Source organism: Solea senegalensis, linkage group LG10, assembly GCF_019176455.1.
Source record: "Solea senegalensis isolate Sse05_10M linkage group LG10, IFAPA_SoseM_1, whole genome shotgun sequence".
Classification (NCBI taxonomy): Eukaryota; Metazoa; Chordata; class Actinopteri; order Pleuronectiformes; family Soleidae; genus Solea; species Solea senegalensis.
In genome coordinates this window covers 22,350,306-22,422,394 of record NC_058030.1, presented here as the reverse complement: position 1 = coordinate 22,422,394, position 72,089 = coordinate 22,350,306, and the positions used below count along the sequence as shown (strand labels likewise).

Sequence of the window (72,089 nt, the reverse complement as noted above, 5' to 3'; positions counted from 1 at the left end):
TCCTCACCTTGGAAATGGACACACCAAAGTTTTTACAAACTTTTTTAATGTAACAAATTATATAAAAAGAACACGCAGTGAACAAACCAGGTGGTGGAGAGACTCATCAGTTCTTGTGTGTCATTGCCAGGGTGTGTGCGCACATGCCTGGTATGTGTGTAAGTATTTTCCAGAGGTGTGAATGGTGATGAAATGAGATCAAGAGCTTAGATGAAAAACATTTGTCACCACAGCAGCTGCAGAGCTGTGGATTTCCACTGGATTCCCACTTGTGGTGACACTAACACCATGTGAATTATTATTTATTTTTTTTCATGACTGTACACCACATTAAGTGGTTCTGGTGAGATTAATTGGGGAATCAAAAGATACATTTTGTTTTATTACAAGAGAGAAATTGATTGCAAAAGATCTGTTGATGTTACATGGGAAGTATTGTATTCATAAACGTAAATTCAAAAGTTTATTAAATGAATCTTTATTTAGGAAGATGTGTTTATTTTATGATTATGTTTTTCTTTTGATTGTGATATTTAGATGTCTGACATAGTGATGTAACTTTGGTTAAAAAAAACAAACTACATATATATATATATATGTGCAGGCCTTTTACTGTTGCGCCACATCATTGTTCTGTCTCATTTGCAGACGTTGTCTCCGCTAACTGGAAACATTTGCAGGGAAACTTCTAAAGACATGTTTGCTATGGTCCGTCACTTCCATTTTTACAAGGTCCACACAAACTGTTTTGCAATCTGTTGTTCTTTTGCAATAGCACGTATAATGTTTCTCTGTTTTTCCAAACCGCTCTGCTTTATTGAGACCAAGGGGTTTTTGATTTCAGTCCCCAGGTGCGTGGCCAAATTCGCAAAAATTACAAAAGCAAGAACTAAGTTTGACTCCAGAGCAGGCCATAAAAGAGAAAACTCTAGTAGGAGGCTGGAAAACAACAGAACTGGACCAGCAGTCTGATTTGCAGCCACCTTAAGTATTAATCACATGTTATTTACATGCTATAAAGATTCTGTAAAGTATCGCAGTATCACATGTGAGAGTATGATTTGTGTTTGCTTGAAATTATAATAACAAATGTGTGAGACAGCATAAATGAAGGACTAAACGTCCTCTCATAAATCTGCCCGTCTTTCACTGACTGTGATAAACCTCCGTCTCTTAGCATTAGTCTTAATGAGCTCATTTAGCATTCATCGCTAGCTAATAACTTTCCTTAATCGTCCCGAGACACATGGAGGTCTATTATGATGATTTTTCTTTCTTTCTTTCTTGCTTGCTTGCATGCTTTCTGTCTCACCTATTGTCCTTCCTTCCTTTCTTCCTTCCTTCCTTCCTTCCTTCCTTCCTCCCTCCTTCCTTCCTTCCTTCCTTCCTTTCCTTCCATATGGCCCTGTCTTTGATGTCATTTTGAAATCTGCATGCATGTCGGTTGTCATGTTGTTTCATGGCAGGCACATTCCGAACTTCCAGGGTGAGCGTCTCCCAGCACACACACACACACACACGGGTTTCCATGACTTCAGAGGACATTACATGGACTTACATTCATTTCATGGAGACATACTCTTACCATGACCATAAATCCATAAATCCCCACATGTCTTTACCTTAAAATGTAATAATTTACATCGTGGCTGGACTTAATGTGACAGTATGAACAGATTTAGGTCCCCACAACGTGAGTAATACCTGGAGAGAACACACACACTCACATATGCTGAGTGTCTTAAATCAAAAGTGAGAGGTGGCATATGGCAAATGCATCGCACAGTATTATGTCTTAAGATACGTGACATATTTATGAATTTTGCAAAAGGAAAAAAAGAAAATAAATCTATAATACCTTCCTCAATGGCTAACCTGATGCCAAGGCCATTTTCACCATTAGGCTACAGTATAATAGACAGATAGATCGATACTTTGTAAATCTCTTGTAAATCTCAGTAGCAGCTCAGTTAAATAATGCAGAGGAAGTTCTTGCATACATAGTGAGCGGTACAAAGCCCCCAGTTGGCAAGCATGAAGGGCAATGCTATCATCAGGGCAAAGGATGTTGAGGAGCCTTCTGCGTGTGACAGACGACCACACTGAATGCCATTTTATGGCCCCCTTTATCCGTACTTTAAGTTGAAATATGGGACACAATAAGCAGAGCATATATTTCACACGAGACACGGAGGTCACATCAGTGTGCCGTATGAATTTTATGGACACTGAGATTCCGTCTCACTAGGTGGTGTATATGTGTGCGGGTGCACGTGTGCGTGTTTTACCTCGGGACAAAGGGAGCGAGAGAGATGAAATAAAAGTCACAGTCTCCATGATAAATGGCACGACATTCTCAGTGGAAAGTGTCATTGTGGAAGATTCACGAGCTCCAGTCCCTCCAGCGGCTTCAGTGCTGCTCACTTCACTGAAGACTCCACTGTCGCTGTTGATGCGGTCTACCCAGGGAGTGCTGGACACCTTAAAAGACCCTGAACTTGCACCTCATCCTACTGTGCCTTTCTGCCTCATTACAAGCACAGCATTCACTTCTACATTTACTACTATTGACACTGTGGAGTGAATTCTCCAGTCAAAACCATTCATCCAATCAAAACACCAAGGGTTCAGTGAAGAAGAAGACATCTCTGACGGAACCAGACTCAGAGACGTGCAGCATCTGCCTCCACCGGTTGAGGTGAAAGGAAAAATGGGGGACAGAGAGGGGGGAGAGAAAGGACAAGAGGGAGTCATGTCAAGTCAATGTCATTTGCATAAGCAGCAGCAGAAACTGTTGATAATTTAATTACAGCACAATGATAATGGTGATGATATATATGATAATAATGATAATAATACCCTCAAAAATAGATCTGGATCCTGCTACCTGCAAGATGAGGACACAGAAAGACAGCGGAAAGGGAGGAAAGACACAAACTAAACTAGGGAGAGAAAGAACAAGGTTAAAAATGTGTCTATGATGGTGAATATGACTATTTTACCTTTAGATGGAGGCAAACACATGACAAGTCCACAGTATGAGCAGGGGTGGAGGGGGAGTCCAGGAGTGAAGTTTCCCCTACACTGCTGTGAATCTGGATGCCAACCTCAGAGTAACTACAACATAAATATCTTGTTTATTTGACGTGCTTTTATTGTGATGTGTAAGCATTCTCTGAGGCCGTAATGCTGCACGTTTGGAATAATCCATCTGTTTCCATCATGAAAAGCACTCAGGGGTTTTGTAAGAATTAAATATATTCAGTTTGTCAGGTTCGGATTTTTTTTTTTGCTTGATCTCTGCAGATTTAAAGCGCACATTGCTCTCTTAAAGCTTGAAACCGGCACCGAGCTTTTATAGCCAACATGGCAACCGGAGCTCTATAGTGAAGGGGGAATATGCAGTGGGATGAAGTCCATTATATTAATGTGTTCCATAAAAGACAAACTATTTCATGGTGGAGGGATAATTTTTGACGAGTAGTAATTTGGCCCGATCGTATTTTACATGCACGGATGTCCTCTGTACCCTTTTACGCTACAGGCTTCATTTATACAAAGTGTATGCAAATGGTTATTTAGTCAAGCACGTGTGTGTGTGTGTGTGTTTGTGTGTGCGTTTGTGTGAAAGAGAGCGAGATAAGTGAGGCAGATTGATCAGAGATGTATTACTCCCCTGCGGCTGTTGTAAGAGAGACACTATTATGCAGATGAACAGGTTAAATGTAGTTGGACACAACCCAGCATGTCATTAGATCTATAATAGCAGCAGCAGCAGGTCCTTAATGTTAGGGCTGCTATTTCAGTGTCTTTCTCCCTTTTGTTCGCTGAACAATCCTGAACCATCTCATTCACAACCTGGCAGAACCTCTCAGTCACTATCAGATCTCTATCCATCAGGAGAGAGGATAAAATAATAATAATAATATCCATCCCACAAGCACTCCTGATATTGGCATGATTGGCATATGGAAAATATTTGCCAAAGGTCCAATATCATGCATCCATATAAAATAATAATAATAATAAAATAAAATTCAATTAAATAAATACATTGAGCAATATTTTACTTGATAAACTTGATACATGACACATCACATACACTTACAACACATAGGAAATAAAGAAGCACCTCCATAATATACATTGCCTTATGGATTCATGGTCTTAATTTTCAACCTTGGAAAACCTCTCCAAGAACAAATTAGAGAAAAAAATAAAAGGTATTGGGGAAATGCTAAAATTACAATTGCAAAATTACAAAAACAGTTACTCTTTAATGAGAGTAGTAGCATAATAACTGGATCATAGTGCATTTACAGTGGTTAGCATATCAGTTTGTTTTATCTTTAACTTTAAACAATAACAAATGACTACTATATTTGTATTCTTTCATGTTTTTTTTTTTTAACCCCCCTGTTTTCTATAAAATATGCTCACTAAGTGTCTTTAATTCCAACCCCCAAATAAAAGCCAATTACCTCTGGCTCGTCCTGATGCCACTGGACATGTGGTGAAGTGTAGATGTCATAAATAAAGCAGTCTGTACCTGTTTGTAATGAGGAGCTCCGAGCACCACAGCAAAACCCATTAACCCTATTACCCAATTATCTCAATGAGAGGTGATAATCGCACACGCCATCACCACGATAGTGCTGCAGGAGTCATTTAGCTGACCTGAATAAAGCCATTCATGCCCTCATTTTCTTTGTACTGTTGGCACAGGCACACGTGCGAACACACACATTACGGAGACGCGCTATTCCGCCGTTAGCCCGCAGTTAATTGGCTATTTTGACAGTTCATTCCGTGCCGTGTTTTCCTTTCCCAGTCACTCGGGGTGGGATCTTGGTGGATGAAGCTCTCGCGTTCAGTGGCAGAGGAAACAGAGCTGTTAGCGCCGGGTCACGACCTCCCCACCTGTCATGTGAGAGGGCTGTTTGTGTGTCCGTGTGACATATGAGTAGCGTGTCACCGCAGTCGACATGGGCTGATGTGTTGTTTTTTGCCGCTCCGTGCATCTGTTTCGCAAACTCATGCTCGTCTAACCCCCAATAAATAGAGCTGCGTTAGCCTGTCGGGGGAAATAAGAGTTTGTTTGAAAATGACAGCAGAAACTAAACAGTGATACAGATTGCATCCGTGTCCTTTAATCAGCGGTAATAGCCCTAGGTCTCCATGAATCTCACGCCAAGAATGTGCCTCAGCACGGGGAATCCTCCTTCCTACATGATTATCCATCTCCTCTTTCTGTTCCCGCCCCCTCGTATTCATCTCACCTCCTACGAGTCGTGGCGTTCAACCCGGTGATGATGGACGTCCCAGCCACAGATCACTGTTTACCCAGTCTAAAAATAAGACGTTAGACTCCAAACCTCATACCCAGCGCATGCCTGACATGTATGAAGGATTATTGTGTGTGTGCTTCGCTGTGAGAGGCTCCAGAGGTCACTGCTCAGGTCATGTGTACAGACATATCTATGCCAGGTAAAAGAGATGTCCAACGAAGGACAAAGGCTCCTGTGTCGACTGGTCGTCTCCCATGTGGTCTAGTGTCACCTGCCTCCCCCTCCTTGTCATTTCTCTTCCCGGTCACTCCCTCTTACCCCCCAAAATGGTGGTAATACAGCCAGGGGCTATTCTTAGCTTCTGTGTCAGGCCAGTCTCTGGGGAGCAGACGAGGCGTCTTTGTTACGTTACATGCAAACACACTCAGGTGTCTCAGCATGTCTCCATTTGATCCTTATTAAACACCTTCCCTCCGATTAAAGCAGTTAGAAGAAGTACAAGATCATGTTTCACCACAAGTGAAACTCAGTGAAGCGTGGCATGCAGATGGGGTTACTTCAGCAGGCCGCCTGCCGTTGACACGGCGCTGGTGACAGCCTCGACACAATCGAAATAAAAGCAGTATTTACTAGGGATGGCACAATATCAGTAGCTACATTTGCTACGACCCACACTCGCCTATACCCATTAATAAAAGCCCCCCTCATACAAAAACTACCCTCCATGTGCACTCAAAGAGAGACATATAATGAAAACAAAAAAGTAAAGTGAAAGCCTCACACAATTACTCTACTGCTCTGCTGTTATGAACAATAAATCTATTTGTTACCACCCGCTGCCTGAAGCACATTTACTTCATTTTCAGCTGCAGTGCTTTTGCTTTTGCTGATTTATATGTTAGTGTTTACAGACTGTGTGTAATGAAGCAGGAATATATCAGATTTACATTTTTAACCGCCCTATATCCGATCCAGTGATTTTGGCTCATCCTTAATTTATAAAAAAGGGCTACTGTAGAAACATGAGATTGCATATAAGTGCATATAAAACCAATTTATTTTTATTTTTAAGAAATTATACATTAAAACAAACCTACTCAAGGCAGGTTTATTCAATTTCTGCAAATAAATCCTCTAATTGTTATGTACTGGATCTTTTAACTCTGCACATGTGATTTCCTGGTTGTTAGATCAAAAACTAGAGTAAATTTTTTTAATTATAATGACATAGAATTTGCAGTTGCATAGTGTAGGTATTATTAGGACGTGCATGTGTAGTAAAAAAGTTTTTTTAGTAGCGTGCGTTTTTAACATTTTCAGTCGATAACATTGAATTACCTTTTGCTCATATAAGTATATAAATATTAGAAGTTTGATTCCACATCTGGGAAATATTTCTGTTTAAAACCACAATTTATGTTTTTTCAACTTTAACGCAAGAGCAAGAATCAAGGATTTTCTCATGATGTTAATCATGATAAATAGTAATATAGACCACTATAAGAAAAATAAAAAAAAATACCCTTTTGACTGTATTTTTGACAGACAGCCAGAAAAAAGTTTAAACGTCTCATAATAACTTTGTAAATTCTGTTCTGTGCTACATAAATAGTCATTCTCAAAGTGCTTTTACACACCAAAAAAAACCCAAATAAAACAATTAAAATAAAAAATAGGCCACAAGAATATCAGTCTATAAAATTGGATTTTAAAAGTTGATTTAAAAGACTTCTTACTTTTCCTATAAACTCTGTGCTGACAAGAGGAAGATGTATGAGCCTCAGCATGTGAGGCACTAACATAAAAAGTGATATCAGTCATGATAGTTCCAACCTCTCCTTTAGCTCGCTGCCGGTAACTCAATCGTTCCTGTAGACAGGAATCTGTGTCACTCTAATACACTCCCTGTGACAAATGGATTCTTCCCATTATAGGCTACACGCGGATAAGTGGGCTTATGCTGGTTAGTGAGGCAGCAGCACCTGGCGTTAGGTGGCAGTTGTGAGTGTACGTGTGTGGGTGCACACGGCCGGGTGAGGACAACAGTTGAGACCGTTGGAAATCCAGATGGGAGCGTCTCGAGCACGTAGCGACAAGGGCATTGCCTTTCAGACCACACGCAGGGTCGGCACTCAACTAAAGAGGGTAGAAAATCCTGCCGATGAGTCTGTGGGTGGCAGGGATGGGACACGAGGGGTAAGTTCCGAGTTGCTCCCCAGTGCAGCTGTTCTGACCGGGTCAGGGCCAAGCACATGATCCTCCTTGCAGAAATACTGGACTTTCTCCAGGAAGATCTCTCAAACCCTTTTGGAACTTACATGTGCTCGAGTACTGTTTATTATCCCATATGTTAATGTCCCGAGTTTAGCATTTAGGAGGGTTTCACTCATGATCTACCACTTTATCCTCCACATAAGGGTCACAGGTCTCTGCAGCCAATCCCAGCTGACACAGAGCAGAAGGTGGGGACAAACCTCCAGTCCATCACAGGGATGAAAAACCATTCACTATCACGTTCACACCTTTGGTCAATTTAGAGTGTTCAGTTAACCTCTGCATGTTTTTGGACTGAGGGCCACACGGTTGGTTTAGTGCAGGGGTCGGGAACCTTTTTGACTCAGAGAGCCATGAAAGCAAAATATTTGCAAATTTATTTCAGTGAGAGCCATATAATATATTTTAAGACTGAATTTAACTAAATGTGAGTATAATAAGCCTCTGAATTTATTCTTTTAAATAATGTTGTTATAATACTCACCATTAATGCGACTTCTGGTTCTTGTGGACCCTTTTATTGGCAGAACAGCAAGACTTTCTTCGCGCAGTGTGTCACCAGCAGCATATCTTGCAATCACACTGAACTGCGACAAATGACTTACGTCTGTTGACTCATCCAAAGCCAGGGAATAGAACGGTGCTGCATTTATGTCATTCACTTGCGTTTCCTCCACTTCCAAAATCGATGGATGGATTAAAACAAGTGATAATATTTTATGTTTTATCTGAAAAGCCGAAATCTGCGAGCCAGATGCAATCATCAAAAGAGCCACACCCGGCTCGCGAGCCATAGGTTCCCTACCCCTGGTTTAGTGGTTAGCACAAGAAGACCTGGGTTGGAACGAGGGCATATTCTCCTCGTGCGTGCGTGACTTTTCTCCAGGTTAGGACACGCTGGATCCCGACATTAATGGCTGTGAATGTCCACAGTCGTAAAAATTCTCCATCATCTAATCAAAAAGAGAAGAGACGAGAAAATAAGCAGCAGGATAATGAACTCAGAGGCAGTAAATGTTTATAGAGGAAGCGTGAGCGCAATTGTTTATGTTATGTAACTGCAGTCTTTTATTTTCCCATTAGTGTTCGTTTGTGTAAAATCATGAGGACATGTGCAGCTGCATGTACTGGCATGAAGACTGACGAGAGAAGACATTTTCTTATTTATCTGACCTATCGCTGATCCCAGTTAACAGCTGAAGGGCCAGAAGGTGATTTGGTGAATCGTACCACACTTGGTTGAGCGGTTTACGTAAAAGAGAGCGTGCAGACGTTCATTCTGCAGCAGCACCGCTCTCCTGCCACGTTTCTGGTGGCGGTTAATCACCTCCCATGAGTCTGCTTCTGTTTTACTGCCCAGACTGTGGGGAGAGGGTGGGAGGCGGGGGGGAAGTAATGGCACCTGGAGGGGGATCGTAGAAGTCCTGGAACACAGAGCGAGGGAGATAAAACAGGACTGTAAGTAGAGGGTTGCCATGATGGAAGGTGGCAGGAACGATGCACTGATGCACGACATGGGAGAAAACATTTGTTTTTGACATGGGTAAAAAGTGACAGAGGTTATGGTCTGGAACATTGTGTCAGGCCTTCAGGCTGTTGGACTTCTGCTCACCAATGTGCTGTTCAACAGATGTCTAATTATTATTATGGAGTATTATGGATATGGACGTGTGTGACAGAGTTTACTGGTTTCTCTACGTGTGCAAAAGTCCACAGTCAAATTTAGGGTCACATTCACTCCCACTAGTCAAAGCCATTCAGAACAAGCTGTGACTGTAATTTAATGTTGAGGGTTCTAGTACATGTAGTACTTGAAGTAAATAAAATCCCTAATTTTCTTTGTATACAATAGAGTTTCAGTATAGTTTCTATTTAATATAAAGGTGCAGCTATGAATTCAACAAATAGTGTATTTTTTGTGTTTTGTGAGTTATTTATGTTTGTTTGTGTATTTTTGAAATGGTCAGAGCAAAAGTCGTTATTATTTCTATTTAACCTTTATTTAATATAACTCATTGATGTCCAAACTCCTGGCAGCCACAGGTTAGGGCATGCATACAACATCGTCCATATGTAAAACATAATACAATAGACCAAGTTATTGTATTATTATAATAATAAGAAAACGATAATATGAACCAATAATGCAGGATAAGAGTTACAAGAAAACAATATAATTGAATGAAAAAAAAAGTCTAAATGAGTCTGAAATCTGTGTTTGTGCGATATTTCCTCTGCTGCTCGCGATGGAATCAGTTGCGCCCACTGCGCCCTCTCTGCAGTTATATATAGCACGGTCACCCCCCCGCCTGTCCTGCCTGTCTTTCCTCTTACAGCGATCGTGTTTAGAACGCGTGGTTTGGCACAGTTGAATGTTGTGGTCGAAGATAATTTAAAAATCACAAAGCAGAATATATCACTTTACTCCCTGTTGGGATTGTAGCCTAAAGTGATGTGTATTTTTTCACCTAACATGTGCACAACATGGATATAATACAATTTGCAATAATGTTGACAGCTGTCTCATAAAAAGTCTGTTATAAAATACCCTATATTTCTTATTATGTGGTCCACTTTTTAAAGACCATATTCCATATTTAAGTTATACAAATTCATTGTATACTGCAATGTTTCTGACTGCCATTTCTGATTATTTCAAATAGATAAAGTATACACTTATTAAATTAATCCCAGCTCCATTTTTTTTTACATACTATTCAAAACATACATTTTCTATAAAAGGCTGGAAAAAAATTCAGCAACATTTATTTGGGGACCCCCCAAGAAAAGTCTCTCAGGTCCCATGTGGTGGTCTTGACCCAGTCTCTCAGACTGATATGACTAATAGAGACGATAGTAATTCACACAAATCTGGATTACAGATTAAGAAAACCAGACAGGCACCCTTAAAAACCCAGACTGAAACTTAAGGTGACCTTTCACTTTCAGTTACGGCGTCTCGTCTGTGGAACAGCCTCCTGCTCAGAGTGAGATCAGCTGACTCCACTGCAGCTTTGATTTACTTACCTTTATTTTTATTCAGTGACTGAAGGTTTGGTCGCTTTTTATACAGTTTAATCCTTATTTTATGGATTTTGCACTTGTTTTGGTATAAATGGGTTTGATATGAACGTCTTTATTTAAAGTTAAACTCTCTCAATCAACATTGCTGGGTGTGATCAACGTGTCTTGGTGTTTTTATGTTGAAAGCACAAAGTGCCATATAAAGTATTATTATCATTATTGTTGTCCATCTGAAAACAGGCTCTGTCAAGTAATACTATCAGACCAGACTGAGGGAGCGTTTGTGTGTCTACAGCAGCAGCACAAGGGCGGGTGGGGACCAGATCCACTGATCTGCATCCTGTTTGCAGTCGTCTCACTTTACTAGAGCAATGTTGCTGTTGCTGTTACATAAAATGAATCACTTCCTGTGTGCGGTGTGCAAAACACTGATATACTGAGAAACACAGGGAAATTTGAACAAACGTTTGAATGTAAAAGACATTACATTTGTTTATGTTTAAAAGTTACACACTACAGCTTTAGGTCATAGTGAACAATGATCACGAGAGTGAGGGCTTCAGATACTTTATCTCTACATCCGAGTAAGATGTTTTTCAGTGGACAAAGATGTTTCCTGGAAGGTTTATAATTGTTAATAAAAGGAAGAAAAAGACACCAGAATAAGACGCCATATTGAAATTTTTAATTTTTTTTAATTTTTTTTTAAATTTTGTATGCTTGTTATGCACCAATGACACCAGAACAAATTCCTTGTATGTGCAAATCATACTTGGCAATAAAGCTCTTCTGAAGCCATATCATCATATCACACAGAATAAATTGGTGACCCACCAATAAGTTATTTACGATATCATCTTCTGTCTAAAAAAAATAAAAATAACAAAGTGTGTACAATGTTGTGTTCATGGAAAACCTTTTAAAAGCGATGAAATAAAAAGGTAAAAGGATGTAGATGAGGCCTATGAAGACTGAGAAACAACAAAAGAACAAAAGAGCGAGACACACAGAGAGAGTGCAGACAGCGACAGGATGCATGGACAGCGTCGCAGAGGCCAGCGGACGGCACAACTGCTTGCAAACCTCCCATGGTGTTGTGTGTTCTGTGTTACAAAGCTGTGAGTGTGTGACAGGTCAGCGCTGGACGAACACTGTGGCCATTGTCCTCATAACCACTCATTTCCTCTCACTGACCAGGTGCTGCAGGCTGGACAAATGACCCACTGAGAGCCATGCAGTGTGACCTGCAATCTGTTTCTCCCTGATTGTGCGTGCGTGTGTGTGCGTGTGTGTGCGCAAGCACTTTCACAGATGCTCCTATTACCATTAACAAACTTTTTACTGTTCAGAGGTCAGGTGTTAACAACTGCAGAAATCATTTGGTTGCTAATTTCTACAGGTAATATGATGAACAAGACTCAAGTTGCATTAAAACAATATTCTTATATGGGAAATGTCATTATTATTACACATTTTATAAGACGTATGTATGGGTGTGTGTTTGTGTAATCTGAGATTAACACCGTTTCCACTTCTGCTCCAAGTCCTGAGAAAAAAAAAAGTCTTGGCTATTTAACTTTCAATCTTTATTGAGTTCGTGACTCCTCCCTTTCTCGACAGAGTTGCGTCTGAAGGTGCTTTTTTTGAGTGAGCCAGGTGTAAGTCGACACTTGGTCACACATGGAACATATACTGAAGCCACCTGTGGCAAAACTGGTGGAGTATAATCAAAACTGCAAGCAAGGGAGTAAGAGAGACTCTAGACGTCTGCAAATGTCCCCTTTTTGTTCCGTCTTCGTACGACATGCGACTCAGCTGTGGCTGAATAACAATAACTGCCGCAGGAGACACTTAACACTTGCACACGTGCAGACACCGGAGCCTGCGGTGTCACGAGCAGCTGCCGCCCCTTGAAACGAAAAAACTAAAGGTGAATACGGGTGGTAATGATGGAAGAGCAGTGTTCTCCCATCAGAGGTTTAGGCCGAACATCCACAACTTTAGTCATGTTTGCGTTCACAACTAATCAAAACAAAAGCCTGATCAGAATAAAAAATATGTCACGCAAACATCTGAAAACTCCAATATAGCTAATTTGGAACAAATTTTATTCTGAAGGGCTGGTACATGCCGATATTTCATAAAAACGTCCTGGTTTGGTGCCATGTGTTTGTGTTACTGCTGTGTTTCCATTCCACGAGGAGGAAAATGAGACAGGTAGTGGACAGCGAGGGGACGAGGATGTGCAGTGTTTGTTTACTACGGAAGAGGAAGTGAGGCTTCCTCCTCATCTTGAGATAATTTATAGTACCCTAACCTCCAGGGCTCTGTAGTTCCCTGTTATTTGAACGGATCTGAGAGAAAGAGGTGATCGTAGTTGTTCACATATTACGTTTACAAGTGTATTGCTGCCTCCTTCAATCCTTCATCTTACCATGAATCTATATTCGCAGGAACAGCACAACTTAGTCTTCGGAATTCCATCATTTTCTTGCCCCGCCCTCTGGTGACTTGACCAAGTATAATTGTCTGAGGTCTCTGTACAGCTTCCTCTGCTGTGTGAGGTACAGTGAGCACTGCACCATCTCTTTTTACCACAGTGTTACTTCCCATCTGGATGTAAATCCACTTTTCACCCTTAGCATCAGCAGCTTTCATTTGTTCTAGTCTACTTCCTCCCCAATGAAGGATGGACAAAGTTACCCACGTCCCACCTCCACTCCACTCTTGGCATCTATTTGCTTAGTTTAGTGCACTGTTGCCTCACAACCAGCTCTCACATCATGACTATGTTTGCCAGTTACAACCTTTATGCAGTGACACACAACAGAACCTACAGTATATGCTTGCAAAGTACAACTAAATCCAATACCCCCCCATGCCATGGCAACACATGGATCAGCCCAATCAGCTGACTTTGGCATTCAGGTGTCCTCAGCCACACCTTTCCTGATGCACTAAAGGAAATGGGAATTATTGGGAATTTTCCAGATTCTTTATCTTGGTTCTGTGGATAATCAGGTGGTTAATGAAGGACATGAGTTATCGGCCTGTGTCTCAGCATGTGATACAATCGCAGAAGACGTCAACTTGTATTCCTGGAGTAATCCTGAGAAATGCAGCAGTATGCCATCAGTTGTCTTAACTGGAAGATCAGATACGACTGCTTCCTTAAGAACAAGACGCCGGTGAACGTAAACAATCTATAATCACGTGACACTCATTCAAAAAGGGCAATGAAGGACGAGGGCTCAAACCGATGGATTCATGCCAATGAATTCTAAATTTCAAAATGAAACCTTCACTTCCATTTTCAGGTTAGTTGCCACGCCTCCTTCCTGTGGTTTGTTTCCCCAGTGTGAATGCAGATTTGAGGCATGGGTCACCCTTTAAAGACAGTGTTAGCACGTCCTCAGATTTAGGCAACATTCACAAGTGGGCATCAGACCTGCAGTGTACATGTCTCAGAGTAATCCTTTGGCATTTAAGCCTTCAACGTCATGTTCCTCCAACTGGTTTCCCTGTATCACATTTCATGTCTCACCAGTAGCAGGAGAAACATGCCCTTCGACATCACTGGCACGGTTTTTTGGTCTGTGGGTCTGCTCTGTGCCCAACAAGGGATCCATAATTGCTAACAGCGTTCCGGGACACACCTATGTTAAAGCTTCTTATCCTCCACAGTCAGCTTCCACAGTCGGTGCAGTGCAGGTCCAGTTACCAAACATTTCCGTCTCAGGTTGGAATAATAAATAGTCAGACGTGGGCAGGTCACTTTAGAGCGACCATGTGTATTTTCATACAGCTGAAGACAAGGGCTGCATACTGAAGCTCTGAATGTTCTCCAGATGGTTCCACTCACTTCAGTCAACTACAGGACGCACCCTCTCTCCATCCAGGCTACTTGATATGCTACAGCTTGACCAGAGCCCTGATATGTCTGTGTACACATGGTGGGAGGATAGACTGTGTGTATGCAGGAATTCACCCGTCGTCAGATAATAATCTGCCTGTCATAGTCTGCAGCGTGCAATCTACGTTCAGATTGTCAAAAGGTAAAAAAACATGTTACGTACAAATGTCAAGTAAGTATATATACACAAGGCATTTCAAAATGCTTTACAGAGACATAATAATATGACAGAGTATTAGGGCCAAACTGAGCTGTAATATTATGAGAATAAAGTCGTAATTATTATTCAAGCTAAATCTCAGATGATCAGCTGCAACATTCCTGTCCTCTCTGGATCCAGATCCTGATCCAGTTTCCATTCCAGATCCAGTTCTTAGTATTATTATCCCTAGAAGGAGTAATATTGCCATTAATATTATGCTATAATTAAAGTTTCTTCATCACCAATCGCTGCTGCTGCTGCATGTATAAATGACATTGTAGTAATATAAACATAACTGCTCCTGGTCTCTTTCTTCTGTCTCTACCTCACCCTTTCTCTCCCCCCACCTCTCCTCTGTCCCCCATATTTCCTCTCACCCCAACCAGTCGAGGCAGACGCTGCACATCTATGAGTCTGGTTGATGCCTCGTGTTTGCTCATTGTGTGAATTGTTGGATTTCTCTTCTCTCTATAATACTGTACAGGTTTCTTACTTATGAGATAATGTATGTTGTGATGTGGCCCTATACAAATAGAATAGAATAGAATTGACGTAACCTGTGGTTTTCAGGTGTTTTGACATCATACACCCTCTCCCTGGCAGCCCAGCTAGGGTTGATAAGACCCCCAGCTTGTATCCCAACAGTTTGTCCACAGATCCACCCTCTTAGTCCAGAGCCACCCAGTGGCTTTCTCTGCATCTCCTGTTGCATTTTTGATGCCTTTTCTCTTTGCTCGCCCTGTGATGCAGAGCATTGTGAAAGTCCTGCAGAGCCAATGCCCCGCCAAACCTCGGCAGCCCACTTCCACAGGCTCACATCGGGCTCGCCAGGCGTCCACAAGCTCCTGGTACTTGGCATGCTTCCTGTCATTGACGTCATCCATATACTTTTCCCAGGGTAATATAAGGTCCAAAATGAGTAGTTGCTTGGTGGATTCTGAAGCCATGATCATGGCCGCAGACGTGAGAAGCTGCTTACCAAGGTCCATTTCCAAATGTCAGCCACTGGCAGTGGAGAGGACGCCAACCTTTACATTCACTTTCTGTTTCACTGCCCTATTTATGAGGATATGCTGTATAGAGCCGACTTCTTCTATTTGTGCTGATTTCCTTTGGTTGAATGAAAAATTGAGACATGCTTTAGTAGACTTTATTTGCCAGAATTGTATGTTTAGAAACTGAATTACAAAGATAATTTGTTTTGAGTAATCTGTTAAATAGTTTTTATTTTTCTAATTTTCTTGATTTCTACAATGTCTTGTCTTGTAAACCTATGAGGGTTGAGCACGTGCTAAGCATTGATGCCATCAACCTGCACAAAGAGTGAGAAAAATCAAACAACAAAGGAGGGCACTGTCAAACTCTAGAATTTAAAGGTGACATAGAATGCTTGTATCACACATGTATGTTAGTTATGGAGGTCTACTTACATATATGAACTTGTTTTCATGGTTAAAAACCTCCTAATCGCTGCAAACGAGCCGATCAAAATATCTCCTCACTGACGCTCTCGTCAGCCGCGCTGTTTCAGACCAAAACCACACCCCCAGAACGTGGACTGTGTTGTGATTGGCCAGCCAACGAGAGCTTTCCTACTGTCCTGTGATTGGCCAGGTACCTGGAAGTGACTAGATAGGTGTAATAGATAGGCCAGCTCTCAGATACACAGCTCCCCCTCTGGCACGGTGGATGCTCTGCATCTCAGCAGCTACAACGAGAGTAGTTTTTCTTCTTCTGCACCAGGAGGCGCTACAGTGGTGAGGTTTACTGATGACATCATCACCGCTTCACAGAGCCCAGGAAAACAATAAAACCCTATTTTCTCAGCAGTGGCTGAACTGTTTGTTCTGAAACTTTAGGGTTTCATAAACGAGGTAATGACGCAGATACACACACAAACGCAGCGTTAATTGGAGCTTCCGGTCTATGTCGCCTTTAAACTCACCCACATTCACTACAATAGCTTCTGCTTCTTAATTTCCCTAATGGTTGATCAATAAAAGTACCTATTATGTTACCTAGATCCATCTTTAACACATAGTGGTGTCTCCCATATGATGTTTTCTGTTGTTGTTGTTGTTCAGAGTTGTATCTGTGCGGTTTAAGGAGACAATCAAATCCAGATGCAAGACCCTCGTGGTCAGAAACAGAAACTGTCAAATCTGCTCTGTAGTGAATCAAATTTGAATCAGATTTGTAGCTGGAAATCTGAATGTACCCCAAGTACATGCCACAGGGAAATTATTTTTCTTTCCAGAGACAGACTGTTGACGCTCAGTCAGTTACAGAGACAGAATAAACATCCTCTCCTGTGCTGTCGTGCTTCTGTAAAAACAACAGCTGCAACCAGTCTGGGCAGCTTTTATGTTGGATTTACCCAAACATATTTTTTGAAAATTTTAAATGATCTATTGTTGAAGAATTAGTTAACATTCATAAAACAAATGATAAAAAAATTGAGTGTCTCAGTGGAGTATTTTTTTTAATCCTGAGCCTCTCTCTCTTTCTCACTCTCTTGGCGATCTGATATGCAGAAGACTGAACAGGTCTTCAGTTTTGCTGTTTGCAGTTTTACTTTATACAGCATTTATTATGGGATTTACTGTATGACAGGCAGCTCATAATCAGCCTGTCATACAGTAATGTACACTGTTCATACAAGAGAGCTCACTGGCTCAAGCTGCTGCTACAAAATCATTACTGCTGCTGTGCGGGTGAACGCGTGCGCGCAGATACTGTTTATAAAACGTTGTCTTGTCTTTGTTTATTGCGCAGCATATCGCATTTCAATCATGTCAACCCACGAACACGGAAAAAAAAGACACATAACGTGTCAAGAACGGATAAACTGTGAGTCTGAATTCTTACAGCATTTTGCAAAGGTTTGACTTTTGAATGTTTCTAGTCGTTGAAGCGTAATTAAACCCCTTAACCTTACTTTTTTCAGGTGTAAACCAGTGTATATGGATAACTAATAATGCTATTTGTTGATCCAGGTGCAAATCTTCACAGATTAGTGTAAAATATTGAAATTGTACATCAAAAATCTACTGCATTCAAATTTTGCCACAATGCTACGAGCAATCTTCGAGTCATTAGCTTCCTTTAAATCAAATCATATGAAGAACTCACCTGGACGCTACCTGGACTTTGATTATCTGCAGTTATATCCATGCAATACATCTTTTAAACTCCTGAGCTGTTGTGCATGTCACCATGATCAAGTGTTTTCTAAAACACAACCGCCCAACTGTGTCTTTGCATTTTTAAAGTGACATAGAGAGATTTTTAGATCGTGTCAGACTGTTTTCCTCTCGTGGGAAAACAGTGATTTTACGTGTTACTGCTGCTTTAAAGGAAGAACAAACTATGGACAGTAAATCCATAGGTCATTGCAGTTAAACATTACTTTGTCACATGACACTGGCATCCTACATTTTATTTGTCTTTTATCTTGGTCTTAATCTGCAGGTAACCAAGAAATTTAATTAGCTGCTGAACATAAACCAATGACAGTACCGTCATTGTGTGGAAATTGCAAGGCTAATAAACTTTCTTTCTTTCATTCTTCGCTCCTCATTTCTGGATTACCAGGATGCAGCTCGGTAAAGGGCATCTGCAGCATCTCCATTTTGCACTGCTCTCCAAAGGAGGTCAGAGAAATGTCACGTAACTGAAACGAGTGCACTCTAATGTGCTTGATTAGCAGTGAAAGGTTCATGACGCTCCACGAATGCAGATACGACGGCGCACAAAGGATTCACATTCACTTCTTACTTGCTTACGTCTTGTGTTCAACACAACATTACTCACTTTTCAAAGAGAAAACTGTACTTATGACTCTGATTGCTCAACAGTGTCCAATTTAGGCTATTAACTTTAATTTGAAGGTTGTAAACAGTATAACTCGGTCTGCTGCTCTTCTGTTGTTAGGGCCACTAATCACACTGAAGCCTTAAATAACTGTTGTTTACCAAGTCCACCAACACTATGCTAATCTGCACAGACACATAATTATGTCTAGAGGCTTCTTACTGTCTCCTGGCTCTTCTGTTCTTTGGATTTCATTAGACCCACAAGTTCTTGGTCAGGCTTATATTCTTGTCATTTAGACTAATTCGATTAAATGAGATTCTGCTGATGGAGCAGGTCATGTTCCGTTCAACCATTCATCATGTACTGTCGTCTATTATGATTTAAATAAAGATCACTCTGATAACAGGCAAGTTATTCATCCATGAGGTTTTCTGCAGTGGTGATTAGTTTGGGACAGTCAGTCTGGCTCTCTCCTCGTGCAGGATGCAGACTCCAGGATTTTAGCACAGACACAATGACAGATGTAATTGATTTTTAATATTTTAATCTGGTGACACCACAGATTAGACAACACTTGGCATTTAAGCATAACGAGTGATGATTCCAGGAATTTAGGATCTCACAAAAAACTTGACAAGATGCCGTTATACTCTGTTATTATTAATCATTTCTGAGGGTGCACTACATTCTCACGAGGGTCTAGAGTTTGTTCCCTGTTTCTTGATTTTTTTTAATTTTAATTGTTAGAAAAGAACAATATCTATCAGGCAGATGATCCGCTGTGTGGCGCTGAAAGAAGAAGAAATCTTTTCTGTAAATATTTGGTTTCAAACACATACATCGCAGAACTTGAGGCTTGCAACCAGAAGACTATACGTTCATTTTTATAAACAACCTATGTTGGGAACACTTGGGCCTGAAATCTGCTCAGTTATCGTCTGTTGTAGGGCCAGCATTAAAACATAGGGCAGAGGGAGAAATTTGAATATTTACGGTATACATTCAGTATCACACAGACACATTTCCAAGCACCGTAGTTGCAGGCAGTCCCACTCTACAAGGGGTAAAAGCACAGAAATTAAACACCGAGTGCTTGTGGTTCTTTTTAATTGAGCTTGCTGACAGCCTTCCAATAGTCCTGCGGTGACACTGGATAACTTTATGACAGCCTGGGACAGCGACCAGGACAGACACCCACTTAACCCACAACCACCCCACACATGCACACACACACACACAATGTGTGAAAAAAAAGGGAATTACTAGAGCAGATGTTCGCCATTTAAAAAGAAGTTAATGTGGAGACATAACTGAGTGATTTGTTCTGTAATAAAAACTTTTCTATGGTAAAATAATAATATTTTCAAAAAAATCAAATAAAATGTTATTCACACTTACTCAATATGCAAAGATTGTGCGGTGGTTTCTGTAATTGCCTGTTTGAGAACCACATATTTTCCTGCACAATTTAAATACCAGCCATACAGAGGCACATTGTGTGTGTTTGTGTATGTGTTTACAGTATTTGTGTAAACTCCATCATTGTAATGACTGCCAGATAAAGTGCTGATGGAACAATGTAGTATTGTACTAAGCATGGGCTGCAATGACATTCTGAAATAATCTTAAGCCAAAATATCACAGTTTCACAGTATTACAGCAACATACTGTATGTGTTTTTACAAAGAATTAATTACATTATGTGATAAAAGTATGTTTAATCCAGTACTACACTGCAAAAGCTATCAAGTTGAAAAACGTAAGTTGAATTGCTGCTTAAAGTTGAAATATTGATAACTTAATTTGAAATCCCAAAAGTCATTCTTTCATGTTTAAGTAAAGTAAATGAAGAAGTAACAATGACTTATTGCTGAAATAAGCTAGGTGCTGGAGCTAGCTATCGGAGGTCAGCAGAGCAGTGTCTGACATGGCCAACTATACTGTATAGCGAGAGTTGCTAATATTGCTAAAATGATGTGAAGTTTGCATTGCTGTTTTTTTTATGTGAGAGGAAAACCTCGCTCGAGAGCTCAGTTTGGGCTTCAGCTAAAAGTTAAATGGGATTGAATTGGCTAGCACTTGTGGTAGAACATTAGCAGAATGACATCTGATTGGCTGAAGCTCGAGCTGCTGCTTGCAAAGTTGAACACTTGTCAACTTAAGCCAAACACAATGCACACAAACAGACCTACAATGCAGTTTGGCAATACTTGACACTGCTCCATTCAAAGTGAATGAGAAGCATTTTACACACACATACACACTGTTCCACCTTAGGGGACTAACTGATGTTAGCTTGTTAATTAGCTACGTTATAAGCCTTGGTAGCAAGCCTATACTTATTCCGCCAATTCAAGACATGCTAACTCCCATAGCTCGTTGCAAACATTCATTTCAGGGCAGCATTACTCTCATGGTATAAGGTAACACTGTTTAATCTGCACTTCCTCTCTTTGGGGCGAGTCGTTACAATCATACCACAGGAGTGTTATTATGAAAGATTTTAGTGGTATTGAAAGCGTGACTTTAAAAAATTGGAGAAACCAGCCCACTGCGAGTTATTGTTTTTTTTTTCAAATTTAATGAGAGACAGATTTGTCTCTGAACAATTCATGGTTGAGAAAGTATCTCATGGATCAGATAACCACAGCTCCATAACTAGTTGGTGGGTGATGGAATCAGATCTGATTCTCTAGCTTTACTCAGTGGACACTTGTGGTTTGGTGTCCTCGCAATTGATTGGAAACGCTGTCTTAAATTGACAGATATTGACGTGCTGTCACGTATCTGTCTGCCATTTGACTCTATACTCACTGAGACCTTGCTGGAATGACCTGAACAATCTGTGTGCAGTTGTACAGATTTGGGAATGTTGTGCACTGGCACCTTTCCAAGAGTCAGTGACCTATGACTACCCACAACCCACTTCTCTGTGTAGATGTACTTTGTATCTTCACAGGAGTATAATTCCAGCTTTAGGCTATGTCAAGTGTGTCATTGACCGTGGATACAAAATGCAGCCTTCTCATTAAAAACTACTTACGCAACAAAATTAGCATAGTAAAGGTGCCAATTCCAGCCCGGGAAAGGTCGTCCACCCAAAGAATGTGACCCAAAGACAATAAATTCTGGATGTGATTGTAAAATGGACATGAGCCAGTGTCCTTTTGCACAACAGGACAATAATGATGCAGTTTTGGTTATGGATGTGGATGCAGTCATGGTCTGCATCGATTTTTTACTTTTCTGATGAACAGTGGCGTCCAAATGACATGGCCCCTGTCTTAGTGGGCACAGTCTGTACCCAAGAAATGTGTGGGTCTGCGATAAAATGAAAAAAACATGGACCAGAGTCAGCTGCTATCTGGTTTGGGTCACATTAAATTAACATTAGCAGCTTAATTCTACTGAGGTTCCATCTGTTAGGACAAAAGGCCAATGTTCATCTCAAATTAATTAAAAACGCTGTGAAGCTTTTTGACACCTACACAAAATATGGTGTGTTTTTTTTTTTTCTTAATTGGAGCTTTTCACAAGAAAACTCAGTGATACTACACAATCACTGTTTGTTTCTGCCACAAACAGCTATTCATTCTTACAGCCACCTCTTTATCGCCATTTAATGAGGACGGTTTTTCATTCATTTTCTACCACTTTAACCTCCACATGAGGGCCGCGAGGAGCTGCAGCTAATCCCAACTGACACAGGGCAAAAGCAGGGGTTGCCAGTCCAACATACAGAGATGAGCAACCATTCACTCTCACTCTCAAAGCTGCAGTCGGTTTAGAGTGTCCAATTATCCTCTGCATGTTTATGGACTGTGGGAGGAACCCGGAGAAAACCCACATGCACTTGAGAATAACATGCAAACTCCACACAGAAAGGCCTGTAGACCAGAACCTCTTTGCTGCGTGGTGTGATAGATTTTTGAAGAACAATTTCGATTGTTTTTCTTAAATAGGCAGTAAATTTAAGTGTGTCTATAGCATGGCCAGGTGGTATTACTCTACAGTTGACAGAGATAGCAGTGAGGACCAGTTTTTCTTTGTCAACGCCACTTTGGAGATAATGAAGACACGACAAGAGTTGTGTTAGTGGCATTGGTCGTAATAAGAAATCCTGAATGTTGTTTTGCTCAAGTCCTGGAACCTCTCCAAGATTTGAGCACTTTCCTCACATATATAGTGAGTACATGTGAAGATAAGGTTGAGTTACATAATGGTAGATGCATCATTGAGAGCACTTTGGTAAATAACCAAAATAACCAGGTGAAATTGAGGCTTATGGCACACCAATATAGTACACATAGTGTAGTTTTTTTGGAACAAGGGCCTTTCTGCATGGAGTTTGCATGTTCTCCCCGTGTGTGCGTGGGTTCTCTCCGGGTTCTCCGGCTTCCTCCCACAGTCCAAAAACATGCAATGTGGGGATTAGGTGAATTGGACACTCTAAATTGACTGTAGGAGTGAGTGTCAGGTGTGTATGGAACTGTCAAAATGTATGACATCTGGTGGAGGATAAAGCGGTTAGATGATGACTGACTGACTGACTGATGACCATTTCAGGTTTAAACCAAAAATACATCTATTCCAGTTTAAATAAACCCAGAAAATACAGGAACACACACAGATAAATACACACATACAAATGTGAATATGGATGAATAAATGAATGTGGTGAAATATTGTGTCGGGGGTGGTTTTGTGGGGACGATGAAGTGTTGAAAGTGGTTCCATTGCTGCATCGTGGCGACAGTGTGTCTTTGATGAAAACCACATGCAATGCCATGACTCTCTCTTGCTGTGTGTGTGTGTGTGTGTGGGTGTGTTGAAGCCCAGTTAAGTGGATTGTGGTTCTTTCTCAGTGCACGTACAGTTAACAGGACCTGGCAATTTGCGTCCATTTGAATTGATGTGTTTCTATAAGCATTTTCTGATTTGTGGTGTAAAATAGTCTAATGAAAACACAGGAAATTCAGAAAAAATGGAAACTTTATTGTGTAGAAATTGGCATAATCATAAATGTAAATGCAAATAAGGGCGATTCAAGGATGAGACCAGAGGAGGTGTCGACTGATGAGGAAACCACCACATACTTTGCTCCTTAACTTAATGCAAGAAGCAAATATTACAACATTAATAGAACGGAGCAACAATACAATTGCCGAACACACATTTTGTGGCTCGGCGCTCAAATGTGGTTACAATTTATGACATATTTTAATTAAAATGTATGATGAGGACATGCAGAAAATGGATTATGTGAAGTCATGTGTTGGACAGATGTGCAGGAAAGATTTGCTGCTGTGCTGGAATATTCTGAATGGTGAGCAGGCACGCTGTTCTACTGTGTGTGCAGCACTTTGGAGAGTTGTAAACCACAGGCTGCGTCGCACTGTGGCATTTTCATTTGTCTGTGGCATCTGGAACGCGCAGTTTGTCACGTCTCCATGAATGAGTCATGGATGAGACGTTCTTCATTGGGCAAATCTGTTTAAATACGATACTTGTATACCAGCACATCCTTTCCTCCGCTGGGAGACATTCACAGCTGTGGTTCTCCACCTTCACTCCTTCACTCCACTCCCCTTGGTTCCCCACTGAGGCCAGGCATCAGGCGGGCATGCCCACTGCCAGCCCAGGTCCACTGGGAGCAGCTGACGTCACCGCTGCTCCCGCTCCCAGGTGATTCTCTGAGCTGCATCAACACTCCCAGACACCAGTGTGTCTTTATTTACAGTCAGACCAGTTACTAAGGAAGTGTGTGTGTATGTGTGTGTGTGTGTGTGTGGATGATACAACACAACTGTGTTTATGTTTGCAAGACAGATGGAGTGTAAGACACGGAAAGAGAGACGCTATTATGATCAGAAGCTGGCAGATGGTCGATGTAATGAGGGCTGATATTGAACTATTTTGCTCAACCCTAACACTGCTCAGAGGCTGGACTCCAAGCACACTCATCCACATGCTCTCTCATTCACACTTTTGCAGAAACACAAGGACTCGTTCCAAACATCAATCTGGATAAATCATTGTAAGTGCACACCCATTCATTTGTCTCGGCATCATTCCGCGTGGATTATTTCTGGGAATGTGATACGTCTGTGTTACATAAGACATTGTTATTTATGTCCATTGTCTCGTTGCTGCTGGTGTCATGTTGTTAGATTAAGCAGCTCAGTTATTCTCGTGTCACGGCAGTAAAATGAGTCTGACAGCTTATTGAGTGTTGAACAACAGATATGGACAGTGAACCTGAAAATTCCCCCTGAGGAAAGACACCATGTTTGTTGTTTTTGTACGAGTGTACATCCCGTCAGCATGGTAACTTGGAGATTGACTCCTGTGTGTGTGTGTGTGTGTGTGCTCATGTGTGATTTGCAGTGCCAGTCCAGTTTATAGAGTCATTATGTGAGAGGTGTTCAGTAAAAATAAAAAAAGTCAATGCTTTTATGAGGTCTGCAGAGTTGCGTGATTGATGTATTGGTTTCAAAATGAGATTTTCAGAGGAGGAAAATGCTCACAGTGCTTGAGGACATCCCTTGCTTGCTGTTTGCTGGTTTGTGTGGAGCAATGTTTCAAATTTACCTCCCTCTGATATTTTAATCAAGACATTCTCGTTAGGCTGCATATTTGATTTAGCAGAGCTTTTTTATGCCAGTTGCCCCCCCGGAGGCAACCCTTCCATTTATCCAAGCTTGGGACCAGCACTAGGCGTATCATCGATGTGCCCAAATCCCTTCTGCCAGACCATGAGTTGCCCCAAAAGGACTCTGGTAAAAAGATGAACACTATTGAAAGAGTGCTGAGGATTTGACCCGCTCCTCTCCAGACCCTAGAAATTGGTGGTAGTGACAGAGAGTGGAGCACAAACTTTGAATGTCTCCTGTATCCTGCATGTCCAGCCCATAATTTCGCCTTATTCTTCTCTGTACTGGCTTGTGCTTTTATTATTAGCTGGGGATGGCAACTGTGGCTCATGTGCAGAACACGCAGGTCAGCTTCAGTCTGTCTTTGGTTTGAGTGAACATATACATGCAGTAGTATTAATTGTATTATGTGGGTGAGCTGGATTTAAAATGTTGAGCCATTTCAGTTTGAAAAAAATTGTGTACATGCAGAAATGTGGTTTTAGTCCGACAAACGCCTGTAATTTGTTTTTAATGAATGAAGCTGGTGATGGTGGTCCTTAAGTCACGCCACTCTCGCCCTCCTGCCACTCCATGGAGAGTATCTATGCATTTATAGCAAGAGAGACGAGCAGATAGTATACACCAGCACCGTAGATATTCACAGCAGAGAGAGGCAGCAGTGATTCTAGTGGGAGACTGTGATGCTTCCAGTGTGGCATTCTGTGTGGCCCAGAACGAAGATGAAACTGCAATGCAATTAAAATCAGCTTTGCATTAAGATAATGTCATCAGTCGAGAAAATAGTCCGAGGAAAGTTACCAATAATCTGTTTGCTTTCACACTAATCTGTTAAATCTCCAATTAAAAGCCATGTACAAGGATGTGTTCACTTAAGTGAGTGGCTGAAAGCTGTGAGGGCTTATTTACTGCCGTGCTGCACTCTGGGGAATAGTTAAAGGTGCTGACAGTGGCTCATGCTGGTCCAAATACACACACGTACCATTAACCATTAAAGAGAGATGGATAGTACACAGCTGCCCTGTCTCAGGAGAGAGGGAAGAGCAGACTCTGAAACTTTCCTCAACAAGACCACTCCCTACCTTACACATCCTGTCATTACAAACTAACAGCAGAATTGAAAGAGGAAATAACAGATTTTAATATTTACGATTACGTCATTTAATCAAAGTCTGAGTGATACTTTGTTTTAACAAACAGAGCAAAAGACTTTTTCACTGTTCCAGCTCCTGCATTGTTCGGGCTCACAGTCTAAATCTGTGTTGAGGCATTATATATTTGGGCCAGCTTGAACTGGAAAAAAAGCATTGTCTCGAGGCATTCTGTCTAAATTATCCTCTCCCTCTCTCTCTCACATGGTCAGCTGTTACAAAACCAGAACCATGGACATGCTTTCGTGTTTCTCTGGGCACAATGAGAATAAATCTCATTAAGTGTGAGACTACTAACACATGGAAGAGAGGTCGGAGGAGGTTAGCCGAGGCGTCGTCAGTTCGGGGTGGTGTTCGGATGACCCCAAGGACCCCAGAGAGCATTATAAATGTGCACTATATATACATACGACAGGGACACATCAGCACATTTGAGTTTAAAGACGACTCACTCTACCAGTGATCCACCAATACCCATTGTCATAAGACAGGTAGGCTACTGACTACCAGTTTTAATAAGAAAAGTAAGCTATTTGTTACCCTTTTGTGTAACGGCTTGTAGAAATGTGTTCTTCAAAGTAATTTCCCGTCCCACGAGAAACTCGAGTGCAGAACTCCTGGGAAGCCATCATAGGGAATGACAACATTTCCGCATTAACCACGCCACTTCAAATTTCTGGCCAGTCACACAGTAGATGTCGGACACCACACAAGATACAAGTTCTGCCCAGATGATGTGTCAAGAACAAGCTGCAAGAACTCCCAAACACGGGCTGCACGAAAAGACTGATGTCACTATTTTCTCACCGCCCTCAGAGAGAGAACAGGGTAACTAGGGTATTTCCAAAACCTTTCACTGTTGACTACATCCACTAGTTGATCTAACTAACTTCTAAGTTTACTTCTTAGGGGCGCTGCTCTGTCAAAGGGCCCAAAAGTTATTGTGACACCTCTGTAGTTTAGCACAACTCTTGCATGAGTACAGTTCAGTGCAAACGCTAACAACACGTCAGTTGCTAACGAGAATAAGTGGCCCGCCCCTTATGTCCTCACACACGGTGTCAGAACGCATGGAGTCACTTATGCTCTTTCCTTTCATTAAACCCTCTTCATGAGAGGGAGCGAGCAGGAGACTAATTGAACCTTATAAAAGCTCTGAGGAAATGTGCTAGCAGTTTACTTTCACCACAGTCTGTCACTGGCATGGACAGATAATCCTAAATTGTTCAGGTTTTGTTATGAAACAGGCATTCCTGGGGTAGCTGGCAGCAAAATAATTCTCCCACCAGAGACTCTTTGTGAAAGACCCGCGACCTCTGTCAATAGTCCAACATGAAATAAGTAAATGGAGGAATTACCAATGATTGATTTGAGGTTTATACTTGGCTTCTGGGGCAGATCCAGGGATTAGAAATTTATGAAGATGTAATACAGTTATACAAGGGAAATGACATGCTTACTGAATTTGAGGTTTAGCTTCTTTTGTATAAACTGTATATGTTTAGTAAATAAGAAGTGTTTTAAAAAAAAAAACAGCATAGCATCACATGACTGATAATACTTTACTAACACAAATACATAGATGTGTGTGAATGAGAACATTTTACTGTTCAAGATTTTTATTTACAGTTACAGAAAACATCCTAGATGCTTTTATGAAGACTAACACAGTACAAATAAACTGTTATTTTAAGAATTAGTGACACATTTGTGGATTTGTTGTTGGGAACTATACGGTGGCCTTCATGTTCCAGAAAGAACCTCATCAAACACATCAAAATACTGTATGTCCATCAGATGAGAGATTAATTCTTGCCTTATGTAATTATGAAATGATCATTTATTGTTACCAACTGCTTATTTTTGAGTGTAAAGTGAGTTCACACTTATGTAGTCATACTTATAGTTAGGATAGTATAGTTTATGTCACACACACACAGATAATAGTGCAGTGGGGTCATATAATGTAGTACATTAAACACTATTCTATATATGAGCAGTGCAATGTTGGTGTTACAAAAGTCAGAATGATGTTTTTTCAATGAACAAAATGTTTTATTGATGAATGATTGATTAGTTCTCTTAGCTCTACCTGATCCTCCCTTAGTAACTGTTGAAACATGACGCTCCTTTAAGGCCACATCAAAGTGATCATGTAGGCTAACAGTGTCTGACTCTCTGACCCAATGTCACTTCCCATCTACAAGGTTATCTTGGGAAAACAAACCCCAACGCACACAACAGCTCAGATTTCCTTCAAGTCGAAGAGGTCTGCTTTAAATTGTGTCTTACACCAAAGTCTTTCGTCTAAAAAAAAAGAACAAAAGTTACGCTTGTTACAATTAGATTGATTAGATTTGGATGTTCTTGAGCACTTGCTCAGCAAGTTTTCTTTCTTTTAAATTCCCTCCATTCATCGCCATTCCTGCCTTCACTTCCTTTCATCTCAGCCATCCTCTCCAGCCCAGGCCCTTCTGGTGCTGACACAGCTGGATGCTCTGTGAGTTCATGTTGAGTGACCCACACGGGGGTGAACCCCCTCTGCTCCACCGGACACTTCTGTTTGCAAACTGTGACAAAGTATCCCATTTAGCCTTTTCTGTAGATGCAGGCAGCGTGGCGGGACAGGGGATCTCGACATGTTACTCCACATCATCTGGCGTGACCCCCCCACATTCACTGACACATGCAGACATGTATACCCACATTCACTCAGTACACATTCCAGGGAAATATGGGTGAGTGAAACCCTTTGTGCTCAGACTGCTGCGCTGAATAAAAAGTCAGCCTCTGTCATTGAAGGACAAAGCCTTATTAAATGAACTTAAATAATCATTTGGCATTTGGTAAAGCGGCGTCCAGGCACACAGTTATAAAGCGGAGCCTGTTGCAGTCACACAGATATCCTAATTAGCTCAGCGAATCATTAATTTCAGCGGCGCGTCATTGAGATAAAGTTAATGAAGGTAGGCCTAATTAAGACATGATGAATCGACGTGTCTGCATCACCCATTAACGCATTATCTACTGCGTGTCTGTTATCACACTCATCAGCCTGTACTGCAGAATGCTGCTGGGAAATGAGACATTAAAGTGTCATCCAACTGCTTTATCTTTGACAATGACATTAGCAGGGAAGTTTTCTTTAGCTTGCCTCAGAACTTTAAAAGATATATATATTATAATAAGTATAAACTGGGATTTTTCTTAATCTACTCCTTCATTTAGATGTAAAAAAATCACAAGGTCAAACAAACAAATAGTTTCACCCATTAATTTCCTTCGTTTCTCTTGTCAGTAAGGATGCCATCATTCAATCTCTGATTCTTCCTGGTGTATGACCTGCTTAGTTTTTTGGACCTTGTCTTCAAACCTAAAACATAACTAAATATTTGAGTTATACATGATGACATTGATGAGTAATGGTTAAATGACCCTGATATCCTGAGGTGAGGTTCACTTCGAAGGTGAGGGTGCAGTCCAAGTCTGGTCCAAGTCTGTAGAATCCTTGTGGGTAGACTGCAGCAGCATATTGGAAATCATAAAGCCCAATCCTAAAGAAGCTTGTATTTTGAATGTGTTCATATCTTTATTATTGTTCTAGGCTGTGATATGATTTTATGTAGGCTTATCTCATGAGCTTTGACATAATATAAAGCTGGCTTCTTTTCAATTACTGCTGACTGCAATAAAGTCAGCACGGCAGACCACACACTAGAGATAAAGAGGAAGCCAAGCATGATAACACACCGCTGCAGGTTTAGTTAATTTCCCATTCATTTAACATAATCACTCACGTCACAAATTGTTGAGTAGTCAGAAAAAAATGATGTTCAGTGTGTATTTTTTTTAACTGAATTTGTTTGTTTAAAGTTATCAACACAAAAATATTTACGTCATACGCTTTCACGCTACATGCATGGATTGTTACGTCACAAATTCACTGGAAACAGCTGGAGGAAGACGAAAACAACACTATTGGATCTAATTGACAATGAATTCATTTACTCCGGCCCCTCCTTCAGTTGATCTTTTAATGGTTCAGAATGTAGAAATAAAAAATATTGAGCGCTGTTGTAAATAAGTTGTAAATAGAAAGGTTCACCAAAAACACTAACGACTATGCTAACAAACTGAAACATGGATTTTCACCACTGCCAAAAATAAAAATAAAATCTAATAAAAAAATTGGCAAAAACCCTGTTAAACCCAGGATTAAATGGGATTTCTACCCGTGGGAATGACGTACATCCTAGAGCAGGGGTGTCAAACTCATTTTTGTTCAGGGGCCACATACAGCACAATTTGATCTTAAGTGGGCCGGACCAGTAAAAATAGTAAAATAATAGCATAATAACCTATGACCAACAAGAACTCCTTTGTTTTTTCTCCTTTGTTTTACATTTAATGAGGGATATTTTTACAAAACAACAAGTGCATTTTTAACAATATCATGCCTAAATTTACTATTTACGCATCATCTATAAAGGCATGAACATTTAGTCACAGGTATCTGGAAATGAAAAATATCGCATTTGACCTTACGTTTAGATTGTAATCATACTGAGAAACTTTGACAAATTCATCCTTTGGGCCGGATCGGACCCTCTGGCGGGCCGGTTCTGGCCCCCGGGCCGTATGTTTGACACCCCTGTCCTAGAGGGTTTGATGCTGATCTATATTGTAATAGATCACCTAAAGAGAAAGTTTTATACAGCATCATCCACATAGAGTTTCTGGCTTCATTGCAGCAATTATGTCCAAAAAAAAACTGGTGAACACTGAGTGCCTAAAATTAGAACACTATAAACCAGTGAATATAAACATTTAAACTCATGACGACTGGATGTGCAAAAAATACATAATGTGATATACCAATTGGACTCATGAAAGATGCCGAGCAGGACAGTGTGATTGGGTTGGATACTGTAATCCACTGTGGTCAGGACTCGGAACATAGAGGCCAACAGGACATGGACAGAAATAGAATTATAGAGGAAGTTGAGTTTGCTGGGTTCATTTCTGTTTATATGCAATCAGCAGTGTTAGCAGAATGTGCCCACTCACTGAAACAGTGCTTGTGCCATGACCCCTGGGTTTTCATTGGACCATTTTCTTCCATCTCCTTTGTTTCTTGTTTTTTTCTTGTGTATTCCTTGTCAAGTTGTACCTCCTGTGCTGTCTTCCCTTTTATTGTCTGCCCCGCCCTAATGTGTTTCACCTGTATCTTATTAGTTTCACCTGCGTTTAATTATCCCTGCCTCTGCAGTGTATTCAGTCTCTCTTTGTTGGTTCATTTGTTTCAGTTCATCCAGAATGTGCTTGTGGTTTTCATGCATTCCTGCTCCTGTTCCCTGTGTTTCGAGGTATTTTTCTGTTTTACTTCACGCCCTCCCCTCCTGCTTTGCTCTTTTTGTGTATTTGTTCAATTCAAGCCTTTTTTTTTTGGTTCTGTTTCTGTTTTGGTTTTTTGCAACCCTGCATTTGGGTCCCAATTGTTCTAAAAATGTAAGAGGTTGCCTTTATTTGTGTTCATTAACACTACATTTAGTTAACACAGTATACAGTCTGTGTCCAGAAAAATCAGAATCAGAATATCAGAATCAGAATAGCCTTTATTGTCGTTATTTTGTGGACAACAAAATTTGGGTGCCACTCCCTTGGTGCAAAGTACAAATATATAAATAACAATTTTAAAAGAGAAAATAGAAATATTAACAATAAAATAAGAATATGAAATGTTGTTTTCCAGAAACTATGACTATGTATAAATTAACATAAGATAACAAAATATAGCAGCAAGACCGGTGTAAAAACAGAAAAAAAAAGAAAAAAGTCTGCATCCATACCAACACCTTTCATCGTTTTCACATGTTTACGATTGGGGGACTTAGTTCAGTAAAGGGTGGCAACATTCAGCTGGTCCATGTTCGCTTTCACACTTTTTCAACCTTTTCAATAACGTATTATTGAGGCGGAGCTGCATCAAGAATTACTGAAGGAGACGACAAGGCAAACGATGAACAAGAAAACTCGCTCATCTATTGGTTAATGAAGGACGACTTCTGTTCCCTCCACATCAGAGGATGTTTTCCTCTGATGTTGCTGCAACAATGGGCTTAGACATTTCTCCCAGCTATCGTTCTAGCCGGGAGAAATGGACAGGTGGTGAGGTGCAGGTGAAACTGAAATTCAGTGTACTGAGGTTTTGCTTCACATGTGATGGTCAAGATGTGGCTGTTAAGAGCCAGTCAGGGAGCGAATGTTAGTAATTACATAATTATATTAAACGCAGCCCAAGGTTTTCAAACAAAACGAGAGCCGCAATGTTTTCAAATGTTCTCAATTTTCTTGTCTCAAAAATGCTGCAGTAGTGTTGGTGGCAGGTGAATCTGGAGTAGAATTTATGCATTAGTTGGAAGTAGGGCGGCACGATTCTGGAAAAATGTGACTCAATTGTTTTGCTTAGAACTGAGAGTAGAATTTTTTTCACAAATCATGTTTATTGCAATGTTTCTTTAGGCCCTGAACATGGCCCTGCATAATGGGCTTATTGTTATTATTGTTATTGGAGTGGTTTAAGTGACATATGGCGTGTTTCCACGAGCTCGATTTGTGAACCAGGGAAAATGCCTGGCGTCGTCAGACCTAACAATCCTGAAAATGTGGATTAATCTCCAGCATTTAGCAAAGGAAATGAGAAGCGAGTCTGGGTTTTCATCACCATCCATTTTGTATATGTTTCTGTTTAGCAGACACTTTCTCTGAGGTTCTGTGCCGCACTCACTCACTCATTCAGCGCCGCTGCTTGTAAACTCTCAACTGCAGACGGGTAAGATAAAGATAAGATAAGATGGGGAAATTTACATTGTTACAGCAGCAAAGATAAAGATTATAAATAATAATAAACATGCATTACCAAAAAGAAAATTACAATAAGATGAGATAAGATAAGATAGTCCTTTATTAGTCCTGCAGTGGGGAAATGTGCATTCTTATAGCAGCAAAGATAAAACATGCATTACCAAAAAAAGTACAATATATAAAGATATTAACACTAAGACTATTAAAACAAGTTAAAAATAAAAGGTATAATGTACATTATACAGTTTTCCGATTTTTACACTGACATTTACAGTATAGATAGAAACTGTGTTTGGGGTGAGAAACTCCAAGAGCAAATTGTTTATTTGCAATGCAGCTCATGAAATAAGATGCAGAAGAATCATTTAAAAATTAGATCACGTGTTGTTGTGAATCGAGATTGCGATTTTGTTAACGATTTATCGTGCAGCGCTAGTTGGAAGTAGTATGGACGTAGCCTTACAAGAATAAAAGAATAATATCTGTGGGCACCACCAGACTGTAAGGTTGTGAAGTGAGAGTTGTTATCACAGATCTGGAGAAAGATATGCATTTGTTTTCTCCTCCCTCCAGGTCTTTCTTACTCTACCATGACAAACCCAGCAGTTATTGATACTTTAGCTAAAGGGGTCATACAATAATACCCCCTTCTTTTGCTCCAGATGTAGGTAGGGGTTCCCTCTACCTAATTTAAAGCATAAACTCTTGGTAGTCAGTGAGTGCCCCATGTATTAACTTACAGGAATGCAGCCTTTCTACTTAGAAGTGAAACTAAACACACCGTCCTTTTCACGATGACTTGTTTTTGTCTGCAGGCCACTCGTTTTGATGAATGCTTTTTTTTATGTGTCGTGAAATTCGATCTGTTAAAAACATGTCACGTTTACGTCCATCAAATATAAGATTGTGATTGCGCGCGGGCCATCGTACGGATGCAACATGGATCCTGAAATGCTCCTCTCTCAACATCATAAAGGTTATTTATGAGCCGGGATGTCAAAAATCTAGTTAAAATTATATAGCCGCACCTGGCAGACAAGTTTAAATGTGTGCACATAAACCCACCTGTGGGTGATTGTAAATATTGGAAGTCAGAGGAGGAATGATGGACGGACTGGTTAATCCCAAAAAAAAAATGCAACTGATAAATTACAGTGAGGAATGCACATCATTTTTTGATTCGGGGAACGGGTCATGGTAGATTGAAAGTCAACACCACGGCTGACCGGGCAGGATGAAAGACATGTTGTGTCTCATTCCTGCTCTGTGTCCAGCAGTAAGCTGAAATGAGGTGCAATTTCCTCTTGACTAATTAGTGGAGAATTGCTGCTGTTTTATCAACCTCCCCAGGGCCTCAGCAGGGGCAGCCTTCTATGGTTGGGGCTACTGAACACTCCTGGTTGTCAGGATGAGTAAAGGCAGACGTAGACAGAGGAAGAGAAGTGTGAACAAGAAAAAGGGAGGAATGACTGAAGACATCAGCCAGAGGTTGGATCGGCTGCGTTTGATGCAGAGTAATGATGGCAGAAGCATGAATGTTGTGACATACAACAAGCTGTTCATACCTGAGACACGAGAGACTGCAACACAAAGGCTTACAAGGTAAAGGAGAGACACAGAGGCCAAAGGAATAAACACCAACTCTTTCTCCACCAACCCTTCCAAGGTCTACTCTCAGTGACAGGGTATGGGAGACTGAGAGGAGCATTATGGGAAAAAAGTGCATCGATGCCCAGTAGCTGGTGGACCTGGAAGCAGACCACAGCAAAATCCCAGAACAAGACCCTGTAGAAGTCTGCGTATACGGCCTGAACCCCCTCAGCCAGATCATCACAAAGAGTGGTATCAGATGCAGATTCCGAAATGGGGCGACCATCAGTCATCTCCTCTACGCGGATGACATCAAGCTGTGTGTCACGAGGGGGCGGGACATTAATCCATTGATTCTTCTCACCACGATCTACAGCGAGGACATTGGAATGTCGGACTTCAAAAAGAGGGACGATGATCAAACTGACAGAGTGGGACTATCTGTCTGAAGGCACCATAACAGATGTGCAAGACAGCTACAAATACCTTAGGGTATCAAGGGGAACCATGAAGAGGCTGCAAGGAGACAGATATCTTCACCAAGTAAGACAGGTCCTCAAGAGTCAGCTGGCATAATTGCCTGGACCCAAAGAATCGCTGGAGTAAGCTCCTCATCACGCATGGAGGGTTTCAGCCTAAGTCCTGTCCGGTACCCTGAGGTACCCCAGTGGGCGAATTATAGATCTTTATTTAGAATGAACGTGTCAGTCACAGAAATAAAAGTAGTGTTTCAGTTAAATACTTTAATGATGTGTGCTTACGTACTTATATACACACAGATCTTCACATTATATTTGTCCATGTGTTGTAATTTCAACATACATGTGCATGTATGTGTATTTTAGCTAATATGCACTTAAGGTATCCACATTATTGATCTCTGTATCAGGTGAGTTGATGAGCCTGTTGTGTTCACTGTAAATAAAAAATCATTCTAAATGGGAGCTTTACTGTGTTTAGGATCTGTTTTGTTCCTGTTTACTGTTAAGAAGCAAATCTCTGGGATGCTGCAAGCCTGTCCTGACCTTCTTAGGGTTGACTGATGTTCACCTGTAGACACTGACTGTTTTCTTGCCTTTAAATTATCAGGTAATGACTGTGTTCTCCGGTCCTGACTTAACAACTAAAGTGAGTGATTTTTTTCTAGCAATATTTCTCATTCCTCACTTTCTTCCTGACCATGTTTCCCCTCATGCATCTCTCTACCATCACCTCTCAACAATTTAGAGTAGATATATTGTATTCACCAAGGACAGAACAGTCCAAGGCTGAATGAGGATTATTGGGCTTATGTCAGAGTCAAGGTTTGGACTGAAGGTATAAATCAGGGTGGAAGGTGGAGGCTCATGGATCCTTTTCTGTTTGACCTCAGCTTAACACCAGGAGCCACATTAAAAGAGATGCCCAAGATTGATCGATCAAGACCCCTCTTTCCCCTTAAAGGCTCCCCTGCTCTTCACAAGGTCATTTAATCCACTGTTAAACGTCAGAACACGCAGTGTTTATGGACTCGGCTGACACTTCTGATGTGCATGAGCGAAGCCAGTTGATGGCGAGCAAAGCCGGTTGATTAAAATGCACAAATGAACAGTTCAAGGACATTTAAAATGCTTAGTGAGAGGATATAAACAACAACCTGGTCACTGAAGGACAAAATACTCCCACAACTGTGTTGCATCAAATCACTAGAATCAGTTCATTAAAAATATTTGCTCAGTACTTCCTCCATGACTGGAGCACAGATGATCACGGCAGTGCTGTCACTAAATACACCAGACTCCTCTGTTAAATATTGAGATTTTAGACATTTCCCTGGTAATTATTGGAGATTAACCCTCGTTTTTAGGATTGCTTAGTATTTTTAATTGATCTACAGTTCGGCATTGTTCGGCTTGATTCTTGTGTCGGAAGTCTCCGGAGCACAGACTCCGTCTGACATAGTCACTGGACTGAAATATAGCGGCAAGGTTTATGTAACTTGCAATCAGCAGTGCTGTCCCTAAATACGCCAGGCTCCTCTGTTAATATTGAGATTTTAGACATTTCCCTGGTAATTTTATTTAAGTATTTTTAACTGAACTACAGACAAATGTCAGAAAGAAGTATCCAAATATGCTTTTTTTACCATAACCAAGGGGGAACATAGAGAAACGCTCTATTGTTTCATATATCATAAATACCAGAACTAATTTCCTTGACGATTTTTGCAAACTTTGTTCATTCTGTTCGATTTTCTTTTACTTGGCTGCTGGGAAATAAAGGTTTCAGACCACTGGAGCTATGTTGTGTTCAGAGGTTAGGTATGATTCCCAAACTGGGGTACACATACTCTTTGGGGTACGACAAATAAATGATTGAAATTGGTCAATTTTAAATAGATCTATTTGCTGAGAAATAATTCACAGGTGGGAGTAGGCGATACATGGCTGGAGGTCAAATGTGTGAAGTTTGGGAACACTGGGTTAGAGTGACACAGGCTGTTAGCTGACCCCCCCTTACTTTCTGATCAAAGACTCAGCGGGGGCATAATCCCAAGTCTGCTTCATTGATTTTTAATGAAGTCTAACCCTTTAACCCCTAATAATCCCCAGACTAGCATAATAAAAAATGTAAAATGACAGTTTACAGTGTAATAGCCTTCTCATGACACTATCACACAATATTGCATGTTGATTATTATCTCAAGACTCTGTGTGTGAGTTGGAGGAGTTAAGCAAGGAAGGAAGGAAAGATGCGTCTGGTCTAAGAATAGTGTACCAGCAGGTTTAGAAGTGTTTGAAACTGGAGGAACAGAAGCTCCAGTGTTCCGCTCACCACTTTGCCAGTGGCACTGCCCGCAACTGGAGGGAAGAGCAGCTTTGAGTCAGTCACATGTTTGCCATAAGAAGTTATTGTTATGTCTACTTCCAGAAGGTATACCATTACATGCTGGGCTGCGGTTTAATGTTTTATGGTTCTTTCTCTCTCCGACTGTTTCCCAATCGTTCTCCCTTTCACACCTTGAGGCGCACAGTCCCCGCTTTGTGAAGTGCATGGAATGTGCAACAGGGAGCGAGAGAAATCTAAAGTGAATCGTAATTTAAGGCAATTTAATTTGTTATAGTGTGAGCAAAGTGAGCTGCGTGATGTCTAGACTCCTGTCACTCCAAGCTGAGTCAATAAACAGCATCCGTGATGAGTTTCAGCTTGTCTGTTTCCCCTTTACTCTCTTTCTCTCACACACACACACATACGGGCACAGACACATCAACAGTGACCAACGCACATTGTAACTTATACCGTCCCATTTTCTCTCCCTCATTATACCCACCCTTCCTCTTGCTGAGGGAAATGTAGGTGTTTAATAAAAGTGTTTAAAAAAAGAATGTTTAGGAAAATGTGCAAAACTGAAGCAGTTAAACAAATTGTGTAAAAAAAAAAAGAAATACACAGTTGATGTGGCAGATTGAAAATAGCCCAAACATCATCAAGTTATGGTGGGAAAGTTTACAGAAAGCTGAGACTTTGTTTTACAAGTGTTGTTTTTCTTCTCTATTTGTCTCACAATTCCTATTTCTGGCCAAACACTGGACTTTCTTTGATGTGATAACATTGAAATCTCTGAATCTCAAAGTCATAAATTAGTTTAGAGGTTTTCAGCATGTGTTTTATTTTCCGTGTAATAAAAATATTTTTGTGTGCTGTCAGGATGAGTACAGATAATCATCTCCAAGCCATTGAGAGAGAGGAAAAGTTTACAGTTTCCAAACGCAGATTATAAAAGAATCTTTGGCAAAGCCTTATGGGATAATGTGAACAAGTGTGATGGTTTTTCTTCAAACAAGTCAGTGTTATTTGATTTTATATTATTTTTAAGATCATATACCTCAACCACACAGTGCTGTACAGGATGTCTGGTTTCTATCTCCCCACCTTAAATGCTATATTGTGACAAATGAACCATGATAGCAGATTGCTATCATAGGAACTCCCTCTGTCAAGTTGTTCTTCACAAATTCACTCAGAGCCAAATTTGGAAGTTGTTTTGTTCTTGAGCACCACCACAATATATCTGAGAAAAGTTTGAACTTTTTGAACTTTCTTAGCAAAAAAAACATTAAATAATACTGCATTTATTATACAATTCTACCTACGTTTTTTAAGATGTCTTTGCAGTGCACGCAGTCGTTGCCAATGCTGGAATAGTGACCTTTTTTCTTAAGAAATGTGGATGCAAAGCTGCTTGGTAGAACAGCCAAGAGCCAAGAACAGCACTCTCTCTCACTGAACTGCCTTGCACTGGATCAATTTCTCCTTTAGGCCACATTTCCTCAAGAATAGAGAGGAGGTGGTGAATTGTAGGTCTTTTCCTATCTGAATTAACTTGATTTTAAAAAATTATTGTTCTATTTTTCTACATAATGCCAAAAATATATTGTCTACCCCACATGTAGAGGTCCAATGTGTGGGAATTAGTGACATCTAATGGACTCATATGGCGTTTCTCCACCGACTCACCTCGGCACGGCACGGCACGGTTGTTGCGTTTCCATTAGCATACTACCTGCTACCAGCTACTGTTTTAAGTACCTGCTCTGGCGAGAGTCCAAGTGAGCTGAGGTGATGCTATGCGTGATGTCACCACACTGTGGCGTCACAGGAAGAGACGTCTGACACAAGAATCAAGCCAAACAATGCCGAACTGTCGATCAGTTAAAAAGACTGAACAATCCTAAAAACTTGGGTTAATCTCCAACAATTACCAGGGAAATGTCTAAAACCTCAATATTAAACTAAACTAAAGTATGGTGTATTTATAGCGACAGCACTGTTCATCGCAACCAATTTAACCAATTAACTGATTCTAATCATTCAGTTGCATTGAAAACAACTGCTTTACAAGTCACTCGTCACTCGTTTGCATGTGTTGTTTAAAAAAGAAAAACTCAATAAACTTAAAAACAAATGTGCCCGTCAGGTTTGAAATTGATGGAGATGAGACGGAATGTGCACACACACACACACACAAGAATGAAAAATACTGCACCACTGACTTCAGACCAGGTTTCTGTTGGTCAGTGGTGCTTTGACTGCTGCCTCCAGAAAGCAATGCACTAAAAATGCACCCGACCACACCTCATTTTAAGACCAACACACCCACTGATGGGCGCAAGTGCTTTTGCTACCTACACAATGTGGGCGCTGGGTGTGAAAATGACGACTGTGTCGGTTGGAAACTTCCAATGACACATCGCACCAGGAGTAGGATTGAGCTCTTTGGCTGCTGTGAGCATTGGGGCTTCTGGAGAAACATGGTGGCCCAAAATGGCAGCTTTTTGTAAACAAGGCCCAAGTACAGTCTAAGGCTATAAAACCCAAACATTATTTTTTTTATATTGTATGTGATTATACACGGGTATAATATCACATTTTTCTTCCAATAAACTCTCCGATACAGAGGGGAGGAGAGGACATCTGGTGATCTTCTGAGCAGAGCTACAGCTTTAAAGATTTTCATGTAGTCATCAAAAGTTCAATATCACAAGGCTCAGTGCTATTTATATACATACCTGCACATAGACTCTACCTACACAGTCATATGGGGAAAAGACAGCGGACTTATTATCATATAAACCAGTATGTCTTGGATGACTTGCAGAAATTGCAATATAGTGTGGCTTGATTTGTAGGAGTATACGAGCCATAAACCAGTTTACGAGTACGTGTGCTCTCGCACTCCAGATAGCTACTTGTGAGTCGGGGACAGAGAGGCGGTGTGTTCTTGTTGTTCCCTGTGGAGGTGAGAAGCAGGTAGCCCCGAGGTTAAAATATTGATGCATTATGATAAATTCATGTAGGTGTTGTAAAAGTGAAATCCAAAGACACGCTGCCTCTTTGGATACGGGAATTGACACTCAATGACCAACTGGTGTCCTTTATACTACGCCAATAGTTGCATGGGTTAGCACCATGCAGCTTTTGGTAGACATTTGGACCCATGGTTACCACAGTGAGGGTGTGGCTGCTTCAGTTTTGAAGACGATACAGTGTTCTCAGTCATTTATTCATAGCTCTGTGGTTATTTTGCCACATTTTCATCCATTTTTAATTTAGAAAGAGCAAATCACCAACAGCATGTGGTTCGCTGAGTCATGAATAGTGCATGGCATACCCTCACGAGTCTGCTTACATGTAAGAGTCGGTGCGGAAAAGAGTTTCCACTTTTGTTTGATGGCCGCGACGACAGATCTCCTCAAATATGACGTTGCTTTCTTCCGACTATCGTGTTCTTAATAGTGCTACTAGTGTTCAGCGTCGGTTAGATTAGATTTATATTATGTTTACATTGTCTCCCAGTGGAGTAAGTTGTTGATGAGCTTAGCTCCCAAAGTGAAGAAAGGCCTTCCCCCTTTTCTCTTTATATTGTATGAAAACATGGCAGCTCACACAGCTGGCTTAAATCATTGTGTGTGTGTGTGTGTGTGTGTGTGTGTGTTTGTCATAGTCAGTAACCCAATATTCACGGCACTGGGGCGATCTGTGTTATTGCATCCTGTATTTCATATCATCTGGAGACTGATAATTGAATTTCATAATTAAATCTCACGATGTATTTTATTTAACATGTCTTATCCACCCCACTCAGTGGAACTGGGAGGCAAATTGAACTTAAATACCTTGACAAATTATGTTTAAAAAAACATTCAATAACTCCATTCTGAACCTGTAATATTAGTTTTTATCCGTGCACTTGCATCCTGCCTGTTCTAATCACTCACTTCTGCCTGTCATGAAACTAATCTTAACTACGCTTGGGTGGGTGGATGCAGGGCTAAACTATGCAGGCTGCTATTGTAAATGGTAGGTGGGCGGCAAATGTGGTTAATTTGCTTGTCTTTGACTTGTGGTTCATTTTGCTGAGCCAAATCCTCTCATTTAGGGGATTAAGTTTCCCAGGCTTGTGGAGAGTAGGTGGAGGTCAGACAAGGGGGGTGGGCAATGGACAGTGGAATCAAGGAAGTGAATTTTGGTTAGGGGTATAGATGCAGAGAGATGAGGAGGCATGGAAGCACAACGGGGTAACGCATGCTCTTGTGTGGAGTGGGGGAGGGATACTCAGAGAGAGAGAGAGGCAGGGGAGGAAAACAGCTTATTAGAAAGATCTAAGAGTAGGGGGTTTAAAGTATGGGCAGGAGGTGTGGGGAGAATGAACTCTGGTGGGGGCTCATACCCCACTGCTGTCCCTACTCCATGTCTCTGATCAACCCCCCTTCAAAACACGCTGGCTCTCGATAAGTTAAAGTCCTCCCTCCTTACTTCATTCACACATGTGAGTTGATGAACTCTGCAGAGTTGAGAGCACTTCAGAGCCACTGTGTAAATGAATAGAGTAGGTTGGACCATGATGCTGAATTGGTGCTTCAAACACACGGGTATTCCTCTTGAAGCAAGCAACTGCCTTTGGGTTCTGTAAAAACAGTCAACAGTGTCTCCTTTTAATGGACTCATGTTATTCAGTATACTTTTGAACAATATCAAGGCTAAGAGGTGAGGGGCCGTAGGGAGGGATTAAAGAGTTACAAGAATGTTCTGAATTCAAAATTTTGTCTCAAGGCCAACACAACTGAGAGCTAACAAAGGGTAGAGATGTGGAAAATGTAAATAAATATCAAAAGGAAGGGTTAGATTGAGTGCATATGGAGATGTTGAATTCAAAGAGAGACGCTGTGATGTTCTCCCCTCCCCGGTGCCAGAAACATTCTTTTTTACAGGATCGAGCAAAAGCATTTAACTGCTAATATTCAATTTGCAGTTTTGATTAGATACACGGTGAGGCATTGGTGTGTCAGCACTGCCGCCAAGGCTCAACCCCATTTCAACCTCTGCTTCCACAATATAGCCATATCCCTCCATTGTGCACGTTCAGGTTCAGTGTCGAGTGTCACAACTTCTGTTGAGGTAGTCAGTTTCGGGTGAATTGGGATTTTTCGAATGGGAATTTTTCACAGGCGTACCTCAAAGAAAGGTGTTTGAAATATTTTCATTCAGAGTCATTTTGTATAGACACCGAAGACATCAGCGAACGTGTCAAGTCGGCTTCAGTAAAAGCCGTCCAAGATTATGGATGACGTTTACGGTGAGGGGTAAACATGACACTGTGCGACCTCGATCCAGGGTGAAAATGAGAAATGGGATTGGACCTAAGAATTTAGATGGGGCTGTGTGTGTCACACGGGCCACACGGTCATGCTCCTCCGCTGGGATTGGCTCCCTGCGACTCTCACGTGGAGCATAAAGTGGTAGACAATGAATGACTAAACTAACGTGGGTGCCATGAAGCTAGTGACTGTTTCCCCCCTGACACGTGAACAGCAAATGCATGAAAACGTTGCCGCTATCGTCATACGAGGAGTAGAAGCGTGGAGTTCCGTTCTCCAGTGGGTCATTCACTCCTAATTCACTTCAAACAATCACTCCGTCTGGCCTTGGTTATGGCAGATTGTGTTACATGCTCCTTGGAATAATGAACTGGTCCGTCAACACTGCCAATTCCACATAGCAGACAAAAGGATCGCTCTGTTCCAGGCCTTAATCCAGTCTGTTTGGGAAGCCGAGACTGTGGCGTGACACTTGTTCCCCACAGTCTCCAGTGTTTTCCCTGCACCCTCTGCGCGCCGGTTAACATTAGCATAACCGTGAGGCCCATCCTCTCGCGACAAGATTAGTTCGGCTCTCCTCTCCAGTGTCTGAGCCAGTTAGCGATCCTGACCACACCATTGCCACCAAATTCATTATAATTCACCACGAGAGGGGATAAGCTCACTAAGGGTCTGTTGTTTATGAGACTGACGCCTCATTTGGGACGCTTTCAGAGAAAAGACGAGGAACTCCCCTTCAGACTGAGATTGAGTCGCCAATAAATGCCCAATTTATCTACGTCTTAAGTGACTATTTAATATTATTTACCCTGTTTTATAACGTCTTTGGAACACTTGGATTATGTTTGCGTATACATTATTCCAACTGAGAATAGCTCAATTTATAGTGCAATTTGTTGTTGCTAATATTGTATTTACACTTCTTAATGTCTAAATTTACTGTATTTAATTCTAGGAATGTTTTTGCTCCGAACCAAAACTCCCGTGCTTTTCTTTAGAATGACATTGGCCCCACTTTAACCCCTGCAAATGAAGTTATGCTTAAAGATAACAATATTCGCGGAACTTGTGTGTGTGTGTGTGTGTCACCCATGGGATTGTTAAAAATGAGGCGGCGCCATCACCAGACGGATGAGTCTGATGAGCTGCATCTGTGTGTTTTTCAGAAAGCTGAATATAAAGCATGAGCTGCAACACTGTGACGGCAGCTTTGCCACTAATCCATCAGACTCAGGTAAGATGATCTTTCACATCGTGAAGGTGCCACTTTGTTTGCAGTTTTACTGTCTGGCTTCTTCAGCCAGGAGAGTGAAACTGTATCTGCTGCAATTTGTACAGGATCACTATCATTTCTCCTGATACATTAAATATAATAGCTAACAAATGGCTGTAAAGAAGCAAAAGCCACATAATCCAGTAAGTATATGGCAAATTTAATGTCCTTATGTCATATTTTCATATTTATTTCATATCCAATAAACTTAAATAAGAGAATCCTCACTGAGAAATTAGTTTCTGGCAGTTTTTTTTTTCTCTTTTCACACTCACTCTAACCTTTTGCCTTGCCCTAACCTCTCCTCTCCTACTACTTTTGCTTTCACAGTTTTCTTTTCTCTCATTTTCTCTCTCTCTCTCTCTCCCGCCTACACTGCACCCCCTCCTCCTCTCTCTCTCTCTCTCTCTCTCTCTCCCTCTCTCTGACTGTGCTGTCTGCCTCAGCTGTTCTCAGTTGCACTGTGTGCCTTGCTGCTGTGGGGACAGACCAGAGCCGTACTAATCCAGACCAATGTTAAGTAGAGAGAGAGAGAAAGAGAGAGTGGCAGATAAGTAAACAGAGTCAGTGCAGATTTTGCTCAGTGGATTATCATCTGAAACAAACTGGACCTGTTTCTGTAGCTGAAGGTAGAGACTCAGCGTTGTTGTGGATTGCAGTTCAGACAGAGCGTCATGCTGGTTAGAAACCGGGGCAGAAAACTATGGCAGATGAACCCCGATCCTCTCATGCGTCGTATCATTTAGCATGGTGAAGACCTCAGTTTGGTTCAGTATACCTTGGACTTGTGGACTGGTGTGGGAGACTCACTTGCAGTGACATTGACCCATAACCCCCAACTCTTACTTTACAGGTTCTGTCTCCCCTGGAGTTGGACTCTAATTTTAGCTTTTGACCCCTGGAACAGGAAAGGGACGTTCAGTTCCGCAGGGGGTGATACCTGGTGAGAACCAGTCTGGACTGCTGACCCCTCGTCATTTTTTCATAGTAATCACCAGACAACAGGAACAGCATTTGTTTTGCTGCCCTGGAGCTGTACATTTAAAGCACCCATCTGGACATTCTTGCCCCAAGACATGGGCTTTCACTGGGGCAGCGTTGGGCTGCTGGTTGGGATGGTTCTACTCAGTGTGGAGGGAAGTGGATCCCAACAGACCCAGACCAAGAACAACGTCCCAAGACTAAAACTTTTCTACAAAGGTGAGTTCCTTGTATAATTCAAATGTTTACAGATGTCATACAGTCGCATGGTTTGATCCTAATTTGAAGCTGCAGTTGTGCCGATGAAGTGATTAAAGGTCACGATCCTGCGTCCTCTGAGGAAAAGAGCTCCTTCTGCTCTGTTTACCTGTAAAAATACCAACTAAGAAAAACCGTGGCGACACAAATAAATCAATTCTTTACAAGGCTCGTCAAGCTTCATGGCTTATTAGCTAGCTGTGTGGTTCTGCTTGTGTTACAGTTAGATTAATATCTTGCGGCTAGGATTTCAGTCAGTGAAATTAAAATCACTTGCAGACATCTGCGTAAAGTTTCAATTTAAAGTTAATGCACATAACTCTTATCTATAAATTTGATTTAGCTGATTAAAAAAATATGTTATTATGATGGAACGCTCTGTACTGGTTCACGACATATTATTCATATGCTCAGTTATTTTATTTAAGTAGAGCAGGTACATTTAAGATTGAACGAAGTGAAAAGAGTCGTCCTCCTGTCCCATGGTTTATTACAGATGTGTGTCACTGATGGACTGTGTCTTCCTGCCTCTCTGTCCCTCTCTGATGAAGAGCCAATGTCAGTTTTGTGATGAAAAGTGGTGCCAGACAAAGACTCCCTGGCAGTTTAGTATCATTTATCCCTCTCTCCCTTTGCTTTTTCCTTCCACCCCCCCTGGATCATTTTTATATTCTGGTCTTTCCTGCATTGTTATATTCAGGATGAATGGAACAGGTCTGTTTCAGCAGATGGCTTTCCCTAAGAGAAATGTCTCTCGCTCAGCACTCGGAGATCCATAATTATACACACAAGCATACTCATGCACACACACACACACACACACATGGCCATCTGTAGGTAGCTAATGATACCTGTGAGCATTAGCGATGCTGTTAGTCTGGGGAAACACACCCATTCAGTGATATCTCTGTTATGAGTGGAGCTTCCAGGAAACAGCCTTGCTAGTCTTGGTTATTTGGCTTTCAACGTCACATTTAATATTTCCATTAGGCCTGATTTGCATTTTGGCCGGCGGGGACAATATTTGGCATTTGGCACTCTCCCTGGCTGAGACGTTCCATTGCCAGAGGACTGGTGAGCAGGTATAATGTTCATGCCTGCAACTGGGCAGACACATTATCCTCATAAATTTGTAGATTTTCATTAAATCCAATGCAGGCTCCATTAAGCAAGTGACACAGGATTATTGCATTGTGAATCATTTATATCGTCATATAAATGATTTATCATCCCTCTGACAGGTGAGTCTGACTTAGATTTACTCACAAAGAGAACGGAATCGGAGCAGACGACCCACAGAATGTAGTTCTTAGGCAGCTTGAGAAGCTGTGGGGAGGGAAATTGTGATCCGTGACACATGGGACTATGAGGTGAAAGAACTCTGACCCTTACAGGTCACTGGGAATACTTGATACTTGGAAAATCCATGTGTGTCCACAGTGTCCTTGTGGGTGTATTCCACCCACTTTCACGTGTTTTTAAGTCCATCTGAACAGAGCAGTGAAGTGCATGAACCAGAGCAGCAGCCCTCGTCATTGAACACACTTAGGCTCTCTGAAGCGTACATACCATCTTCCCTTTACACACACACACACACACACACACATACACTTACACACATGGGCTCGCGCACACAGGCACATCTCCAGCCTTCTCCCTTAACCCCAGGAGACATCTTTGAAAGTGAGGGCCGAGGGGCAGAAGGGCAGTAGAGGAGGGGGGAGGGGAAGGATAACACTGATACCCCATGGCTGCATAAACATGAGCTGAGGTCCAACTGTATCAACAACTAAGTGACTGGGTGATAATGACATAGTGGGGGGACCATGCATTTACAGTGTAGAGCGGAACTTGGAATGGAGTCCTTTGACGTTTGGGCAAATAATTGATCCGTGATAAATACGACCTTTGCGCAGTGGATTTACAGGACAATGGAAAGAAAGATCGAATTATTGTGTCTGTCTAAAACATGACTTCAATCTGACTGAATGTATCCTATGTCAAATTTCTCTAATGTGGTTGGGAGTAAATCTGACCTATAGGTGCTCTACATACAGTATGTTCCACAGTCCCCTCCCTTGAGCTTTGACTGATCAATAATAGAAGAAGCTGGTACACATAGACAGGTGCATATTTGGACTGATGAGGAGACGAGAACGTGTCCCGCTGAAGTTCATGCTCGGGACTACTGTTGTTTTGGTCGACTGTAAAACGTCTGATACTAACAAGCTGGAAAAAGCACATATTGAGTCAGACACACTTCATTCAATAAATCGATTTCCCACTCGCGCTTGTATCCTGGGACGAGGACCAGTCGCTCGATTACATGGCTTTAAGTTTCCATGCACAGTTGAATTGAGCCTCTCTTGTAGCGCGACGTATCCACTGATCACAGTATCCACCCTGACACTAAATCACAATCTAAATGGAGCTCAGTCGTCATTAATTTGATCATTTCCACGTGTGATTTTCTCACTATCCCCAAAATTGATGGGTACACAAAGAGATCCATTTGGTTTCTATGCGTTTATGGACCACAACGTGTCCAAGTTGATAACCACCCAGAGAGGAAGAGAGAGATGGTGCTTAGTTTTATTGGACGTGGGTGTGCTGCAGAGGTACACCTTCTCTCTGACCTGTCCACCCCTTTTTCTGAGCAGAGCCAGAGGCATGCACACGAACTGCACATTCTTGAAAACCAAGACAGGAAAAGTGGAGAACAGCCAAGAATTAAAAATAAAAAGTACAGAAGATCCTTCGGTTTTACTCTTTCCAAATACCTTTTCTATCGTCGTCACACATACAGCTGCTTTTGTTTTTCTGTTAATCTTGTTTTCATCGTGAAGTGAAAAGACTTTAAATCAGAGTTGGAGGATGGAGAAGTTCTCTTTAAGACCTTTAATCCATAAGAACGTTAAGAATCTTCAGAGTGGAGTTGGGTTTCCTGGGGTGTGTACAGTATACATTTTGAATGGCCATGGAGTGGTTTCCCATAAACTCGGAGAGCTGGATGTTTGCGTTTCTCAAATTCCGAATAGTGCGCTCCCCTCCCGTCCCTTTTTTTCCCCTGTAGTGGAACTGAGAGTCATTTCTGTGGTCATTACAAATCTGTAGCTGCAAGTGAGGAGACTCTTTTTTTCCACGTCCATTGGCTCACAGATTTGTCACGTATCGGGCTGGAACTCAAACTAACGATTATTATTTCATTCAAATTCAATTAATGTTTCCCAGACCTTAAAATGATGATGTTCTGGTTTTGCACATGAACCACAATGAACCAGTTTTAAGGATTTCTTTGATACATGGAGCAAAAACACAGAAAATATTCACATTTAAGAAGCCGAACATTAACAAATTTAGAAACGGCTTAATCGCTTATCAAAGTAGTACTTTAATTGATTAATCACTGCAGCCTTTTTTCTATTGTGGAAGCTGGTGGAGATCCAAATATATAATAATCTAATATAAACACTATGTTCGTCCATGTCACATTTTGCATGATGTGTACCAAATGTCCAAAAATATGAAATTGGACAGTAAAGGAAACCGCTTTTTTTTGCCTAAGAAAATAATCCGAGCAGCGTTTGATTGACAGTAAACAAATTACTTGAGTCATAAAGTATTTTCCCTCAGGCGTGAGTGAATCAGTGACAGAACACACAGTGGTACAGTGTGTTTTGTCAGTGTGCAATCTCACACTCAGTCATGTGAAGCAAGAACGCCGGTGAAGTTGCTGAACCAGGGCTGAGCATCGCTGTTCCCATATGTACAGTACAAGCCTCACATAGGTTTTTGTACTGCTAAGATATGTTTGTGCTTTTTTTTTTTCCCTTTTTCCTTCGAGAAGCACTTAGATTTCACTCTGTGTGCCCTCCAGTTGAGGAAGACAAAGAGAGAAAGAGAGAGAGAATGTAGGGTAAAAGAGTTTATTTTTATCAGACTCACAAGGGACTGTTGATTCTTTGCATCCGTTCCATCTGCCCCCTTACCTCTCTCGCCGTCTCTTCTCTTATTCCTACTTTTTGATGTCCTGCCTGTTCTGTCTCTCACACACAAAAACAAAAGACTATAGAGGGAACAGGACATGTGCAGAGAGACCAGTCTTGAGACCACTTGTTTTAGTCTAGGACTATTCAAATCCCAGTTTGAACGAGGGCCTTTCTGTGTGAAGGTACTCCAGTTTCCTCCAACAGTCCAAAAGCATGCAGAAAAGCATGTTAATCTGGATACTAGATTAACCGGAGATGTGAATATGAGTGTGAATGGTTGTTAGCCTTTCGTCTTCTTTTGCTTTTCCATTGGGTTCAGTACCTGGTGCTTTTTTTTAGTGCCTGCTTTGGTGAGGTACTGAGCGAGCAGTTAAAAAGACAGAAAACTCTTGAAAACATGTGTTCATCTCCAACATTAAGCAAGGACATTTCTAAAATCTCAATATTCAACATCACAACCCGGTCAGCCGGGAAAGTACTGAACAACTCTGTGAACAAATAGTTTTAATGAACGGATTCTAATGATTCAGTTACACAGAAAACAACGGCATCCTATGTCGTGTTCGGTAGAATACTTCTGAAAACGAGCTAAAATTGTCCTCTGTACACAGATTACTTCTATCCTATTTAAATTGAATGCAGTATTGTGTATATAGCCTTGGTCTTGTTGGTTTACTCTATGGTTATGACTTCACCACAACACGACAGTGTAAGAGAAAGTTGACAAAGAACACCTGGCAAAAAAAAGTGACATTTACGGGATTCTTGACAAGCTGACATCAAAAAAAAACCACGGCCGGGCAGCAGCTGCCACCTGTTCCAGGCCACACATGGACTCTTCCACCTGTTTGTCCCTCTGCCTGTGTGAAAGTGTCTGTATCTGTTGGATTCCAGATTTAGATCTATGTCGACAGCATTATTAGCATGAAACTTCGTCTTGGACCTCATAATAATTATGTAATGTTTTTACAAGGGAGGGGAAAAAAAAGAGCTCCATACACACCTGTTATCCTTAACCGCCAGTTCCAACATGTATGGGCCCCCACCTCCGTCCAGGCCTGGAAACATCCTGTTTCTTTCCAATAACACACATAACAACATGCTCCATAAAAACACACACACACACACACACCATACCATAGAGTATATGTCTCTGGGTGATTAGCTTTTCATAACTAGCCTATGCAGTAGTCTCTGTTGAATGGCTTGTTGTCATGGACACTTCTTCCATAGGCAATCCTCAACAACCAGATGTGTGTGTGTGTGTGTGTGTGTGTGTCACTGTCTAATTACATTAAGATTAAGAACATACAAACATACAGAATATTCCCTGTCTTCCAACACTCATGTGTATCGGCTGTGTGTATAAATACCTTGCTGGCTGTTCAGTAGAGGGGTATCTGTTTGTCTTGCAGGTATGTGGGCGGAGTTAATTAACACAGCTGGGAGCACCTGGAGTCTCGCTGTTGTGCTTAAGACCTGACAGTCACGCTCTTCCACTATTCACTTCCTGTCTAACCGTTACTGTATGTTCATATTAATTTAGTGTTGTTTCAATAATATTTATTGAAATCTTTTGTCTTAAAAGTGAAGATATGACTTGTTTAGTTGGGGTCACTTAATGGTGGACCCCACTCCACATCCGGACTCAAAACCATTGACATAAATCATTGATAACTGCAATGTTTTGATGGAGCGTTTGTGTTTTAACTGGCACAGTTTTTCTAGCGCTCATGAGTTGGAGCCACACACTTCATGACAAGCACTCAACCAGTTTCACGTCTCTGAATCCATTATTTTTCAAAAAAAAAAAAATGTATTGTGAAATGTTTGCAGGACTGAGTGTGATCAGCTGCATAAAAAATATAATATATATTATTTAAATATACTGAACAATATATTGGACTTACAACTATAACTCTTAAGTTAAATTTAATTTTAAAAGTTAAATTTTCTCTATCTGGAGGCTTTGAATTGACAACCTCTGATGTAGAGGATAACTCTCAAACGCAGACTTAGTGCAGGTGAGAATGTCAGAGGTAGCAGGCGGGTGTTACCGTGCTGTCAGTGAAGGGCTTACACTGGGTCCACTAATGATTGATCACCATGGCTACAGGGGAGCATAAATCTGGGTCACAGCTTTGGACGAGGCAGAATACAATTTTACCGCTACTTTTCACGACCTTGAGCTTTCACGACAGCGGCTGTTACGAGGACGCAGCCGATTGACGTCTGAATTCATTCACGTGGTAAAATGGACAACAAATGTGGGATTATTAAGTGTGAAATGATTAGGTGCGTTTAAATAATTTTGACTATGTCTTATGTCTTAACCAGCTTTTTGGTTTGGAAGGATTTCCTCCAAACTAAAAATCTCTTTGTGTGGAGTAGATCTGTTCTTGTTCTTTTCTTATTAAATCAGGTGTATGTTCATGTTCTAAGAAGACTTTGGAGTGGAACTCACGGAGCCCGAGGGCTGGGTCACACAGCCACATGAGTTTATTTTTTGATTTTACTTTTAATCTCCTCCCATCAGCAAGGCACAGGAAACTAAACCACTAAGGCAATAACAACAAAGACAGGGTGTCAACCAAATGTACACTATTATTCTGTGCGTCTGTGGCACTGTGAGAGAGACACACTGTTTTTCCAGCACTGTGTTTTTTTTTTTAAATAGACCCAGAAGATCCTGTCCTTGTTCTTTCCCCGTCCACAGCATGACTGTTTTACATTTGTCAAATATCTGCTTTTCATTGATTTCACCACATTTTGTATTTCATTTCTTTCTATTTGTGGCTCTGGTTACTCTCATGAACTCGAACAAACCAAGTACATCATTAATACAAATATTGAAGTGATTTACTTGCTGATAGAAGTAGTACAATTCTTGATTAAATAAATGAGTATTTCTGTCGTGAGAACTATGTTTTTAACAGTGAAGACTAAATTGTCCACTTCCACATTTGTTGTCTTCCTATCCCTCCCCCAGCCCACTTTTTTTTTTTTTTTCAAAATCAGGCATTGGGCAGTGTTATCTTCAGGAGAGGGGGGCTTTTTTAGGTATCCTTTAAAAAGCTTGAAGTTTGAAGTCTTATCTCTAGTTCTTTAACATGAGTTATGGGCAACTTTTAAATTATTTTTAAGCTTAAATGTTTATGAATGAGTAAGTACCATGGTATCTCATCTCCACTGTTCTTTTCTTCTAAACCTGCTTTTGTTTTCTCTTGTCTTCTTACTCTCTCGGGTTCTGACACACTTCAGAGCGAGGGGCATTCTGCCTGCTAAAACATTCACAAGCTCTTGTTGTTATTTGCTCGTTGAGAAAGATTGAGAGAAAGAGGAGAGCAAAGGAACCAGTTTCCAAAAACTGTACGACCGTTTGCGCTGGGAGGGAATCGTCATGTGATTAGACTGTGTGTGTGTGTGTGTGTTATTCAAAAAGTGTTATCATATATCATATGATGTCATAGTAGTAATGTCATCTTTAAAGGCTGTAAACCACTTGACAGACTGTTGCATCATTACATTTCAAAACTGTAACTTTTATGTTGTAAAGCAGTGTTTCCAGCCACTTTTTGAGAAACTATCACAACCCAATTCACAGTTTATGCATAATATAAATGTTCTGAGTATTTTTACTGTTATTTCTGTAACACATAGTATTATTTTGAAGAGGTTCCAAGACATAAGTTTGACAAATGTTATTTTAAACAAATAGACATAAATCTTAAGTTAAAGGCTGGAAGAAAACCCTCAATATGATCTTAATGTGGGTCTCACAATTACAAAAACACAACAAATAACACATTTATTTTTACAAAATTAAGTTTTGTGCAAAAAATATTTAATATTTGTACATCATTTCTATTTAAATCTGAATCTAAATGACTTCACGGTCATGAAGTCCAATAATGCCATTTTCACTTAAGCAATTTTTGTATCATGTGTCAGAATTAAACTCCTTATATTTTATCACATGATCAAAACAAGCATACATTTGTCCCCTAGAATAGGCTGCTGGCTGAGCTGATTTCTACAGATTGGTATCAGCCATAAAACAATCGATAGTGGTCAAACTCAAAGTCTCTGGGCATGACTGCTTTAGAATAATACACCTCTATTATAAAAATAGGAGTAGGTCAATATGACACACAGTTGTTAGGAATATATGCATATATGTATACATATCCATGTTCTTCAAGGTCACTTCTTGCAGACAGTTTGAATATTGGCTTCAGTCCAGTCTGATCTTGGCAGCTTTTCTTCACTACCTGTTAGTTGTATGGCTTGGTCATGGTGTACTATTTCCAAACCTGAGAGCAATTTGGGGAGGAGAAGCTACATTAATGCAAAATTAAAAGGATAAAAAAAATGTCACAAAGGAAAGGGCACGGAGACAAGCATCCAAGTAAAAGGGCATGACTCATTCATGTTGTTTAATTCATCCACTTTACCCTTGAGGCAACGTGAACAGATCATGAAATGCACATTTTGTACCACATTAGATCTGAGCAGACAGAATGCAGAGGTCAATCTGTGGTCACAGAAAGTGGTCTGGCAATGTTGAATTATTTTTCTAAAAGTAAAAAAAAAAATCTATCAAATGAAATAAAATTGAAATCAACCTGAAGGATTTTCCACAGCTTCCATGGTGTGATTTTCATGTAGTGACTATTAAATCATCAATCTTTTCTTTCCATTTTTCCCCTGCAGACATGCTGGAGTCTAACAACCTTGTGACATTCGAAGGCCTGGCCAACAGTTCGTCTTACCACACCTTCCTGTTGGATGAGGAGAAAGGAAGACTAATAGTTGGAGCCAAGGACCACATCTTCTCTTTTAACCTCCTCAATATCAGCAAAGACTACGCACAGGTAAAATGAATGTTTGATTTCCAGTCTGTCTCTTTGGTTTCATCCCTTTACTGTTTGTGTTTCTGAGCACGAATCTCCATCCATGATGTCAGTCAGAGGTTCAAGTATCTCGGGACGTTCTTTTTCTGTTTCTACAGAAAAGTGCGTCATGAATATTTCAAACCAGGGCTGTCGCACACAATCACATGCTGTACCAGGCACGTTAGTTGCTCTCTGCACACCTGGATGAATAATGAAGTAAACTGATGGATTACAAATTGCACCGTGGCTCCCATGTCAACAAATGCATGCACACAAGCTGTAGCTGTGTCAGCGAACTCTGTAACTGTAAATTTGATTCTAGGAGTCAGTGATTCTGCTCTTGATATGTACAGGAAATGTGTCTGTGTTGCAGATTCCTTGGCCAGCTTCTCCCACCAGAAGGGATGAGTGCAAGTGGGCAGGAAAAGATCTCGCGGTAAGCGTTACAACCATCTGTCTTGCAAATGAGGGGTTGTCCCCTTGCACCCTGCTCCCACACAGTAGGTGTGTGTATCTTTTCCATATAGAAGATGCCTGATATGTAGCCTACCACCATACAATTCAGCGGAGATAATGGTAATAATATACAATATGACACAATTGTATTTGATACAGTACAATAGAATACACATATTTGCGAAAGGTATTCATTGTCAATTAAAATAAGAATAACTAAGAAGCTAGCTGCTGGTTGCTTAGAGGCTGAGAGGCTAGTTGATAGTTGCTAAGAAGCTAAGGGACTAGCTGATAGTTGCTAAGAAGCTAGCTAATAGTTGCTAAGAAGCTGAGAGGCTAGCTGATAGTTGCTAAAAAGCTAAGAGGCTAGCTGATAGTTGCTAAGAAGCTGAGGAGCTAAGAGGCTAGCTGCAAGTTAGCAAGAAGCTGTGGAGCTTAGAGGTTAGTTGGTACTGTAAGTGCTCTTGTGAGACTCTTTATGCTAATGTTACTAGCTATGCTCGCAAACACAGCTAGTCTTGTGAGAGATGGAAGCCAGTGTAGAGTGTAAAGAAGTGGTGAAGAAGCAACAGTAGCTTCATTAAAATGAATCATTACAGACCGACGGTTCATAGTTTATTTATGAATACGGTGGTCTACATATTAGTGTATTTGTATCTTTATACGCTAGTTACTAACACATTTGTAAATATCTTCTTTCTCTGTTGATGACAATTTTGCAGTTCACATTTTGCACTTACACCGGACATATCCACTCCCTATATGGCATTTTAATCACAGACTAGAAGAGATTTGTCTTTATGTTTTGGCGTGTTTATACCAGTGTGTTTAGTCATATGGACAACACATCACGTAGCTCTCCATAGGTCCGATTATAATCTCGGGGCCAAGATTGAGACCATCAAATGACCTCAATCACTTATCGAACCACTGGATCCATACAATAAAGCCGGGAAATCATATACCATATACCAGCACTGCATGAGTAATCATCTCCTACAGTATTCAGCCAGCATAGTATTAATTGAACTAGCTGTTAGATTTGTTTTTTCCTTGCTTCTCTTTGTGATTCAGCAGGATTACTGTAGTGGTAAATAATTTTTTTGTATACTCGATTAACTGGCTATTTTTAGTTTTCAATGACATTAATATTTTTTATACTATATATACATTTTACATTCTGACACAATCTATTACAGTTGTGTGTAGAAGGCAGAAAGACAATGACAAAATATTTTATTTATATAATATTTCCCTAAACTCCTTTTTTAAGGATACTTTTTTCAGCAACTTTTCACTCTTATTAGTCGTATAAGTCACCATTTCTATGATGCATACCCTAGTCTTTTTCTGAATATGGGAGAACCAAGAACCAACTATTTCATTCAACCTCAAGTTAAAACGACATGCGAAAAATGTTTTGTTTGGCATTAAGAGCTTGGCTTATGACAAGCCAAGCATCACATCTCTCCATATCTGAGCAAGTGCAGTTTTAGGGCAGCTTGTGTGGTTGACACACTGTGTAAACACACTGAAAGGTTGTCTCTTTTCTTTAAAAGCTGTTTTTATGGATTCTATCTTCAGTAGTGCCTACAGGCGAAAATATAAAATCATGGCAATATTTATGCATTAGTTCACTGCCTAGGCATTGGCCAGTACAGGGCATGCTCTCTTGCTCTTGTGTATGGCTAAGTTGAAGTCCTTTGTGTGTTTTCTGTAAACATTGTGGGATTGCATTAATGCAGTTCCCGGAGGGCCAGTCTTTCTTTCATGCAGTTGGTGGAGAGTGAGAATTAAAGGGACTTGTAGAGAGATAGGGAGTGAATGTGCTGATGCCCCTTATGTCATGGAAACAGACACTTGTGGGCATGATGCAGAAAAGGAACGAGTGAGCTATGTGTAAAAGGTTTCAATTCAGTTCAATTAAATTTTATTTGTATAGCGCCAAATCACAACATACATTATCTGAAGGCACTAACGTTATTGAGAGCAGAGAAACCCAACAATTCACACAATGAGCAAGCACTAGGCATCAGTGAAGAAATCTCTGACAACCAGACTCAAAGATGTGCAGCCATCTGCCTCAACCGGTTACGGTATGTGTCAACACACAAAGGATCAGTGTTTCTCTGAATATTCTACACATTGACAAGGTACCACAGACAAAACAAATAGATATATGGTTGAGCTGATACAATATTCACAATCAATATTGGTCAGATAATGATCAAAAAATAAATCGTATGAGCTATTTGGACATATTTTAGAATAAAAGAAATGAAAAATAGCTAAACATATGATTACTATTACTATCTACTATCAGTATTGTCATACAGTCATTCATACAGTCATACAGTCATTTGGTAAACACTGATAAACATTCTCAAACATTTCAGACATTTTACGAACCAAAAAAGTACTTTAATAATTTGAGAAAATAATAAATAATAAAAAATAATCATCAGTTGACTATCTGAATATCTATACAGCACTTGGTTAAACAATTCAATCACACACACAAAAAATAATTGAATCAGTAGTAAATGTATTATAGCATGTGTAGTTTTCTTGAAGTTCTAGAACTAAAGAGGCCTCTTGGAGGAGTAAAACACAAATCCATTACAATCAATTCAATGTTTTTGGTTTACACAATGTTAGCAAAAATCTAATTATTGTGTTAGTCTGACAAAAACTGGACTTTTAAAATACTAGATTGACAGCCACACTAATACACCCAGATAATGTAACTGAGAGACAAATGTCTTCCACATGTGTACGTTCCACAGCTCCCGTCCCTGGTTTTGACTCTGAAATAAAAGAAAAAGCTGCTACACAGCAGAAATTGAGTTTATGCTCAAAGAATTATACACTTTGAAGTCAATGGATTGAAGAAAGACAGATAATGGTGCTCGACATGGTATCAACTAGCCATCAGCTTAAGTTTTTTTGGTCAACCGGGAAACACCTGTAACCGACAAGCTAAAAAGTCGCATATCACCACCTAGTGTAGCGGAGGCGTCCACACGTCATTCATTAAATTGTGGACTGGGGCAAGAACAGTAGCCCAATTAATGTCATAGTTGAGCTACGTCGCTCAACTCAACAGTGCATGGAAACATACTTGTTAGTATTAGGCCATACCCTGCTTAAATGACAATAGAAGCTTAAACAAAGGCTTTTTTGGCAATGTATTAAAATGTTTACGTCTTATTGAAACATGGTTTTGCATAAAGTGTGAGTTTCTCGCCCTGATTCATATGTTCTCTGTCTCTGCTTCATCAGAGGGAGTGCTCAAATTTCATCAAGGTGCTGCAACCATTCAATCAGACGCACATCTACGCGTGCGGAACGGGAGCTTTCCACCCGGTGTGTTCTTACCTGGAGGTGGGCAAGAAACCAGAGGTATGGTCACATCTCTGTTACTTCCTCCACTTGCTGACATTATGACGTCTTTTAAATTATGTTTTCTCCCAACGTGCACTTTTTTCCGGGGACGACATGACCCCATTTATCTTGTCTTATCTTATCTTAACCTTGCATAATATGGGGGGTTGTTGGCATGCTGAGCAGCCTTGGCAGATGTTTCTGTTCACCAAGTGCTTTCTCTGGTTAAAAACTGTACTAAGTTCAAGCCTGTAAACACAGTTGAAACCATGTCTAATTGGGTGTGACTGCATTCTCATCCTAATAAATGATTTGCTAAGCATAAAAAAAATTGTTTCATTCAGCAAATTGCAATAGAAAATGAAACACAGGCTTTCATAATCTGGAGGATTTCCAATTCATCACTTTAATATGAAACCGATGTGTGTGTAAGTGTGTTCATTTTTAACGTGTGGGTAAAGCACTACATTTCATTGTCTGGGTAGTGAAGTAGTTCCTTTTTTATAAGACTGTTATTTACAGGCAATTAGAGGCAGGAAATATCTCTGGGAAAAGCTACTTACTTACTCACTGTATAGATCAAAACACAGAAACCCAATCCATCTAATGGCTTGATGCATGTTGAGGTCAACAAGTCATAAGTGAGTGATGATGAGATTTATTCATTTCATTCCCCATCCTTCTCTGTTACACTATGTGCTGATGGGAGCATGATTGTAAACATCTGCTGTGCTCTCACACACTCGCGCAGACTTTTCCTTGTGCTTATTAAATGTACTGGTATTTAACCAGTAATCGAATTCTATCTATTGTTTTGGGTTTTTTTTTATCTGCTTGTTAAAACATTTTGATTCATTCTAACATTGTTTAGACCAACGTTTTAAATTCAATTTTGTGTCAGAAAGCTACATTTCACGAAATCTCCTCACAACATAAATGTGTTGATTGCAAAATGGTTCTCCCAAAGAAACATTTTCATTTGATGGCGCTCACAAGGCTCTATTTTGCTCCACATCCAGGACACTGTGTTCAGACTGGAGCCTCATGTAGAAAATGGTCGGGGGAAGAGTCCATATGATCCCAAGCTGCTGACTGCATCCATGCTAATTGGTGAGTTTATGACCAGATGCACCACTCTGTGTGCAAGGTCACATAAAAACCTGGAAGTCAGGAAAACACCCTTCGCTTTGCTCTTTGAATTTAGCTGCCATCTATTGTAAGGTATAAATTAAATGTGAATAACAGCACAGTGCAATCCTGTCAGTCATTACAAGATAAATCTACTCTGTAGTTTGTATTTACACACTGGGAACCCCCTCATTGACAGCGCTTTAAACTCTACTTCAATCTGGATGCATCTCTTTCAAAGTGCCGGGTGTGTGCTGCAGATAAGGCTTTGTTGTTTTCTCCACACTAAGTCCTCATTTTCTGCCAAATAAAGCAGGGACCATGTGAACATGTCTTTCCTTTTTACCCCAATCATCACCATTCACATTGTGTTGTATGCCACCGTTTAACCTACCAGATGGTTATTTTCTAGCCCGTCTCCCCTGATCTTTTCTCCTACTCCCACCAGTATTATTATGTACTCCCCCATATCACACCCCTGTCCCATCCCTCCTCGTCTGTCTATCCAGCCATTCATTCTTCCCTCGCCTTTCCCTCTCAGCCCTGCCCACTGTGGTAATGTCAATTTCACACTCCTGATGTTCCTCACATCTGTCTCTGCATGTGTTCTCTCAGGATTCAAAGTCTACCTGCACCGATAAGCCCCTGAACAATACAACTCCAGACTGCGACACCCACGTCACTCTCCGCAGATTGTTTTCCCATCTTGTTGTACTATGTTTACACTGTTAATTCCTTATATTCTCAGATGGGGAACTGTATGCCGGAACATCAGCTGACTTCATGGGGCGGGACTTTGCCATTTTCCGCACTCTCGGCAAGCATCACCCAATCAGGACGGAGCAGCATGACTCCCGGTGGCTAAATGGTAAAAACATCACGTATATTAAAATTGCCCTTTTAAGTCTCACATTTGTTTTTACTGGACTTGAGCTCAGTTTTCAAAATACTTTGGACATTGGATCCTCATGGAGAGCTGCACCCGTGTCTGCTAAGAGTTTTCTTATTTGCAATCTATCCATAGTTTGCAACTGAGCAGAAAAAAGAAGCTGGAACACATCTTATGCAGATGACACTGAGCTGTACTTGTGTATACGCCAAAAACCAAAAAAACTCTGCAACCTGACAACCCTGCAGCGCTTTCCATGACTCAAATATTATGCTTTGTATAAGACTTGACCAAAACATCCGCACTACTACATTTTTATGTGAAAACAGCATTTTCTGAAAAAAATAATCAGTGTTCAGACAAGTTGTTTGGTTAGTCTCTGAGAGTGTTAAGAAACTGTTACAAGACCGAAGCGAGTTTTAACAGGTTTTTGGTTTTTATAATTTTATTCCCAGCCAGAGAGTTAACAAACAAAAACAAAGGCAGTAGTGTTTTCCAACGTCTTCCTGGGAATGTATAATGCCTGTGTGGCAGTTTTTGGAAACCAAAATTGTCGTAGCTAAATCGTGCTTGCACAGTGTACTCTTGTCTGTATTTTATGTTAATGTCGGAATACACATTTTATATTTTCAAACATAAATGTGTGCATTTATGTCTTCAAATCATAATTAATAAATGTTTAACCCTGGCTTTAGCCAAAGAGCTAACTTGGCTGTTGCTAACTAACTCTACAAGGTGAATCTCACAAGACAATGTCTAACGTCATGTATTTACTGTACATATTAAATTAACTACCAGGTTCATTTGCTATGGGATACTGTCTTATGTTTACTTTGAGCTTCTTGGAGTTTGGAAATGCGTCTACTGTGCTAAAATGAAAAACTTTCCTTTGACTTACTTTCTCTTGATTTAATCTCTTTCTGTCTCTGCAGATCCCAGGTTTGTCGGCATTCATCAGGTTCCCGAGAGCGACAACCCAGAAGACGATAAAATCTACCTGTTCTTCAGAGAGAATGCCATGGATGGAGAGCACGCTGGGAAGGCCACTCATGCTCGCATCGGACAGATATGCAAAGTAAATACACACACATACACATACTAGCTCTCACAAAGGAACGCACACACACTAAAGCAGACGGACAGTGATGCACACTCGCTGCCACATGGACATTATGTGAAATAGTGTCTGCATCTGAGTGGCTTTGATAATGGCAGCTTTCAGGCGCTGTTATCTGTGATTATTTTTAGCCTAGAGAAGAGTGGGCTTTGTTGTGCTCAGTACAATCGCCCCTGAAGACAGAAACCTGACAGAAGTTCTAAATGTCACTGGAACCCGAGAGTGAAAGATTCTGTCAATGGCACTGCGATCCTAATGCCAGGCTTTGGCACCGACTGGGGTCTGCTACAGCCTCCAGCTCCTGGGGATGTATGCTAAATCACTGGCCTTGTACTTGTTTCCCTGTTCCAAAACCCTTTCTAACTCACTGAGCCCAAATCCGCCAAACCCACTGCAGACCAGTGAATGAAACTCAGCCTTCCACTTTACGTAGCTAACTTATCTTGCTTCCTTAAAAACAGCCCCAATACCCAGAATGTCAAGAATCTGCTGTCCTCATCACAAGACAACCCATCTATTATGTAGGATGTGGTATTAATTTGGTCCTGCGCCATTTGAGACACATTATAATTTGCTGCCATAAATCAACACCAAGTGGGATATTTTTTTTATGAGCCAGCGTTTTGCGCTTCTGTGTTTGTGCGCTGTGGTCTGGAAGACAAACATGACGCTGTGAGGCACACAGACAAATCATACCACGTCTACACCATAGTCCAAAATGACCTTTATCAATTTAAGGGGATTTGCATCTTAAAGAAGTGCATATGGATTCAGTAGATAGACAGGCTTTTTAACTGAGATTATTCATAGATTCACATGTGGTGTCTCTTGTGTACACAAATACATTATTTTCACTATAATAATGTGCACAAAGGAGCTGTGATGCAGATGTGTTGTAGTGTAAAATGTCCACATCACACTGAGTGGACATTTTGCAATTGTTTTTGAGTGCAGCAAGAGCTTTCAGTGCATCTACCCGATACCCAAGGCAAAGAAGTAGGTCAAACTGGTCTTTATCCACTCAGAATGAGTTTTGAACCTCTCATCATCCAGAGGAAGCCTGGATGAAGCCTCATTTGGTGAATGAGGAGATGCTTTTTTTTTTTCTCCCCACACAACAAACAGCAAAGCTGGGGTGAGGAATAAGTGGTACTGTAATCTATTGCCTTTGTTTTTTTTGTTTAGTACATGTCTTAATTCAGGGAAGCTGCTGCAACTTCAGGCATCTTAGCAGCTCACAGGTTTTGGCTATTTAATAATTTACGTTATTTTATTTTTTTTTGTTTAATTAACTTAATTGCACCATAATTAGCAAATAGGCTGTTTTTTTCATCTGTGGTTCCTGGACAGGTGGTCATCCTATAAAAATAAGTTCAAACGGTCATTTGCTATATGTGAACAGCCTCTCCAGTGCAATATATTATCCAGTGATTTTGACCAGTATTGAAATTGATCTTTATGTTTAGTAGCTGTAGCTGAAAGTCTGTATCCTCTTCAACAGAACGACTTAGGAGGCCACAGGAGTCTGGTGAATAAGTGGACAACGTTCCTGAAAGCTCGACTCATTTGCTCTGTGCCTGGCAGTAATGGAATCGACACCCACTTTGATGAACTGCGTAAGTGACGGCTTCAGCACCTTAAAGATGAATATGCTGTCTTCTCTGTGGAGAACGTATGTGTAATGTGCCACAATGTGTCTTTGGGTGTTTCAGAGGATGTTTTCCTCATGAGCACAAAGGATCCCAAGAGCCCAATCATCTATGCAGCTTTTACCACTTCCAGGTAAATGGGTGACATTGAAACATAATTGCTGATTGTATGATCTGTATTTTGCTCTAGGGCCTCATTTGTTTCTTTTTCACTCTGTTTGCTCTTCAGCAACATTTTCAAAGGTTCAGCTGTATGTATGTACAGCATGACTGACATCAGGAGAGTGTTTCTGGGTCCGTACGCTCACAGAGATGGACCTAACTATCAGTGGGTGCCCTTCCAGGGACGTGTTCCCTACCCACGGCCTGGAACAGTGAGTAGTATGGTTTTAACCTTTCTCCAGTGTTAATTAATACCTTCCTTATTCTCTGCGTATTTTAGTAGCATTATTTCCAACGGGTAGTCTGTCAACTGGAAGGTTGTGGGTTAGTTACCCAGCTCTGCTAGTCTAGATATGTTTTCGTTGTTCTACATACATTATCTGGATCATTGGTCTGATGGGTTGTAGATCTGTCCAATTCCATACAGAGGCCTTTTCATCTACAGCCGTTGGTCATGCCTCTTGGAAGTGGGAGGTGACTACACCCTTTCCAAACCCATAGTCAATCTCAAATGAGATTGAGATGTAGTCTGGGATCAGCCGGGGTAAAACACTGGAGGAGAGTTAATTAGGATGATAAGTGTGGAATGTACTGGAATTTTGCTGATTTTCCTTTGCGTTTCATTGTAAATGATAAAAAAAACCGTCATCTCCACAGTGTCCAAGCAAGACTTTTGGAGGTTTTGATACAACTAAGGACCTTCCAGATGAAGTTGTAACCTTTGCCAGAAGCCACCCAGCCATGTTCAACCCTGTCTACCCCATAAACAATCGACCGATCATCGTCAAAACAGACGTCGACTACCAGTTCACCCAAATAGTGGTGGACAAAGTAGAAGCAGAAGACGGCCAATACGATGTCATGTTCATAGGCACAGGTATGCACACACTCAGCCATTCTGTATAACTCTAATATTGCTGATGAGTTGACATTAACTCCTCCATTGTGTGCTAGACATGGGGACAGTTCTGAAAGTGGTGTCCGTCCCCAGAGGCTCCTGGCATGACCTGGAAGAAGTCCTGTTGGAAGAAATGACTGTCTTTAGAGTAAGCTATTCTCTCATGACATGCTTAACTCAACGTGCCAGACTCAAAGATGACTGGCAATCATTACATTGTGTCTAATCAGTCACGTTTTATTTGCTACAGGAGCCAACAGCCATTACAGCCATGGAACTTTCAGCTAAACAGGTATTGATCATAGTTCTTATTACTCATGTTATCGATACATTAAAGGCACAGTGTAAAATAACTAGTGACAGCTAAAGTTGAGACTGCAGAATGCAACAAACGCAACAAACCCAAATGCCTTGAGGAAGTACAGTGGCCCTCACATACCTGATACGATAAGAAACACTATTTCACAACTATCTACTCTTCCACACTCTACCTTTTCCTCATTTGTCTTCATTGGTGGAGCCACTCTTCTTCATATAGCGTGTTTATACAGGCTGCCGTAGAGACATGAAGAGACACAAGATGGCAGCCTCTGTAAAGCAAGGCCAAGTACGTTTAAAAAATCTTATTCAAAGGCAATTATAGACTTATAAAAACCTACTTGTATGCAGTATATTCAATGTCTGCCAACAAACCATCCAAACTGTTAAACACTGGACGGGTAAATCCTATCTAAGTTGGTATGTACGTGTCTAGATAAGTCTGGTGCAGTAGAGTCAAACCTGGAAATATGACATGATGAAGATTTTATCTGTTAAACCTGTGTCCCAGGGAGTGAACAGTTTATTCGTTCATTCGTTCACTTTGTGACACACCTTGCTGCGGGCCCCGAAAGAACAAAGACACCCTTGTGTTTACGTTTTAAACGCTGTGAGATGAGCCAATGTTTTGTCGCACAAAGATCTCAATTGTTGCCTTCTCAGACCAGCAATTAGCACATCAACTAAAAATGTAGGGAGAGCCCAAGCTAGTCAGTAAAGAAAACAGGTAGGAGGGTTCTGGAACACCTGTAGTAAGATGGTCTGTCCACATTCCTAAATTTGACTGTTGTTTAATCAGCCAAACACAGGTGTGATACTGAAATTACACTGACAAACAACTGAAGTTTGGAAGACACTGAATGACTCTTTCCTTTTCTTCTCTAACCTGCACAGCAACAACTGTACCTGGGCTCAGACATCGGTGTTTCCCAGATGCCTTTGCATCGGTGTGAGGTTTATGGGAAGGCCTGTGCTGAATGCTGCCTGGCAAGGGACCCTTACTGTGCATGGGATGGCACCATGTGCTCCAGATACTTTCCCATGGCCAAGAGGTACTCGATACATGCCGTCCTGCTATTGTGTTTCACGAGCAGCTTAACACCTTGTTCAGTATGAATAGTCAGCCACGTGGAAATATGATACTTTGATTTATTGTATTTGACTGTATCTTTACTGTACTGTACTAAAGAGGATATAAGTCAGTGACCTATACCATTTACTGCACACAGTTTAAAAACGTTGTAATGTATGGGTGTCAAGGTTTCGGAAAACACAGGAACACAGAGCTGCACTTTTACTTGCTGTTGGAGTTTGTTCATGCGCCGACATAACGGCCCCACAGTCTGTTTTATTTTTAATAAACATTGAACCCATTTGGTAAAACTTTGTGTCTCAGAGAGAGGTGAAGAAAGTGTCTGCTCCAAGCAGCAGCAGCGGAGAATATCACATAATGACAGGAGCCGACGAGGCAACGGTCATGGACTGTTAGATAATACTATTAATATTATATACATTAAAATGTCCATTGACAATTTGTATAAAAGTGCTACATTTCTTATTGTCCAAATCAGCATATCTGACTTAAACAACTATCTACATTTTAACAAAGACCCTTGTTTTTCTGGTCAAGACATTTTTGAGAGGGGTAGTGAGGCTTTTACGTTTGTTTTTGTTTTATTTGACCCACAGATGCAGCTAGCTGGTACCTTTAAGCATGTACAGGCATACAGGATCACACACAGTAGCCAGTTGAACAGATAATTTAGCACATCTGATCAGGTACAGACACTAACTTGTGCTTTCGTAAAAGAAAAGAAATGATAATTTCACTTGACACAGATGAACAGACAGATTTAAACATGCCACATGTACAACATGTGTTCTTCTTGTTTAAGAACTATTTTTGTTTAAGCTGTAGTTTACACTGAGGCCAAACTAGATTATGTGGAAGGGGTTTCATTTCAGATGTGCAGTTAGACTGTGATTCAGTGCTGGAGTTGGAGATGAAGCGCACTTACACATAGTGAAGGCTTTGTATAGTTGCCAAAACCCAGCCGCAGGCATGGGGTCATATTTCTACCAGAAAGCTAGAAATATAACCTCATTTGTTTACTGTAAATGAGAATTCATGTTAGAAATGTCTGGAGGCTGTCTGGGTGAACCAGGGGTGAGGTAGGTGTTAGAGGTCTGGTAGCTGTGTGGTTGTAGTGGACTGATCTGGTGATGTGTTCATGTTTCTGTGTGTGTGTGGGGAGCCTCCCACTCTCACAGCAGCTCCACGGTGCATATTGATTTGAATGTTAGCTGCAGAGTATCTTATTCTTGCTCGTTGTTTTACTCCAGAGTCTGACATTGAAGAATAAGGCAACCACAGGAAACTCTTATCTCCGATTACAAGCACATAGAACAATGTGAAGTTACCGGTTTGCTTTGGAGTCGCCAACGTTTCTGCGCTTCTGACTGTTTATAGAAAATATCCTGAGGGTTTTTTTGTTTTGTTTGTGAAACTTTGTCTCCTTTGCATCTGAAACCCAGAGAAATGACAGGCCCGAGTGATTGATTAGATTTGAATTCCCCTCTCGTAAACACACCCTGTAATTAGAGCTTTTCTTAAATGCTGAGTGGCTGCCCATAGTTCGCTGCTGTTGGTTTATCTATTTGAATTGGCCCACACAGTGGCTGCACAGCCACACCACAGTTTAAATAAACTCCCCCCCCCACAAACACACACACATGCAGAGGACATTACATTGACTTACATTCACTTCCTACTCCGACTTGCCTCGTGTCCCATAATGTGACTGTGTAAACAGATTTAGGTCTGCACGACATGAGTGATACCTGGAACACACGCACACACATGCACATATACATCTGCTGAGTCATGACAGTGTTTGTATTTCTGTTTCTGCAGGAGAACGAGGAGACAAGACATCAGGAACGGAGACCCACTCACGCAATGCTCTGATCTGCAACACCATGGTACAGAAAATAACTAAACATTACCAATCCCATTTTTCATTTTGCACGGCGAGGGCAAATAGAAGATGACACATCTCGCCTTATTATCTCTTACTTCACATCCCATCCCATGAGATAATAACTTCCAAGCAAACAATGAATAAGTAAATCAAATATTTTAACAATGAATTATTTATTTATTTCTCGTCTGTGTTGGGTTTAATGCAAATATTGTCCCATTTCCATGTGATAAAACGAAGAAGATAATTAAAACTCAGCATGGGCAATGTGGTGATATTTTATATGACATGAGATGAGATATGGTCTAATACTGTGGCATTTATTAAAATAGTGTCATTTTTATCTCATCAAATTAAAGCAAAGATTGATTAAAATGCATGGACTCAACATAGCATATAGTTTTAAGCCTGATTATTTGTGTGACAGCACAATTTGACCATAATTATAGGCAATTTCATTGTCTCGTGCAGGTGTACATATATGTTATTACAATAAAAAGCCAAAGAAATACACCAGATATCATAAAATATAGATAACAACTGTATTTTAAATATGGACGATCCATTTTAAATGACTGGAATAGAGTTTTCTTACTGTATTTTATTTTATTTCAGAGCATATTACAGAATTACCAACGTAGTATCCCTGTCCCATGAGAAGCATGAAGCTACACAACAAAATGAGTGTTTTGTTATCATGATTTTCTTGCATTGAAAATCGTTTGAAAGACAACCAGGATCCGGCTGAGTGTGTGTGGTGTGTGGTGTCTCTGTGTGTTTTATGTGTTTCTGGTGGTGATGATTGGCGTTGTTGGTCCGTGTGGAGATTATAATTAACATGGTCAGAATTCCTGCAGGCCTCCTCCCTGTCGCCAGTCCCTTCACTCCACTGCCCTGTTTATGGGCTCAGTCCAAAAACAGTCGTCAGACTGCGGTCTAATATGACATCGTTCTTTCTAAATTGCACATTTAATTATACATTTCTGTCCCGTAATTTGAAAAGTAGAGAGAATCTGGAGTCGAAATCCATTGAAAGTTTAGCTGGAGGAGTTTAAACCCCATAAAAATGCTTTTGATTGTACATTTTCTTTGTCAAAAATCCCAGACTTAGAGCCCCGTGAAGAAAAAGATAAATTTTTTTTCTTCTAGTGATGAGGAGTTAATGATATATTCCAGTGAAATGTGAATTGTTGGATTTGCCACAGTACATAAAAGAGTGAATATTATAAATAAGAGATAGAAATGTGGATCCTTCACATTTTAGTTGCAGCAAATTCCCTTTATTGATATTGAAAATGACACATTTTATGAGACTAATTTGTCATTTTTTTCCCAGATGAACTCAGTGGGCAGACGACTCTCCAGGATAAAACTGTGTATGGTGTGGAGAACAGCAGCACTTTTCTGGAATGCAGTCCTAAGTCTCAGAGGGCCATGACGCACTGGCAGTATCAGCGCTCCCCTGAGGACCGCAAACACGAGGTCAGTCCTACCTCCACAAAAACTGCCATATTTTTTTTTAATTAAAATGACTTGGGTGCAGTCTGTCTGCATAAATAATGGAGTTATATAAAGTAGACACTCCTTTATTATTTACGCAGACTCGACTTAAGTCAGCTTGAGTGACAGAGTGGTGTCTGATTGGCTAATTTATTCATGCTGTCATTGTGAGGTCATGACATACCCGATACTTGTTCAATATTAAGGCATAATAATTAACATAGACGTCTCTTGAAATTATAAATGACATAAATAGTAAGTTATTCAATTATTAAATTGATTGTCAAACGACCTAGTCACTTCAGGGCCACCGTAGATATTTAATACCATAAATGACTTATTTGAAATACCTTTCTATAATGAAATCAGTCATGAGTCGGAGCTCACAAGGTTTTTGGGGAAACACGATATCAGGGGAAAAAAAAGAAGCTTATTTTGAAATAATAAATCTCATTTTATCTCCGTTTCCTCCAAAGTTTCCCTCACTTCCAATGTAATCTCTTCATAGATCCAGTCAGAGGAGCGTTTCATCCGCACAGAGCAGGGCCTGCTAATCCGCACGCTGACCAAGAGGGATTCAGGCATCTATCTGTGCCAGGCGGTGGAGCACGGCTTCATGCAGACACTTTTGAAGGTGATTTTAGAGGTCATCAACACCGAGCGCCTGGAGGATTTGCTGCACCACGACGAAGAGGCCACGGCTGCCGCCGCCGCCGCCGCTGTCCCCGCCCTGGACTTTTCCTCCCCCCGAGACTCTCCAAACCACAAGCTATGGTACAGAGACTTCCTGTCTTTGGTGAATCACCCGACTCTGAACACCATGGACGATTTCTGCGAGCAAGTGTGGAAAAGGGAGAGGAAGCACAGGAGGCAGAAAGCTCACCTGGTGCAGCAAGGACAAATACACCACCATCAGCAGCAACGGCAACAGCCACAACAGCAGCAGCAGCAGCAGCAGCAGCAGCAGCAGAAGGTTCTGCTGAACCCGCACACTCACATGCACGCTCACGGGCTGGCAGCCAAGTGGAAACACCTGCAGGAGAGGCAAAAGGGCCGCAACCGCAGGACCCATGAACTGGAGAGGGCCCCCCGCAGCGTCTGACCTATATAAACATTGCATTTTAACACCCAGAAACATGAAACCACACCCAGTCCTCGTTCTCTAGCTCAGTTTTTCTTCCTCATACTTCACGGACTTCTTCCACAAGAGACTGGATGGGAAAAGTGAAACTGGAAAATGGGGTAATACCTCCCGGATGTGCTGGCTTTGCTTGGGCAGCCATGTTTATGGTATGGCCTTTGCAGGGGACTGCGAGGAAACGGGATGTTACTGCATATCACAGCAGCGCATTATTAGCCCAGCTGCAGAAGGACAGTGAAGTCCAACCAGCACAAGAGCTGGGTACATAACTGTAAATCCACCCTGTAGCCATGACTGAGGTGGCTGTGTCGATGGCATCGTCTCATGGCATGCTAGTTAGGTGTTTTATTTTGTCAGCGTGAAACTAAATCAATACCTAAAAAATACCTGATTATTGCTTTTTTTTCCTACTTTTCAAATATGAGTACAATGGAAAGGGAATGTTTCTAGAGTGGAATTAAAGATTATTGAAAGCACAAGTTGGGATATTTGGTAACTTAGCAACCAATCAGTCAGCGTGAGAGACGTAATTGCCCGAGTGCTGCAAGAAATGGAACAGTCACCATTTGTTTGATGAATATTATGTAGCTAAAATGTGTCAATGCTGTATTCTGTGACGTCTCCTCAAACTAAAGGGAATGGTTTGCAATGGCCGTGTGTCTTTACATTGTTTCCCCCCCCAAGTCCTTCCTGAAATCATCTGTAAACAGAGAGATTTTCTACACGAGGATGGTTTTGTGCTTCGTCTTTTTTGGTTTTTCTTTCGTCAGATTCCTTCTCGTCAGATACGGACTGTGCTTTTACAGAGATGTCGGTGCACAAAAAAGAAAAAAGATTTCACGACAGCTCTGTACACACTTTGTCGCCACTACATGTGTATTTATTATTCTACAATGATGTACATTGTTAAAAATATTAGTTTCTTTTCTTTTTTTTTTTCATTATTATTGATTTTCTGGCAATGTATGATTTGATTTGCAGGACCAATCGCTTTAAATAACTGTATTATCACAAATAATTCAGTAAACTGGAAAGTATACATATATATATATATATATATCAATATTGGTCGATATTACATGCATTGCATAGGAAATGCACTGAGCAATAATCACGTATCCATATATTTTCCCTACATTGCCTCGTATCCATATTCCGCACACAGTCTTACTGTACATACCATAAAAACATACACAAAGACTTTTTCTGGGTATGAAAATCCACAATTATACAACACACACACACACACACACACACAAAACTAGAATGTAGCTGTGAACATTGTGTAAATAGAAAATGTCTAATGTGATGACACTGTGTACTAGTGCATGTGAATACGATTGTAGTGTTTTGCTATAGCTCTACTAGTCTGATGTTGTCATTGTTATCCTGTTATTTCCTGACGTGTTTCAACACGTTCACCATTTCAGAGATGTAAATATAACTATGAATTCTCATCGTGCTCTAAAGTCCGTCATTTCTCAGTCCCCGGAATGTGTATGAAAAAAATATAAACACAAGATCGACACGGGATCTCCAATTAATGGTGACGAGGAACAGTGCCAGTGGAGCGTTGCGACACATCAGTGTGACACATGAGCTCATCTCGCGAGCGTCTGCAAGCTTTGGAGGAGAGATATGAGAAACAGCTGGAGCTGGAAGAAGAAGACATGTGGACGAGCAGCGCCGTTAGACTCTCGGAGGACATGAGCGAACGATAAGATCATCATTAAGCGAGAGGAAAAGAAAAGAAAAACAAAAGGGGTGTCTCACACGCGTCTGTCTTGGATGTGAGGCAATGAAGTGCTGCTGCTGCCACTGCTGCTGCTTTTTCGGCATGATGATGGTCATGATTATGATGGTGATGTATTCTACTGAACTAATAAATGTGGCTTTCATTAAATCTTTGTCCTGCTGCTCTGCTATGAGGAAAATGAAAGGAAAACAGTTGAGTTTAGCAAAGAAACTATGACGTTATATACAACTCAGCACCAACAAACAACAGCAGACTGCTGCTTTAAATGAGGCCGTTAGTGTAATGCCCCTTTTTGTACGTAACTTTATTAGTATGACGCATCTTTCATCTGAAAACAGGCTCCGTCAAGCAATACTATCAGACCTGACTGAGGAAGTGTTTGTGTGTGTACAGCAGAAGTG

The 72,089-nt window shown here is 40.8% G+C and overlaps 1 protein-coding gene across 1 annotated transcript; it reads left to right on the top strand.

The window, feature by feature from the left end:
- Positions 1 to 44,630: 44,630 nt before the first annotated feature.
- sema3ab (sema domain, immunoglobulin domain (Ig), short basic domain, secreted, (semaphorin) 3Ab) lies at positions 44,631 to 71,835 on the top strand. Its single transcript, XM_044036074.1, has 17 exons — positions 44,631 to 45,386; positions 54,128 to 54,288; positions 54,683 to 54,745; positions 58,048 to 58,167; positions 59,169 to 59,259; positions 60,026 to 60,145; positions 61,099 to 61,241; positions 62,785 to 62,899; positions 62,996 to 63,065; positions 63,162 to 63,306; positions 63,752 to 63,971; positions 64,049 to 64,140; positions 64,243 to 64,284; positions 65,205 to 65,362; positions 67,225 to 67,292; positions 68,628 to 68,773; positions 69,300 to 71,835. Exons 1-17 carry the CDS (start codon positions 45,263 to 45,265, stop codon positions 69,891 to 69,893), a joined length of 2,472 nt encoding a protein of 823 aa, XP_043892009.1. The 5' UTR covers positions 44,631 to 45,262; the 3' UTR covers positions 69,894 to 71,835.
- The last annotated feature ends 254 nt before the right edge of the window (positions 71,836 to 72,089 follow it).

Bases quoted from the DNA above. Each gene is read 5' to 3' on its own strand.
- sema3ab (XM_044036074.1), top strand. From the start codon at position 45,263: ATGGGCTTTCACTGGGGCAGCGTTGGGCTGCTGGTTGGGATGGTTCTA. The intron at 64,141-64,242 runs GTAAGCTATTCT...TATTTGCTACAG, and splicing joins AAGAAATGACTGTCTTTAGA to GAGCCAACAGCCATTACAGC. The intron at 68,774-69,299 runs GTCAGTCCTACC...ATCTCTTCATAG, and splicing joins CTGAGGACCGCAAACACGAG to ATCCAGTCAGAGGAGCGTTT.